A 70,206-nucleotide genomic window follows, 5' to 3' on the forward strand; every position below is an offset into this window, starting at 1 on the left:
GGTGGTTCTGGTCAGGATGCCCCCTGGACACCTTCCTAGGAAGGTGTTCCAGGCATGTCCATCTGGGAGGAGACTCAGAGTCAGATCCAAGGCTTTCTGGAGAGACGATATCTCTTGGTTGGCCTGGCCGTAACTTTGGATCCCCCCAGAGGAATTGGTGGAAGAGAATGTCTGGACTTCTCTGCTCAAACTGCTGCCCCAGGATTCGGGGTGCATCCAGGCTAATATGAGGATGGGTGTAGTAGAATTGTGTTAGCATTCACCCAAGGGGGAAGCCACAATAACAAACTAAATAGCGTACTTTTCAGGCACTTGGAAGTCAGGGATACCAGTGCTTCCACCAAAGGATCCTGTCGTCGTCATCCTCATCCACAGCCACGTTAACATGCTTTGCTGCTGGATTTGTCATTCTTGTATTTGGGATCCCTCCTATTCTGCTTGGAGCTGCTGCTGCATCAACAGGTAGTAATTAAGTACCTTATGTTTGTGATTTAAGTCAGATGGGAATAATAACAACTTATGCCATCATTACGTTTTCTCATTTTACTGAAGAGGAACAGTTCAATGTTCTCCCTGTTTAATGTGAATTGGTGCTTCCTAGGTACTTGCAGGTCCCTGTCATATCCACACGGGGGTCTGTGTGTTCGTCCCTCCGAGGAACATTTCTAGGAACACGCAATGACTGCAGTGGGAGAGGTGGGATGCACCAGGGATCAGCTCTGAGCCCCTTTTAGTTTGCCATGGTGATGGATAGACTAACAGATGAGGTGAGACAGGAAGCTCCTCTGAATATGATGTTTGCAGATGACATTGTGATCTGCAGGTAGAGGAGAATCTAGAGAAGTGGAGGTCTGCTCTAGAAAAGAGAGGGATGAAGGTGAGCAGGAGTAAAACAGAGTACATGTGTGTACATGAGAAGGTCCCAGGGGGGACAGTGAAGCTACAAGGAAGAGACGTAAAGAAGGGAGAGGACTTCAGGTACCTCGGGTCAACAGAGCAGAGTGATGGAGAGAATGTGGAAAGGAGGTGAAGAGTCGTGTGCAGGCAGGCTGGAACGGGGGGAGGAAAGTATCAGGTGTGCTCTGTGATAGGACGAAGGGACAGGTCTACAAGACAGTGGTGAGGACAGCCATGATGGACGGCTTAGAGACAGTGGTGAGGACAGCCATGATGGACGGCTTAGAGACAGTGGTGAGGACAGCCATGATGGACGGCTGAGAGACAGTGGTGAGGACAGACATGATGGACAGCTTGGAGACAGTGGTGAGGACAGCCATGATGGACGGTTTAGAGACAGTGGTGAGGACAGCCACGATGGACAGCTTAGAGACAGTGGTGAGGACAGCCATAATGGACGGCTTAGAGACAGTGTCTCTGAGGAAAATACAGGAGGCGGAGCTAGAAGTGGAGGAGATGAAGATGCTGAGGTTCTCCTTGGGAGGGACCAGGTTGGACAGGATTAGAAATGAGGCAGTAAGAGGGACAGTGAAGGTTAGACGTTTTGGAGACAAGGTCAGAGACCAGACTTTGATGGTTTGGACATGTCCAGAGGAGAGACAGGGACTATATCGGTAGAAGGATGCTGAGGAGGGAACTGCCAGGGAACAGGACTAGAGGACGACCCAGGAGAAGAGACATGGACGTAGTGAGGGAGGACATGAGAGTGGCTGGTGTTGGGGAGGACGATGCAAAGGACAGGGTGAAGTGGAGAAGGTTGATTTGCTGTGGAGACCCCTCAGGGGACAAGCCAAACGAATAATAAGGCAGTGGCTGCAGGACACAGCTGGAGCTCATACTTTAATCATCCACACAGCTTAAAGGGATCCCTGACTGTAATGGCATGTTAGCTCGATAATTACTATGCTGTCAAAATAATAAATATGAGTTACATTTCTAAAATGTATTCACTTAGTTAGATTTTTTAATATATTATGCATGTAGGCCACCATTGTTGTTTACGTCGCAAGGCATTCTGGGTTGTGGCGTCAAATGGTTGCACCACCAAGCTCTGGTGTTTTGGAATGTAGCAACAATCTGTTAGCACTGACGAGCTAATCCAATACCACAGTATCATCCAAGACATTTCAGGGGGGCAGAAACGGAGATAGTCATCACGACTCTCTCCGGATCAATGGATGGACCCCCCCCCTTTTTTTTTTGTCCACCTACGTTGTACATATTATGTGTCTTTTTAATTTATTGTTATTTTGCATCAATTGAGTAATTTAATATTAGTTTTATTGGTATTATTAAATGTCGATGATTTATGTACGAAGGACTTTCAACGGAAACAAGAAATGCTTTTTAGAAATTCTCCTCTTAGACAGGATGTGTGACTGTACTTGTACTGTAATACATGCTACTGTAGTGTTTGTGCAACCTGTGTATTGTGAGCGTGCTGCATAACTCAATATATTTGTTTTTGTGGAGTTCATATCCAGGTTATTTATAGAACTCCACATAAATCTAATGACAGTGCTGGGTGAGGTGGCTGGGCGTACCGGCATGATTATGCAAATCAGAGGGTCATTAGCTCAACACACAGCCCCGAGGATAGCCAGGGCATAGTGTGAGGGAGGAAGTGAGGTCCGAGTCGCGCTGGTACAGGTGACCTGGTACAGGTGACCTGGTACAGGTGACCTGATACAGGTGGTGGTCATCAATCCAGGATTACTTGCAAAGATCAGAACATTTTGTAGTTTGTAATCACCAGGTCTTGTGTTGTTCTGACATCAACACAGAAACAGATTAAGTTGCCGAACATGTCTCTGGCTAACACACACAAAGAGAAAAAAACAATGTTCTCCACTTCACCCTGTCCTTTGCATCGTCCTCCCCAACACCAGCCACTCTCATGTCCTCCCTCACTACGTCCATGTCTCTTCTCCTGGGTCGTCCTCTAGCCCTTTCCCTGGCAGCTCCATCCTCAGCATCCTTCTACCGATATTGTCCTTGTCATACAAAATGGAATTCAATGAAATAAATTCAAACTGAAAATGAGTCTCTATTACTGGGAGTTCCAATTTTCAGTCCATCATGTGTCCACAGCTCAAAAACCGTGCACATTCTGCTACAACATGTTTCTTCTAGTCTGGAATATTATAATTGCCTATCATCATGTTGTCTACAGCTGTTCCAGAAGAGGATTTCTTTTTGATAAACCTTTGAATTACGTAAGTCCATGTTGATCCTTAGCAATGCTACTACAGGCCGAGACTCCGTCCATCAGGCTCCTCCCATTCTCTGCTCTTCCATGTGTCATTAATTCATGTAACTTGAGATTGAAACACAACAGTAAGGATGACGTGGATGTCTATTTATCGCTCATGAGTAATGAGCAGTGTTTTTCCATGCGCTAATATAACAAGGCAAAGCAAGGAAACTACTAGGAATTGTTCTCGTGCAACGACAAATCATAAAATGCATGTGACAGCGACAAAGCTGTAATCATCATAAAACATCTAATACCTAATAAGATATAAAGTTTCACTATAAAACTATATTATTCAAGTGTAACAGAGCCAATTATCGACTTTAGACCTTTAGATTTGCTATCGACGCTGTTGGATCACGGCTCAGTCTTTCACGAGGCAGAGTAAACATGAAGCCAGTTTTACGCTGCAGGGCCTTTTTCAAAAGCCCTTTTATTTTCCTTCTCTGGAATGTGTCCTCCCTCAGTGAAAATCACTTCCCCAGTCGGCTCGCGGAGAAGACAGTCAGCCAGTCAGTCCATCATGGCTGTCAACGTCCCCGGAGTGATCGCCATCGTGTTCTTCTACCTGCTGGTCCTCGGGACCGGCATCTGGGCTTCTTTCAGGTCCAAGAGGAAGCAGAAGAAAAGCGGAGCCACTGGAATGGAGATGGCCCTGCTGGGAAACCGGAGCATCAACTGGGTGGTGGGGATCTTCACCTTGACAGGTGAGGAGTGAAATGGGTTGACTGGATTCTGCGTGGATAAAAATACATACCGTATATAAACAAGTTATTTATATACACAGGATTTATACTCCATGAACCGATCCTGGATTCTGTCCTTGATCCTCCACCTTGGGGCTCATTAGAAATCTCTCCCAGCCTGATTTAGTTTCTCCTCCAGAGATTACCAAAGCGACAGATCATGAAAAATGAGAATTTAGATGAAAGATGAATGAAAGAATGGCAATAATTATATCCCTCCGCTTTTATCGGACCCATGAGAGCCATTGTGTTTTCTCAATGGATGAGCCTGGGTGCCTGGAATCCGACGACTGGGTCGTGCTCATGTTAACATTTTCCCATTATCCTAATGGGAAAACACGTGGCTTTCAACGGAAACAAGACCGCAAGGGCTTTTTTGAAATGCTCCTCTTAGACAGGATGTTTGACTGTACTTGTACTGTAATACATGCTACTGTGTGACTGTACTTGTACTGTAACATTCTATCTAATAAATATATTCATCATCATCATTCACACATCGGACACTTATCAGCAGATATATACTGTCACATTTCCCAGAAAAATAAAGAGAAAACCCTTTTTCTTTATGAGCTGCAAGGACTGAGCAGTACACGCTAAATGTTGGACACCTTGTCAGAGGCAGGGACAAATCCGTCCAACGGGTTGGCAGTGAAGCGCAGGAATGAAGCTTTTCTTCCACAGTGGAGGAAATATTTTGACATTTTCTCAAACGGTTCTTAACCAAAGTTTTTGATTACAGCTTAACATTCCAGGACAGGCCACTGAATGATTCTGAATGTGTTCCAGGTTTCCAGGCGTGGCTAAGGCCATTCTCTTTCTTCATTTCTAATCACAATAGTGGGAGGATTTGCTAGACCTGAGAATATTTGTTTATGAGTGAAGGTGATCTTGGCAACACACAACAGGTATCGTTCCCTTGGGGCAAAACTTCCATTGAGAAGAATTTCACAGAGGGTTGTCCTGGACGGAAAAAGGTGTGTGTGTGTGTGTGTTTGAAAAGACAAAAGCATGTGGGGGGGGGGGGTGGAAAATCGAGTACGGGAATATGCTGAACTTCATAAAATAGTATTATTATACTATTGTGTGCTGATCTCATTCATCTTTGATATCCAGTAATTATGACCACAACAGCAAGCGTGTACACACACACACGCACGCACACACACACACACACGCACACACACACACACGCACACACGCACACACGCACGCACACACAGTGAATCTATTCTAGCCACGTTGACCTGCAAGATTTACAAGTTTTTTAAGAGAAAACTTCTAAATCTGTCAATTTTAACCAGAACAAAACGAGAGTTTAACGAGAGTTTAACGAGAGTGCTGAAACCCGGAACAAGCAGGAAACAGATTCCTGGCGGTCCAAATGGACTCCTGACTAAAAACACACAAACATGAAAGCGATTTATTCACAGGAAAGTCTATTTATTTATGTGCGTACTTATTTTGAGTTCATATAATATGAGAGTATGTTCTTTTATTAATTAGTTAATGAGTAGAAATATCACTTAACAGTGGTGAATACTGAATGAATCGAGAAGTCGTTACGAAACGGTCAAGAGCCAAACCTCGCTAAGAGAACAGAGACGGACAAAAGGCTCGACCCAAAATAAACTGCAGTCCACAAAATGAACATGAAGAAATGGATTTCTATGAAAAGAAATTGAAAACAGCACATTGAACAAAATGTCCTCCCTCGTGTTCATCCGTCCTGTAGCTTCGTGGGTTGGGGGAGCCTTCATCGTTGGGACGGTTGAGATGATGGCCACGCCGTCTTTGGGACTAATCTGGACAACTGTGTCAATGCTGGCATTCAGCTCATCTTGTATTCTTGGTAAGACTTCAAAATGACACCTGACAGGAAATTGTACATGCTTTGTGTATGAAAACAACGAGAAGCAGTCTATAATTAAAGGAAACCCCTCAAGGATGTTTTGGCACATTCTCCTTCTGTGGCAAATTATTTCATGCTATAGAGAAAAAAGAGTTTTGTCCAAAATGACAAAAGTCATGAGCTAAGATCTATTAATAATTCCAAGTTATCTGACTTCCTTCAGTTTGGTTGTCTCATATCTACAGGAAAGTTGTACTAGTTTGACTATACATTACCCCCTCCTATAGGACTAACATGGGTAAATCATATTTCTACAATACTGCCCCCTAAGGGTGGAACTGTTTGACTCCTGCCCTCAAAACATGCACCTCTTTGGCCTCCTTCAAAATGGCCCTAAAAATACACCTTTTAGGGGACAGAAACGGAGATAGTCATCATGACTCTCTCCGGATCAACCCCCCCCCCCCCCCCCCCCCCCCACCCACCAACCTTGTGGATGACTCATTGAACTCCCCCTGGTTAACAGGGGAAGCCGGTTATTCCACAACTTGACGTTTTCTCGTTAATCTTTGGTTGTTTTGCTCCTCACTGGTTTTTGTCTTCTAACGTTGATCTTGTCTGTCTTTCCAAATGAAGGCGGTCTTGTCTTAGCCAAACCAATGAGGGAGAGAAACTACGTGACGATGCTGGACCCATTCCATATCAAGTATGGAAAAGTGCTAACAGCTGGCCTCAGTCTGGCCTCGGTCACGAATGATATCATTCTCTTGACCACAACACTCATTGGTTTAGGTAGGTTTGTAGTTTAAATCTGTGAACTGACACAGCCGAATGGGATTTGTTAACGTCCATACAAACACAATCATGTGTTGCCAGGAGGGATGATGAGCGTGGTGCTGGACCTGCCCTTCTCTGTGTGCATGTGGATCTCTGCTGTGGTTACGGTCACCTACACCCTGCTGGGGGGGCTCTACTCGGTGGCCTACACTGATATTGTCCAGCTCGTCCTCGTATTCGCTGGCTTGGTGAGTCAATTGTTACAAGAGAGCAGAAACAATGCGGTTCCTCTTAAATGCTTCATTGAGTTTCCGTTTGTCTCTCAGTCCATCTGCGTCCCCTTTGTGTTGACGAACCCCAACACCCTGGACATCAGTCAGACTCTGACCAACAGCACCTTAAACGCTCCCTGGATTGGACAACTAGAGCTGAAACAGACCTGGATCATGATTGATCATTTCTTGTTATTAGTAAGGAAGCAACAGCTCAGCCTTTGTCAAATTCTATTCACTCTTTTATTTTGAGTATATATATATATATTGGTTCACAGAATAAACTTAGCATGTCTGTAAATGCCAAAATGAAGTTAGCTATCCTCAGACCTGCCAAGCAGATGCAGCGGCTGCAGACGAGACGATTACGATTGTTTCGTCTACAAGAAAATAGATGGAAGGAATATCCTTGGACTGTAGCTTTAAAGTTCAAGGAAGTTTCCCCATGAGCTGAACAGATGGTTTCTTATCTAATATCAAGGATACATGTTGTAGCTTCACAGGAGAATCCAAACTAACCGATGAACTGGTTCACTCTTAAGGCAGTTAAGTCTATGGGATCTCAGTACTTCCACCAGAGGACCTTGTCAGCTTCTTCTCCATCCACAGCCAGGATCATATGCATTGCTGCTGGCTTCCTGTTGCTTGTGTTTGGGGTCCCTCCTACACTCCTTGGAGCAGCCGTTTCCTCCACAGGTAATAGCTTCGTGTAGATGGACAGTTTCATCATACGGATGGTAGAACAGCCTCACAACCACATAAACAGAATGAAGTGTTTCAAAGCTAAAACCAGCGGTCCATTCAGTCGTTCCTTCTTCTGTGTCCGTGTCCCAGACTGGAACCAGACCAGCTACGGTTCTCCGTCTCCGTATGAACGTGGAGAAGCAGCGATGGCTCTGCCCATCGCCCTGCAGCACCTCACCCCCACCTTCGTCTCCATCATCGGCATTGGCTGTGTGGCCGCCGCCGTGATGTCATCAGCTGACTCCATTTTGCTTGCAGCAGCTTCTGTCTTCACCTCTGACATATATATAAACATCCTGAGACCTCGGGTAAGAGAAATACAAAAAAAATAATAATATCCCAGCTGACTAAGGAAGTGAGGTGGGGTACACTCTGGACAAGTCGCCAGTTTATCACAGAAACCCATTCACGCTCACACATACGGTCAATGTCGGGTGACAACTTCGCCTAAGATGCATTCTGTTGGTGGGGGGAGGAAGCCGGGGAACCCGGAGAACCCGGAGAGAACCCAGGCAGACACAGGGAGAACATACAAATACACACATCATTTATGAAATGATCATCTTGAGCAGGGGGGGGGGGGGTCTAAACATTTAGGGGCCGAATGTGGAGGCAGGCTGTAGTTTAGGCTTCATCTCACCATCACAGCGACATGAATGGAGTGTCACACACGCAATGCCTCTCACACCCAAACTCAGTCTCTCTCCAGCACTATCAGGAAGTGCAGAGGGGAAGAACGACTGGATCAATCAGCTGATCCAATACAAGTTTCCTCACCTATACGGTGGCGTGGTCGGTAGGGTTACCGACTCACAGCCTGAGGGACTGGGTTCGCATCCAACTGTGGGAGTGGGGGTGGAGTAGGGGCGGCAGGGTAGGCCTAGGGCCTTACCTGGGCAGAGTGAACTGGACCACTGGTCCACTTCATCAGTTTATAGCTCATTTATAGCTCTATCATCCAGTCTCTTCTCTTTCTTCTTCAGGCATCGGACCGAGAGAGTCAGTGGGTGGTCCGTCTCTCTGTGGTGGTCGTGGGCCTGATCAGTACGTCCCTCACCAACGTGAAAAACAGCATCATAATGTTTTGGTTCCTGGGTGCTGAAATATCCTCCATCATCATCTTCCCTCAACTCCTCTGTGTCCTCTTCTTCAACGTCTCCAATGGTTTTGGGGCTATAATGGGCTTACTGGTGGGCCTGACGATAAGACTGCTGAGTGGAGAGCCATCGCTCAGATTAGAACCAGTCCTCCATTTCCCAGGATGCACTCTGGAGGACGGTGTTTATGTCCAGTACGCTCCAGTTAAGACCATCTCCATGCTGTCTACCATTGCTGCCATCTTGCTGTTCTCCTACCTGGCTTCTGTCCTCTTCAACAAAGGTGTTCTTCCTGAGAAGTGGGACGTGTTCAAAGTGAAAGCCCAGCATGCACCAGTACCACTGGCACCAGTAGGTGGCGCCATCGGAGAGAAAGAGGATGAGCCATTGAAAGAACTGTCAGAATAAACTGTCACGTTTATTTACCCTTGCAAAGAGTAAACTGTAAAATGTCACCAAAAAGAAATAAATCCGCTTTCAGTTCAGAGTGTTGTTGTCGTTCACTGTAACGCTCCAGCTGACGGTGAAACCAGGAGCCTAACGAATAGTCAACTTCAGGAAGGCTGCTCCCGTGCAGCTGTTGAAGTCGCTGATGGGACAGCTGTTCATCAGATGGTTGAAACGGCTCCCAGGAAGAGCAGAGCGGCCTCGTGGCCAGTGAGCTGCTGCTGCTCTACGACGGATGCTCTTTATTCTAAGTGGAGCTCGTTTAATATTCTCCAAATGCTGGCGTTGTAGTCGAGACCAGAGAGTATCGAGACCGAGACATTTGGAGGCCGAGACCAAGATCTGTCTCTGGATTTGTCTGCTGATCTGGACTGACTCCCTGGTACCTGGAAATAAAGCTCTGTTTTTGGATCCCCCCTCTACTGTCGTGCATTTGGGTTCTTACCTGCCTGACAAATGGCATCAATCACACATCCATAATTGTCAAATAATGACTCCTTATTTGACAAGGAGATAGATAGATAAGGAATCACACACACAGAGAAAGGGCAACACAGGTGCGTGGGCAGGCTGAACAGCAACCTCTCTCCTGTCAGAGGAATGATTCCAAACAACATGAAAGCAGTTTGTCCAGAGGAGAGCGTGAGGATAACGACTCACCTTTAGGACAAGGGAGGGGTGACTCACCCATGAATTAAATATGTAAATGAACATGCACCTGTCCTGTTGTCAGGTCATCTAGTCTTCTGACTCACTGCAGAATAAGGATCCAGAAGCAGACAGCCAAGGTGAGTCCTAAACCGTGCTTTTCATCTTAACCGGGTCAGACAGTACATTTTGAACGGTTTTGATGTGGATTTGGGACGGCGCCCAGTGAAGGGGGTTGAAAGTCATGTGAAAGCCAGTTTTTCCTCTGGAGCTCATGACGCATCCTCTTCTCTTGACTCAGACTGTTTCTCAGTCAAATCGGAGTGAAGAACAAAGTCAACCGATCCATCATGGCCGTCAACGTCCCCGGAGTGATCGCCATCGTGTTCTTCTACCTGCTGGTCCTCGGGACCGGCATCTGGGCTTCCTTCAGGTCCAAGAGGAAGCAGAGGAGAAGTGGAGCCACTGGAATGGAGATGGTCCTGCTGGGGAACCGGAGCATCAACCTGGTGGTGGGGGTCTTCACCATGACCGGTGAGGAGAGACCGTGAATCCCATCAACTCAATGTCAAACAACAGAAATTGAGTTTGTGACCCACTGGACAAAATCTTTTACATTTCTGTGCAGTGGAATGTAAAAATAAGCGTCACAAAGAACAGTCCGACATGGAGTCCATCGTGGTTGTGATCGCTGCGTCTTTCCAACGGAACACACTGGCATTTCTTGCATGTTATTTGACTGCGTCGTCACTCTGGGGTAATTGCGCTCTAATGGATCAGTTGTGGAAATTGTACTTCCGATTGTGCACAAACTCCTTTTACTTCCACATTCTGTGTTTATACAGATGGAGAGCAAATGCTGTCCAACCTGTTCAAATACGTAAATGATCAAGGTGGCTCTTCACCTCTTCACCTTTCTTAGTCATGAAAGCTGCTTGTGGTGTCACACCTTGTGAGAGTGTGTCACAGTGGTGGAAAAGTAATGAAATGATGTTCCAGTAAAACAAATGCTCGCTTGTCCACGTCCAAAGAATTCCTTTAGTAGACACTTAAGAGAAGCGCCGGAGTTTGTGCGGGGAGTTGAGAGGTACCGTCGACTCTAGATATAGTTGGGCTCACCTCCACCCACACCTGAGGCTCTTGAACCCGACCCCTTGAGAGGGGCTGGACTCCACAGTTCTCTGGTATTGCCCGGGGTGAGATGCAGCAGGCTAATGTGGGCTTGTTTGTCGTTCCACAGCTCATCCGTCACGTGTTGGTGTTTACACAAGAAGGTTGCTTCCCTGCGCCGTCGGGTCGGGGCAGGTGTCTCACTGTTGTGATGCCAAACGGCAGGCCAAACGGCATTGCAGAATACCCAACCTTCTTGGAGTTCCTGGGAGGGGTACTGGATAGTGGATAGCTCCGACTGTGGACTCCAATCGAGAGGAGTCAGCTGACATCTGTTACGGACGCTATTTGTTATTCTGGGGTACTTCAACTCTCACATGACCAATAACAGTGAGACCTGGATGGGGGGGGCTTGGAGACATTGAGTCCAAGTGTTCTCCACCACCATTGTCGAAGCGGCTGCTAGGACCTGTGGGGTGGGGTGATCCCGGACATAGGACATGCTGGAGAGACTATGTCTCTCGGCTGTCCTGGGAATGTCTTGGGACCTGGAGCCTGGGGACAGGGACGTCTGGAAATCCCTGTTCAGGCTGTTGCCTGCATGACCCGGTTGATAAAGGGAAGAACGTGGATGGATAGATGGATGGAGGGATTGTGTTCTCTACATTCTCACCTTCGTTTGTACATTCATTGACCTGTTAATCCATCCTGCAGCTACGTGGATCGGAGGAAGCGCCATTGTTGGCAGTGTTGCCATGATGTGTACACCGTCCATGGGACTGATCCGGGTAATACTTCTGTACCTGTCATACAGCTCAACGTTTATCATTGGTAAGACTTTTAACCACATTTGATAGTATGTGTGGAAATGTAAAATAGCTTGTCCCTGTATTCAGTTCAATTCAGTTTTATTTCTATAGCACCAGGTCATAACAGAAAGTTATCTCAAGGCACTCTACAGGAGTTGCAGGGAAAGACCGGCAGCCATGTCCTTTGAATGTGTCCATAGTATGTATGTCGACTGCTGCAAAGTGAAAGACAGAGTCCAACTTTATCATCACTAACTACAGCTTGTTTAAAAGTTTTAAAACTCTAATATTTGAATTTACAGATCACAGATTTAACTTTCAGGGGTTTTCTTTCATTTTCAACAACTTTAAACATCACAAGGCTGATTAAAAATGTACTTTGCTTGTATTGGTCCGTTTAGCTTGTGTATGTATCCTGTTTTAATGTTCCCTTTTTTATTGTGCATTTCACTGAAGGAGGTTTGATGTTTGTCAAACCACTGAGGGAAAGAAACTACATGACAATGATGGACTCTTTCCACATCAAGTATGGAAAAAAAATCACGGCTGGAATGTGTCTCATTTCACTTTTAATTGATTTAATCTGGCTGCCTGCTTCACTCACCGGATTAGGTACAGTCTGTGTATTGTATTATCATAATATATATGTATGTATATATACCAATCAAATGTTTATATTCACATTTTCATTCAGTAGATTTCTTTAGTTTATCACTTCCTACATTTTCACTGAAGGCATCAACACTAAGAAACAAGTTCGATGGAATTATGTAGCAAACAAAAACGTGTTAAAGAACTCTAAATATGTTGAATATTTTAGATTCTCCAACCGTTGTTTTGTTGTTTGCTTTGCCTCCTCTCAAGGATCTTCATGAGGTGGTCACCTGATGGGTTTCCCTTCACAGGTGTGCCTTGTTAAGGCTAACGTGGATTTTCTTTAGTGGGTTTGGGGCCGTCAGTTGTGCTATCCAGAAGTTAGATTGGTTCCATCAGTGTTTTTTACAACCAGTATGCCTTGAGAGATTATCAGGTGTGTTGTGGAAGGATATCCAATTTCACCTGATTGGTCCAAAAATGTAAATATTGTGTCTTTTTTGACAGGCAGAACAATTGCATGCTCTGCCACTAGATGGCAATAGGTAGTCAATTCACCTGCTTAGGGAGTCGGCCCCCAGCCAAACAGCAGCACCCACATCTGTCAGAACTGCCACTGTGACTGGGTGGGCGGGGCTACGTAGCCTGTACTCGACGAGACCTGTAAAAAGTTGCATGTTTGCGTCGTTGTGTGAGGAAAAAAGGAGCGGAGCAAAACGTGCCCCCCCCCCCCCCCCCCCCCATACAGAGGTCCGGGGGCTGTCCCGTGTGTTGGAGCTGTGGGAGGAACTTCAAGTGGTTTTGGGCTTTCAAGTGATGGGGATGTGCAATACTCAGATATATTCCAACATTTGAATGACCTGAACAGATGAAGACAAGGCCGAAATGAAAACCTGCTCACCAGTACAGCTGGATATCGTTCAAAGGTGCAGCTCTGGCAACAATGAAATGTCCCCCACAGCGAGACATGGCAGGGCGTTGAGTTGAGGCTGCACGGTGTGAGACAAACGCTAAACATCCACAAACCCTTGAGCAGAAGCTTCATGGCGTTTCCCTTCACGGTCCGCTGATCGCCTTGACTGGCTCAGGAACCCACACAGCTCAGCTGAGCTCAGCTGATCGACCGTTGGACAGTTTGTGGCTGACTGTTGTCAAGGATGGAGCTATTTCAGCTCCGCCCCCTTTCTCCACAATGTACCTGTGTGAGCTGGGCTGGTCAAGCGTGACCGTCATAAAGACTAAACTAGAAAAGCAAACCTAAAACCTTAGTTGGACCATCTTCGGGACAAAGGACAGTGATGGAGTGCTGCGTCCCGTGACCTGGCCTCCACACTCACCTTGCCTAAACCCAAACCAGATGATGAGAGGGAAGGAAAAGGTTCAACAAATTCTCAGAACCTCTGGGAACTGCTTCATGAGGCGACTACCTCATGAAGCTCATGGAAAGGATGTGTTCATTCACCGTTTTGATGCCTTCAATGAGAAGATCTGCAAGGTAAATCGTAATAAATGATTATAAGATATATGATCTGTCTGTCTGCCTGTCAAATCCTATTATATCTGACAGGAGGAACCATGAGTGTGGTCCTGGACTTGCCATTCTCTCTTTGCGTCTGGATCTCTGCTGCTGTGGCCATCACCTACACCCTGCTGGGGGGGCTCTACTCGGTGGCCTACACAGACGTCATACAGCTGGTCCTCGTTTTTGTAGGCTTGGTGAGTTATCAGAGAGTTTAACAGGCATAAAACATCAAACTCATTTCTGTAGAAGACATTCATTGATTTGTTGATTGGTCTCTCAGTCGATCTGTGTCCCCTTCGTCATGACGAGTCCTCACACCGTGGACATCAGTGAGACGCTGATGAACAACACCTTAAACGCTCCCTGGATTGGACAACCGGACCCTAAACAGACCTGGATCATGATTGATAACTGGTTGTATTTTGTGAGGAAGCTTCGGTCCATCTTGTGTCAAATCGAATTCACTCTTGTCTCTATAGATCTATAGATCTGCAGAATATATTTGGAGACTACAATTGTTCTAGTGACAGTGAAATGAACTATTAACTGAATGACTTTTAAAGATTGAGATGGATGTAGATGCAAATGAACCAGTGACCTGGTTTACTTCTCAGGGACTGGGGGGTTTGGGGTACCAGGCCTTCCACCAGAGGACCATGTCAGCTTCTTCGACTGCTTCAGCAAAGATATCGTGCTTTGCTGCAGCGTTCGTCGTACTCCTATTTGGAATACCTCCTGTACTCATTGGGGCGGCGGCCGCATCCGCAGGTAAGAGCGCTGAGCCTGGCGTTTGTTTTGCTGCATGCTGTGGAAGTCTCACAAGAGTCATCGGATTTTGCTCCTCGGCATCCTCCAGATGCATTCTGACATCCCAATATTCCCCAAATGCATACACAACTGTCACATGTATCATTTCCACGTTAGTTTTGTGAGATTGATATGTTTTTATCATGAATCTAACCAAAATAACGGGACTACAGACGGTGCGATGAATCTTTGAGTCTTTCCGTGTCTTTTGTCCAACCCTCAGACTGGAACCAGACCACCTACGGTTCCCCGTCTCCGTATGAACGTGGAGAAGCTGCTCTCACTCTGCCCGTCGCCCTGCAGCACCTCACCCCCACCTTCGTCTCCATCATCGGGATTGGATGTGTGGCCGCCGTTGTGATGTCATCGGCTGACTCTGCCTTACTTTCTGCGTCTTCCGTCTTCACCAATAACATTTACAAGAACATCTTCAGACCTCAGGTAAGAGACGACACCTGGCTTCATTCCTTCTGCTGGAGACAGACATGACCAGATGTTTGCTAGTCGCCCATCAGACGAGCAAACTGGGCTGGATACGGACCCTTATTATCACACACGATGTGAGTAGCATGCAGCGGGGATTGTGATTTGTAATTTGGACGGGGTACTTGAGCTTCTACAGGAACAGCTTGACAGAACACCCACCAGCTCAGAATTGATATTAAAACAGAGACAATTAAATGAAAACTGCTACGATAGAAAAGTGGGAAGAATAATGAACGACATTAGAAAGAAGCAAGAAACAATTAAAAGCTGAATTCATGTTCAGATCTTCTGTTGTTTCTTCTTCAGGCATCGGACCGAGAGTGTCAGTGGGCGGTCCGGGCGTCCGTGGTGCTGTCAGGCGTGGCTGGAACGTCGCTCACCATGCTGAATGACGGCTTGATATTATTCTGGTTTCTTGCTAATGAAGTCTCCTACTTGATAGTCTTCCCTGAACTCGTCTGTGTGCTCTTCTTCAACGTCTCCAATGGTTACGGAGCTGTTATGGGCGTACTGGTGGCGTTGACGCTAAAGCTGCTCAGTGGAGACCCATTACTAGGGTTAGAACCAGTCCTCCATTTCCCAGGATGCACTCTGGAGGACGGTGTTTATGTCCAGTACGCTCCAGTTAAGACCATCTCCATGCTGTCTACCATTGCTGCCATCTTGCTGTTCTCCTACCTGGCTTCTGTCCTCTTCAACAAAGGTGTTCTTCCTGAGAAGTGGGACGTGTTCAAAGTGAAAGCCCAGCATGCACCAGTACCACTGGCACCAGAACCACTGGCACCAGAACCACAGTTAATGGACACGATCCAGAGTGAATCATCATAACCAATGATTTGAAACAGTCGTGTCTCCGTAGTTTGCATTTGATGATTTTCTCTTTTATTTTGAAGTTCAGTCCTTGTGTCCTGTCTTGTGCTTTTATTTTCCTTTGTTCCCCGTCCACTGAGCGATGATTCGTTCCCACCTTTCTGCTGCTCCCCGAGGCTCCTGTCGTGTCCTCATGACTCGCTGTCTTCACATAGTTTCCCAGATTGTTGGACGCTTCTTGGAACCTGTTCAGTCACAAAGTCGCCGGTTTGGACTCTCGCTTTTCTTTTGCTGCCTGAGATTGGCTTTCTTTCAGTTCATTTAGAATCATACCGTGCACTAATCATTTAGATTTGCTTTTTGCTCTACTTGTGCTGCTCCTGAGTTGGCTCCTGGGTTTTCTTTGAACTCATCTGAAGGAGGATCTGCTTCCCTCGTGTAGAACATGGATTAGTTGTGAAATACGACTAAACCAGCTGGCAGCGTATCACACAGCTCTCTGCAACAACAGCTTTTCAAAGGACTCTCTGAACGAAACCCGTTGAGCAAGCTGTGCAGGACATTTCTGTTTTATTATTGCTAACAAACACAACCACCGTTAGGATGTAAGCAGAAACGGTAAATAACCGGACATTTTCTTCTCAGATGTGATCCTGTCTGTAAACTTCTCTTATCCAGACACGAGGGAAAGCGGCTGAAAGCTCAATGTTCTCTTTACAAACCCTTTGAGTTCATTTCATTTAACTCGTTGCATCATGTCGGACATCGGGCACCTTGGTGTTTGCCCCGATACCTGCTTCCTGGTGTTCCGTTGCTGCCCCACAGTCGTCCCCGTTGCTGCCCCACCGTCGTCCCCGTTGCTGCCCCACCGTCGTCCCCGTTGCTGCCCCACAGTCGTCCCCGTTGCTGCCCCACCGTCGTCCCCGTTGCTGCCCCACAGTCGTCCCCGTTGCTGCCCCACCGTCGTCCCCGTTGCTGCCCCACAGTCGTCCCCGTTGCTGCCCCACCGTCGTCCCCGTTGCTGCCCCACAGTCGTCCCCGTTGCTGCCCCACCGTCGTCCCCGTTGCTGCCCCACCGTCGTCCCCGTTGCTGCCCCACAGTCGTCCCCGTTGCTGCCCCACCGTCGTCCCCGTTGCTGAAGGACTTCTGGGTGTTTTGCTCAACGGGTTCCATTCTGAGTCGACCAGACTCTGTCTTCATGTTTGGTGGAAGCAGAAACGGGGCAGCGATCGGCGTGGTCGCACCAAACACAAAACTGAATCCGTCAGCCTTTGTGCCCGCTGACTAAATACAGTCACTATCTTTGTGTCTCAACTGTGACCAGTATTGTGTGTATATATGCAGCGTTTTAAATATTTTAGATTTTTCTGTATTCCTAAAACATAGTAGTTTATATGTGAACCTGCTACCAGTTACCTCCTGTAGAGTCGCGGCTGTTGCTCAACGCTTGTACGATATTTATCATCACTTCTCAAAGCCGCATCAATAAACAATATATTAAAATGACATGACAACCCATCATATTCATGCACGTAGCCTGAGCGTGCATGATGGAAAAGTACCGAGGCACAAGAGGAAATGGACACTCGCCAGCGTACACGGCCCCTCCCTCGCTGCTGTTCATACTCAGAATGCGGGACAGTTACCACTTGCTTTGTTGACCCGGTGGCCTGATTGTCACTTAGTCATGCTCGTGAACTTCAGGATTGTACAGTACGCCAGAGCTTTCAGAAAACCTGCTTGACAGGTTTGTGTAAAATAAAGAGTGAATATTTGAGGCGCGGCAGGAAGCCGTGCCGTGAAAGCTTTGGGTCGCGTGTCCAGTCTGCAAGGTGACCAAAGGAAACACAACACCTTCTATTGGCAGGTGATATCGCCACGTGCTTCACCTTTGTGCCTTCAGGTTGTTCCTGAAGGCACTGATGCCAGAATAGTGAAAGGATGTGACTTAACTCGTCCTGTGAGAAGAAGTCTGTTAATCATGACTGGGTTTCTCTCTGCCATCATTCCCACCCAGGGCAGGAGTCTCTGGTGGGAGCTCAAGATACTGTCCAATGAAAAGCGTCCACGCAACACACACGAGCGCTTTCTGTTTATCCGTGCACTTTGATTTTGCTTTGCCTTCTAGTATATTCCATAAGTCTAGTATCGACCCATCGGGAATACTAGCTCCATTACATTATACATTATCCAGACATTAATGGCGTGAAAGCGGCTCTGAGCCACTTTCGTGCCCCCCTCCCTTCATGGCTGGACGTCCATCCTGCGCTGAAGGACTCAGTGAGACGTCAGAACGGTCTAGTCGCTGCACTGGAAGCTTCTGGGCAATCATTTGGACAAGGAGACATGGCATGTCCTCCTGCTGAATGGGGGTCCGACAGTGGCACTGTAGCCCCCCCATTGTGTCACGGCAAACTCATTCAATTGTTTTACTGATGTTTTGTTTTTATAGTCTTTATTGTGCCAACGAAGCGTTTCACACTGAAGTATGTGGCGTTGTCAGGTTTGTGACACTGTAAAAGAGAGAAAATCAGAACCAAGCCGCAAAGATTCAACCCAATAACATTTACTTGCGGTAAGAAACGAGACTAGTATTCTTTCTTTCAGCAAGGAAGAATGGAGCTGCTCTCTAGCCGCGCCATCGATTCTCCCAGCAAGGGAGAGTGGCTGCTGCTAGCTTCGTCCTCGATTCTCAGAGAAACAGCCCCCCTCCAGCTGGTTTTATTAGCAGATAAGAACGTGTACATGCGTAAATCACCCAGACATGAAGACTCCAACCTTGAGCAGATAGCTCTTCCAGACAACACAAAGTGTTCACTTCTTCAGTCTAGTCAGCATATAACAGATATATACGATTGTCACATACTTTATGAATATCTTGAGTATTGATTATGAAGGAAATGATTATAAATGGCCTTAAAAGAAGCATGACATAACTACTGCTACTCATTGGTGAATTAATGATAAACACATTCTCAGATTTATCTAACAGGCTTCCATTGCTCTTAATAAAGTATTCTGACTCTGAATTCAGGTTTCTGAATATACACAAAGTGTACATATATGTACATATTTGCTTAGCATATAGAAAAATATTTTTCAGCTATCATATTCACACACGTAGTCTGAGAGTGCACGATGGAAAAGTCAGATGGAAAAGTACCGAGGCACAAGACGAAATGGAACCAGCCCAGCCGGTTGACGTAGCAGCCTGTCAACACACGCCGACGTACACGTTGTCTCCCTCGCTGCTGTTTGTACTCAGAATGAGTGACAGCCCGCACCAAGTCAGCAGATAGTGAGGAAGCAAGTCAACCGATCCATCATGGCCGTCAACGTCCCCGGAGTGATCGCCATCGTGTTCTTCTACCTGCTGGTCCTCGGGACCGGCATCTGGGCTTCCTTCAAATCCAAAAGGAAGCAGAAGAAAAGCGCAGCCACTGGAATGGAGATGGCCCTGCTGGGAAACCGGAGCATCAACCTGGTGGTGGGGGTCTTCACCATGACAGGTGAGGAGAGAAGAGCTTACAGAACTGGGATGGAAAGGAGAATCTACAAAGCCCGTTCAAAAATAATAATAATAACAAGAGTAACATCTGGAAAACGTAGATCTGGTTGCAAACATACAACTCGGAATAAATTCTGCGTTTGGAAGAATAGCCCGAAGAATGGCTTCTTTGGAAATAATAGACTTTTGGAACAGTTTTGGAGATTCAAGATTCAAGATACTTTATTGTCATTATGCGAACATAATAAAATCGTGAGAAGGTCCACGGCTTAAGGCACACATCATAACATAATCAAATCAAAAACTAAATTCTCTATCTACATCATCCTCCAAGTCTGTCCAGCAAATGGTAGAAACCCCGAAACGTTCAAGCTCTTATAGCCGAAGTTTACATTACTACACTCTCAGCTTGTACATACAAACACTAGACATTAAAACGAACCATTCACACCATATAAAAATGCTTTTAAACTCTTCTATGGTGAGTCTCAGGGTTAAATCTATGTAAGGAGGCAAATTTAAAGCGGTCTCATTCCAAACATTGAGGAGTGGCAGGGCAGCCAAGGAAAACTTTTTACTTTGAGCTGTAGTATTATTTCACTATTGTACTGGCAGTGTTTCTCTAGAACAGAATGGCTACTTCTTTCTTTAGGGTTCAGGACTGTCGGACCAATCAGGAACCAACATTTACAGTTACTCAGCACACATGGAAGTTTCTATACTCTGGAAGCAATTATTTTTCCATAGTAGTACAGTCATAGAAGGTAATTTCCTAAAGACGCAGTATTGATGATGGCATCATATTGGCAGTGATTGATCACAAAGCGCCTGCTGTTTGAACACTAGCATGTTTTTGTGTGTTCATGCATCCTGCAGCTACCTGGGTGGGCGGAGGCCTTATTGTCGGCACGGTTGAGATGGTCTACACGCCCTCCATGGGAATGTCCTGGGCTTTATTGGTGCTTCTGGGAACCAGCATGTCTTTCATTATAGGTGGGTCTTTAAAATGTATTTTCAATTAAACTGTAAGACTTCAGGGTTGATTCCTGAAATACCTGTATATCCACATGTGTGGAGGTTGCTTTTTCATGTTTTCGTACCATATAGGAGTAGAAACTGCAGTACTTTCTTCTTGTCCTGTGAGGGGTCGCCACATCGAACCAACCTTCTCCACTTCACCCTGTCCTTTGCATCGTCCTCCCCAACACCAGCCACACTCATGTCCTCCCTCACTACGTCCATGTCTCTTCTCCTGGGTCGTCCTCTAGTCCTGTTCCCTGCAGTTCCATCCTCAGCATCCTTCTACCGATATAGTCCCTCTCTCTCCTCTGGACATGTCCAAACCATCAAAGTCTGGTCTCTCTGACCTTGTCTCCAAAACGTTTAACCTTCACTGTCCCTCTTATTGTCTCATTTCTAATCCTGTCCAACCTGGTCCCTCCCAAGGAGAACCTCAGCATCTTCATCTCCTCCACTTCTAGCTCCGCCTCCTGTATTTTCCTCAGAGACACTGTCTCTAAGCCGTCCATCATGGCTGTCCTCACCACTGTCTCTAAGCCGTCCATCATGACTGTCCTCACCACTGTCTCCAAGCCGTCCATCATGGCTGTCCTCACCACTGTCTTGTAGACCTGTCCCTTCGTCCTATCACAGAGCACACCTGATACTTTCCTCCCCCCGTTCCAGCCTGCCTGCACACGATTCTTCACCTCCTTTCCACATTCTCTCCATCACTCTGCTCTGTTGACCCGAGGTACCTGAAGTCCTCTCCCTTCTTTACGTCTATTCCTTGTAGCTTCACTGTCCCCCCTGGGACCTTCTCATGTACACATGAATGAATACTGATGAATACAAACACAGAATGCAGTGTTCCCTCGGTATAACGCGGTTCATCTTTCGCAGATTCTTTTAATGTAATTTTGCATGTTTTTTTTACAGTGCTTGAACGTTGTGTTCTGCTGTAGCTCAGCCACGTCAAATCAGAGAGAATGGACCTCAGGTTGAGGGTTTTGACTGACAGCTCATGTGTCCAATAGCACTCAAGAAAGGGACCAGAAACGTTCCAAGCGATTCAGAGAGAGCCAATTAGAGGGCGCAGGGGTGGAGCCCTTTGGGCTTTACCGTGTACAATATAACGTGTGTGGTAAAAGGTTTTGTACAAAAATAAAGCTGAGAACTTCACGGATTTCGCCTATTGCGGGTTATTTTTAGAACGTAACCCCCACGATAAACGAGAGACCACTGTATTCCACTTGTGCGAATGAAATACTACAGTGTTGCAAAAATGTAAGTAAATGAATGAAATGAAATACTTTATTAATCATGATCTGTCCGGCACACAATGAAATCGCGTTTTCACCAGTCACCAGCCCACAGTCCACGTTCCGCCAGAGCTGGGACTCGAACCGGGGAAGCGGTGGAGCCCAGGGCCCAACCCACTGAGCCACTGCCAATACATAGGGGGTAACTAACCTAAAATACACAACTCACCTATAATACACAACAACACACAATACAATACACACCAGGTCTGAGCATCATCAGCAACGTCACTCACATCTCCTCCCCACGCAACTCCCTGACCACCTCCCTAGGCTCCACCCTCCCCCCCCTCCCTAGGCTCCACCCTCCCCCCCCTCCCTAGGCTCCACCCTCTCCCACCTCCCTACACTCCACCCTCCGCCCCCTCCCTAGGCTCCACCCTTCCCCCCTCCCTAGGCTTCACCCTCTCCCACCTCCCTAGGCTCCACCCTCCCCCCCTCCCTAGGCTCCACCCTCCCCCCCCTCCCTAGGTTTCACCCTCTCCCACCTCCCTAGGCTCCACTCTCCCCCCTCCCTAGGCTCCACTCTCCCCCCCCTCCCTAGGCTCCACTCTCCCCCCCCCCTAGGCTCCACCCTCCCCCCTCCCTAGGCCACACTCTCCCCCCCCTCCCTAGGCTCCACCCTCTCCCACCTCCCTAGGCTCCACCCTCTGCCCCCTCCCTAGGCTTCACCCTCTCCCACCTCCCTAAGCTCCACCCTCCCCCGCCTCCCTAGGCTCCACCCTCCGCCCCCTCCCTAGGCTCCACCCTCCCCCCCCTCCCTAGGCTTCACCCTCTCCCACCTCCCTAGGCTCCATCCTCCCCCCCTCCCTAGGCTCCACTCTCTCCCCCTCCCCCCCCCCCCCCCCCCTCCCTAGCGACGCATTGTGCCCCCTGAGTCTCTCAGTGGAGGATCTCTGTGACAGCCGTCTGCCGCTGATGCAGGGAGCGGGTGATGAGCCTGGACTGGGTCGTCCTGGACTGGGTCGTCCTGGACTGGGTCATGCTGGACTGGGTCGTCCTGGACTGGGTCGTCCTGGACTGGGTCGTCCTGGACTGGGTCATGCTGGACTGGGTCGTCCTGGACTGGGTCATCCTGGACTGGGTCGTCCTCTCCAGGACCGTCTCCAAGGAGTCCAGGCTCAGTCCGACTCTGAACCGGCGCTACGGATCCGTCCAGGAGCTTCATGCCCTTTTTCCTGGCACTGCTACCCCAGCAGGTCATTTGTTCGCGTGTCATTTCATTTATTCAATGCTTCATTGTAAAATTCTGCTACTGTATTCTCTAATACTGTAAGTATTTGTATACGTATATGATTGTTGTCTTTATCTAGTACTGCACTTGGTACTGTGTACATGTACTATGCACATCCTGTTAATGACTGTTTCTTTGTGGAGTGGATCAGTGTTGCTGATATCATTTATTAAAGTATTCTGATTCTATTAGTAGTGTATTAATATATAACTATAACTATTTGTTCTTCTTCTTTTGTCCTCTTAATTAGTCGGCCTGTTTTTTGTTGAACCGATGAGAGACAGAAACTGCGTGACGATGTTGGACCCTTTCAACTTCAAGTATGGAAAAGTGATGACAGCTGGACTGAGCCTCTGTTCACTCTTTATTGATCTGACCTGGACACCAGCAACACTAATGGGCCTAGGTATCATCTACACAACACACATTATATACGTATATATTTTACTGATACAAAGTGTCTGACAGGAGGAATCATGAGTGTGGTCCTGGACTTGCCGTTCTCTCTTTGCATCTGGATCTCTGCTGCTGTGGCCATCACCTACACCCTGATGGGGGGGCTCTACTCGGTGGCCTACACAGACGTCATACAGCTGGTCCTCATCGTCGTCGGCTTGGTGAGTTTATGGATGACGTTTTCAGCTATTTGACTCCCAAATGATGCCTTTTGTTCATGAATCTTCTTCTCCGTTTCCTCCCAGTGCATCTGCGTTCCCTTCGCTTTGATGAATCCTTCCACCGTGGACATCAGCCAGACGCTGATGAACAACTCCTTACATGCTCCCTGGATTGGGCAACTGGAGCTGAAGAAAACCGGGATCATGATTGATGAGTTGCTTTTCTTTGTAAGGAATAAGTTTCATATGAACTGCATGAACCTCCAGAGTGATGACTAACGACAAACATCTACGGGATGGATCGTTTTATTTTACCATGCTAGAAATCATGTGACACAATGCCAAGGTGAAATGTGCTGCGCTGTGATTCTTGGGCAGAGCTTCTCTTAAACCCGGGTGCTTTCGGGATTGTTACAGGACAGCTCCTTTGCAGAAAAGGAATGGCACACAAAATGAAGAGGTGTAATTTGGAGCTTTGCTTTCCAGGCGCTGGGTAATATCGGATACCAGGCGTTCCACCAGAGGATCCTCTCGGCCTGTTCCACAGCCACCGCCAAGCTCACAAGCTTTTTTGCTGCTTTCATCTTTCTTCTGATTGGAATTCCGATCATACTCCTGGGGGCCGCCGCTGCATCCACAGGTAATAACAGTGCACATAAATCCGGGGGGGGCATATCCTGCCACGATTCGTGGATGAGCTTAAGACTGTTATTTACTTTTTCATTGTTTGAAATGTGGAACAGGCTAAAGCCAGAGTTGCAAATTTAACTTGAAACATGCTTCACTAACAAAACAACAAGAAGAAAAACTTGCTTCAAATCATTTCTTCAGTCGTTCCTTCTTCTGTGTGCGTGTCCCAGACTGGAACCAGACCACCTACGGTTCTCCGTCTCCGTATGAACGTGGAGAAGCAGCGATGGCTCTGCCCATCACCCTGCAGCACCTCACCCCCACCTTCGTCTCCATCATCGGGATCGGCTGTGTGGCCGCCGCCGTGATGTCATCAGCTGACTCTGCTCTGCTTGCAGCAGCTTCTGTCTTCACCTCAAACATCTACAAGAGAATCCTGAGACCTCAGGTAATAAAAAATGACCACGATGATGGATGGATGATGAGTTAAGAACAAACTAAATTGTGTAAAGCCTCTTCCATTAACATTTTCATACTTAATGTACAGAATGAGTGGCCTCGCAGGAGATATAAGGAGAAACAAATCAGGAATAAGAGGGGGAAATATAGGAAAGCCCCGTGAGATGAATTTGAAAGCCGGGCTGTCTGAGTCTTTTGCTGACTATCTGATCTTCCTCATCTTTACTTTCTCCTTCAGGCCGCAGACAGAGAGATCCAGTGGGTGATCCGTGTTTCTGTGGTGGTCGTGGGTGTGGTCGGAACGTCCCTGACCCACCTGAAAAACAGCATCATATTGTTCTGGTTCATTGGGAATGAAATAGCATTTACTATTATCTTCCCTCAGCTTGTTTGTGTCCTCTTCCTCAACATCACCAACGGTTATGGAGCTGTTACGGGTTTATGGGTGGGACTGGTGATACGACTGCTCAGTGGGAACCCATTACTAGGGTTAGAACCAGTCCTCCATTTCCCAGGATGCACTCTGGAGGACGGTGTTTATGTCCAGTACGCTCCAGTTAAGACCATCTCCATGCTGTCTACCGTTGCTGCCATCTTGCTGTTCTCCTACCTGGCTTCTGTCCTCTTCAACAAAGGTGTTCTTCCTGAGAAGTGGGACGTGTTCAAAGTGAAAGCCCAGCATGCACCGGTACCACTGGCACCAGTAGGTGGCGCCATAGAGGAGAATGACAAACTGAACAAAACACCTCTTTCAGAGTGAAGCATCACGACCAATCACTGGAACGATAGGGTGCCTGTGTTTACAATAATATTTGTTTTATGTGATACTAAATAGCTTAAAGTGATATTTAAAGAATTAGAAATGAGGCAATAAGACTTTATATGCACTGGAGGGAAAGCCCACATGCACCCAACTATAAAGGAGGGCTGGGTTTACTGATGTAAGACTTAAAAGCTGGTCATTTGAAATGGTCAAGATAGCTCAGCACTAGAAATGAACAGCTTCTGGGTTAGAATGGGCTGCTATTGAAAAGGCTATCGCAATGCCATTCCATCCTATGGATGTGATAACCCAGCTGTCAAATAGTAACCATGGAGATATTAACCCACTCAAGGACAGTTAGGGAACAGGTTTATAAAAGTCACAAGAGCTCACATTGCAGACAGCAATATGCCTCACGTTAAACCCAGAGGGCGTCTGGCGAAAACATGTGCCAAATTTAACATGCAGAACAACGTAAATAAAATAAGAAAGTCATGCCACCAGTAGGTGGCGCCATAGAGGACGAAGAGGATGAGGAAATGGACAGAAACTCTCAGAGCGAGAACACAACATGTTAATGTTTTCCGTAGGATCTGGTTCCCTCATGATTAACATGGATTAGTTGTGTGTTGGAGATTTAATAATCCAGATGAGCAATAAATCAACAGGAAGTAACCTGACTGGAGGAGTGCAACTGTCTCTGTGTGGTTTTATTTACCTCACAGCAAGAGGAACGACAGATCAGAGTAGCAGGGCGGCCTTGAGATGGCGTTGGAGAAGAGAAACAGCAGGGTGTGTTTATGGTGAGTCTCGTCTTCTGGGCCGTGTTATTGGGAGTTCTCCCTTTGAGACAGACGGTAGCGCTAGCAGAGGTGAGCAGCGGGGAGGAGGACGGTACGTAGCACTTTATGCAGTAATTGTACACGGACATGAACTTAGACATAACAGTTGTGCCTCTGGAAGGCTTTGACCTTTGATCCTTCTGCTTGAGTATTGAACATATCGTCCATGTCCTCCGCTCGTACTGGTGTGTCCCATCACTTACGGACACCACGGTCATGTTGATGGATAATTTAATTTGCTAGAGATTAAAAGCAAGCAAACACGTACCAGAACGAGTATGAAAATACTTTGGGTAAACCACAATAAGGAGCTCATTAAATATGTGCAGCACATTAATTAATCTGCTGCCATTGAGATTGTCCTTAATGTGCATTAAATGTATTTCATGGATGGAGATCGATAAGCATCAAAATATACTCATATATCAGAATCAGAAGGTGTTTATTGTCAGTGAGAGTTCACAGAATGGGAATGTTTCTCGGTAAAGTCGTGCAGCGTGTAACAGTAACGATTAAGATACAAAAAATAAACAAGTACAGACACAGCACCAAACAGCAGCAGCAGGAGTGGATACACAGACGTGTATTAGCAGCAGGACAATGAATATAATCATGCAGAGCAAACAGAACCGGTAGTAAAACGTTCGTGACTGCCTGTGAGCGCTCCTAACGCGGTCCAACTGAGTCATCGACGAGACGATGATCCGTTGGGAAAGGCGCCACCCAATACAAAAACCGCCCGGGGGACAGGACAGGAAGACGACGGGTGATTACTCTAACTATCTTCATGACTGCTTAAACAGCAGCATCACATTTTGTTGACAGAATATGTCCCCGATATGAAGGACGAGACGCGTCTTCCGCCCGGTTCCACCGTGCATGCTGAGAGTCTAAAATAAAGCGATGCTAACACAAAGCAAGCATTAGCACACGAAATCAAAAAAATGTGAGAAAGGTTTTTAATTATGCAAGTGTGTGAGTCGAGTTGAATATGCTAGACACATATTTATTTATTTTTAAAAATGTATTTCATCTTGCCTGTTTTGAAAGTGTCAGAGTTATTGTTGTATTTTCATTGTTTCATTGTAGAGTTTTTAAGATGGAGGAGGCCCCGAGCGTTTCTCTAGGTAGAGATCCCTTTGTCTCTAGTTTCATCGAAGGGGGTAGGGATCTATGTAAATACCTGAGAACCACCTACTTTCACCGTGTTAATAAAAGGACCGGGAGGTCCCGGGGGAGGGGTCTCTTGGTCGCAGCCGCTGGGCGAACAGGTAAAGTATCAAAGCTTGTCTGCCTGATTCATTTTGTGCGCGTTTAATTATTTCTTACACGGTGTTTCAGGGAAAAACCCCGACAGAAAGTGATGCTGGAACATGCTAAATCATTAGCAGCACATCTTTCAGGTTTAGCAGGTCAATTATGCACCTTTTTTCTACAGCGCTGGATTCTCCATGTTTACAGAGTTACTCAGCAGCAGCTGGCCTCAAGCCATCCGTTCAACGCTAGATTCAGTTTCTGCATGCACAGTCAACCGATCCATCATGGCCGTCGACGTCCCCGGAGTGATCGCCATCGTGTTCTTCTACCTGCTGGTCCTCGGGACCGGCATCTGGGCTTCCTTCAGGTCCAAGAGGAAGCAGAGGAGAAGTGGAGCCACTGGAATGGAGATGGTCCTGCTGGGGAACCGGAGCATCAACCTGGTGGTGGGGGTCTTCACCATGACCGGTGAGCAGAGAACAACTTTAGGATTAGGAACATTTTTTTTTTTTTTAATGCAGTATGGATACAGACACGGAAACTGAGTAAACATTTTAACAAAACTGGTTGAATGCGAAAACAAAACAAAAGATGACTCAATAGAAGCGGAACGAGTCGGGAGCAGCAAAGGAAGCACATTCCTCCCTCAGTCCGACACAAAGAGAACCCCTTAACACTCCGGAGCAGAAGAGATGAAGAGCAAAGGAGAACTGTAACCTCATTAGCGGGTTGGGAGAAGAAGAGGCACCAAATGTCTGCCTCCGCCAAGGAGGTCTGTCCGTCTGTCTTCTAGCAACATAACTCTAAACGTTCTGGACAGATCTTGGGAAATATTGGGAATGTTACCAAGAACAGATGATGATGATGATCCAGAAGTTCGTTAACATTGCAGTCAATGGAGCTTCAAGATTTGTTCCTCAATACCTCAGATGATTATTGATTTATGCGTATGGATTTTGATACAGTCATGTAGGGGGGGGGGGGGGGTCTCTATCACGCCACCGAATTTCATCTGGATAGGATCCAGAATGGTTGGTGTATATAGATACCAAGAACAATCTAGAACCTTCTGGTGCTGATCCAGATCACCGTGTGGACGGTGCGGATCCAGTTAGGAGGGGAACGAGCTGCTTGGGGGAGGTCTGAGCTCTCTGAGCTTTGCAAGTCAACAATAATCACCAATCCATCGCCCTGTCACACAAAGTTCTCCTTTGGTCGATGGACTGCACTTATAATAGAGGGCTTTACAATTTGGCCTCATTCACCCATTCATACGCTCATTCACACGCTCATTCACACGCCAGTGGGCGACTGCTGCCATGCAAAGTGCTGCCAGATCCACTGGGAGCAATTTGGGCTTCAAGGACACTTGGTATGTAGACAGTCAGAGCTGGGATTCGAACCCCCGACCTACTGATCACTAGACGACCCACTCTACCACAGCCCGCCCCCATGTGCACCAGTTTACATTGTTCAGTGCAATGCAGCAGACTTATTATGTTGATATTTATAATGCACTTAATGAAATAGCAGCTCCAAAACTCACAAAATGTAGCAAAAAATTCAGGTCTGGCGTAAAATGTATTTTAATAAGTGTTTCACATTTGGTGAGTGATCCTGGGCCGAGTGAACTGGACCACTGGTCCACTCCACTCCGCTCAGGTGTGCCCTGGACCTACCCTGTTGCCCCTGCTCCATCTCATTCCCGTAGTGGGATTCGATACCAGGGCCATTTTGCCCCCCTCTACAGTGCTGCCAACCATGCCACCGTGGAGGTGAGGAAACCTGCCCTGTTATTACTATGTAATAAGTTGATATTACAGAGCATTGGAACATTAACTTTCTGGCCGTATGTGACCATCATTAAAAATAAAAGGGAGGCTACTCATGTTGTATGGAAAGGAAAATAAGTACATTTTATTTTGGGTCTCTGGTATTGTTCAGGGGGCCAGGCCAAATGTGGAAATGGGCCGGATCCGGCCCGCGGGCCGTAGTTTGGGGACCCCTGCCCTACAGAATGAGAACAAAATTGTACAGGGAGTCAAAAAATGTGTGTTCCTGAAATGAATGACATTTGGCAGGATAGTCCATCGTGTGGTCACAATCAATAAAGCTAATTGGACTCATGTCATTTTTTCTTCGGTATTGCCGTGGCGATTGCCGAAATTCCCCATGTTATTCTAGAGCAGCCCACACGACAATCTCCCCTGATACGGAAATGACATGTTGCTATGGAAACGTCCTCACTTAATGGAGTCATGTTCTGAAGACCCTGTCGCTAAATGAGTTGACGTCAAACAGAACCCCCGTTGACCTACAACTTGGTCGTCTTTTTTGCGCTCAATAAATGTTTAGTTTTGCATATGTATAGGTAATTACAGTACATCTACGTAGTCGCAGCCATTTATCTATTTATGATGACTGCTATGCACACGTTTTTGCACATACATCTTGTACATATTTATTTATGATATATTTATACTGCTTTTCCCATTGTTTTTATCCTGTGTAGTCTTTACTTAGCTGTTGTCTTGTTGTGGCCAAATGCATCGTAATCTCGTTCTGCAGTGCGTCTCTGATGTAATGTCTGAATCTGAACGATCTGACCCCCCCCCCAGTCGGTCCGGCCTTCCGATCGCCTCTCAGCGATTCCTCGTCTCGAGACACAGACCTTTAGTCCGAGTCCGTGTACTTTGTTACTGCATTAGCATCATTGATCGTTTAAGTACAGCTTACCGTTTTTTGAATCTATCCTGTAGCTACGTGGGTTGGAGGAGGTTTCATTGTCGGGACGGTTGAGTTGATGTGCACCCCCTCCATGGGACTAATCTGGACAATTGTGGCAATGATGGGATACAGCTTATCGTGTATTATTGGTAAGTATATAAAAAAACAAAAAACGAGCACACTGCCTATCATTAATTCACCAATCAGTAGCATTAGTAATGGCATGGTCCTTTTTAACGCCATTTATAATCAATTCCTTTATAATCCTACTTAATATATCATATTAATATATAATATAATCATAATGTGTGTGACAATTGTGTATCTGTTATAAGCTGACGAGACTGAACACTCTTGTATCTGCTCAAGGTTGGAGTCTTCATGTCTGGGCGATTTACGCATGAACACATTCTTATCGGGGGGGGGGTCTCTGAGAATGGAGGACGCAGCTAGAGCAGCTTCCATTCTAGTAAATAAAGTAAATGTTCCATCCTGAGAGGTAGAAGTAAAGTGGATGAACGTTCTCATTTCAAACGGTGTCTGTCCACTCGTCCTCGTCCGTGTGTCAGAACGTGACGTTGTTCGGAGGACCACAGGGACCATTGTGTTTCAGGTCCAGGAAGAAAATGAATGATTTATCCTGATTTATTACCCGGAACTTCACCAATACATTGATCCCTGTGAAAATAACTCATTTACAAACCTCACTAAATGTTCCCTCACCAGGGTTCTTTCTTTTTTGGGGTGGGGTTGCTTCTCCCTTACTCATCCCTTCTTTTTCCATGAAGGAGGTCTGGTGTTTGCCAAACCAATGAGAGAGAAGAACTTTGTGACAATGCTGGACCCTTTCCACCTCAGGTATGGAGAAGGGATCACGGCTGCCATGAGCCTGGCGTCTCTGACCCATGATTTGATCTCGGTGCCCACGACTCTGATTGGTTTAGGTTTGTGTCTTCATGTTCATGTTTTAGAAAACAATTCATTGTTCTCTGCTGCATAAATGGACTCCCTAAGCTGTGTGAAGATATGAAGGAAAAACTGGTTAAATTATTGGACGAGAAACTCTCTTTGGCAGGAGGGATGATGAGCGTGGTTCTGGATCTGTCCTTCGCTGGTTGCGTCTGGATCTCTGCTGCTGTGGCCATCACCTACACCCTGCTGGGGGGGCTCTACTCGGTGGCCTACACAGACGTCATACAGCTGGTCCTCGTATTTATCGGCTTGGTCAGTTCATCATTCCAGAAATTCAGCAGATTCCTCTCAAGCTTGCATTTGAGTCATTTCTTTTTGTCTCTCAGTCGATCTGCGTCCCCTTCGTCATGACGAGTCCTCACACCGTGGACATCAGCCAGACGCTGATGAACAACACCTTAAACGCTCCCTGGATTGGACAACCGGAGCTGAAACACATCTGGAAAATCGGTGACCAGTTTCTATTATTAGTAAGAAGCCATATTGGTTGTAGTTCCTCCGACGCTTTGATCTCCTCACAACGATGACAAACATGACAAAACGTAGTAATTGCCTCGAGAAGGTCGCATTTGGTAGACAAACATGCAATCTGGCCTTTACCTGGTGTTGAAATGATCGAACTCACTGGTTTGCTCAAAGGCACTTCGGGGTACAGGAACTCAGATCTTCCACCAGAGGATCTTGTCGGCTTCTTCTCCATCCACAGCCAGGATCACCAGCATTGCTGCTGGCTTCCTGTTGCTTGTGTTCGGGGTCCCGCCCACGCTCCTAGGAGCCGCTGTTGCATCCACAGGTGAGATTCCCTTCACGGAAACCAGGAATGGGATCTTTGTTGACGTGGGTTTGGACACCAGATGAATGGAGAAGTGAAACACTGTAAACAACTCTATCTCAATATTCCTCCAAGCATGGACGACGGAACATCTGAGAGGAGAATTGATGGATTTGAAAATCACTGTGATTCAGTCTCATCTGTTCACTGCCGTGTCCCAGACTGGAACCAGACCAGCTACGGTTCTCCGTCTCCGTATGAACGTGGAGAAGCAGCGATGGCTCTGCCCGTCGCCCTGCAGCACCTCACCCCCACCTTCGTCTCCATCATCGGGATCGGCTGTGTGGCCGCCGCCGTGATGTCATCAGCTGACTCTGCTTTGCTTGCAGCAGCTTCTGTCTTCACCTCAAACATCTACAAGAGAATCCTGAGACCTCAGGTAATAAAAAATGCTTTTGTCTTCCTTCCTTCCTTTACCGGCACCTTCTGAACCGGGCGTGGCTCACCGCTTTCCTTTAGCCTACGTTCTCCCTGCATTCCAACCGACTCCTCCTCCTCCCCACATCCCTCGCACAACCCCGATCGATGTCTGCATCGTCCTCCCCAACACCAGCCACTCTCATGTCCTCCCTCACTACGTCCATGTCTCTTCTCCTGGGTCGTCCTCTAGTCCCGCACTGTTCCCTGGCAGTTCCATCCTCAGCATCCTTCTACCGATATAGTCCCTGTCTCTCCTCTGGACATGTCCAAACCATCAAAGTCTGGTCTCTCTGACCTCGTCTCCAAAACGCCTCTTATTGTCTCACTTCTAATCCTGTCCAACTACTCTGGACTCTGCATGGTTATTGACCGTTAGACTAGTGTTGTAGTCCAGACCACACCAACCTCTTCGCTGCCCAGCGGCAGAAAAAATAGGATGTCCACCCTTTTTGGGATTAGAGAGCAGGAAAGTAAAAATTGTAAATAGAGGTCGGCCAGAGAGTTATTTAAAGGAAGCTTCCGTCCCTTTTGTGTTAAGCTGATCTTCCCCTTCTCTTTCTTCTTCAGGCATCAGACAGAGAGAGTCAGTGGGTGCTTCGTGCCTCTGTGGTGGTCGTGGGTGTGGTTGGAACGTCCCTCACCAGCTTGAAACACAGCATCGTAATGTTTTGGTTCCTGGGTGCTGAAACTACCTACATCATCATCTTCCCTCAACTCCTCTGTGTCCTCTTCTTCAACGTCTCCAATGGTTACGGGGCTGTAATGGGCTTACTGGTGGGCCTGACGATAAGACTGCTGAGTGGAGAGCCATCACTGGGAATAGAACCAGTCCTCCATTTCCCAGGATGCACTCTGGAGGACGGTGTTTATGTCCAGTACGCTCCAGTTAAGACCATCTCCATGCTGTCTACCATTGCTGCCATCTTGCTGTCCTCCTACCTGGCTTCTGTCCTCTTCAACAAAGGTGTTCTTCCTGAGAAGTGGGACGTGTTCAAAGTGAAAGCCCAGCATGCACCGGTACCACTGGCACCAGTAGGTGGCGCCATAGAGGAGAATGACAAACTGAACAAAACACCTCTTTCAGAGTGAAGCATCACGACCAATCACTGGAACGATAGGGTGCCTGTGTTTACAATAATATTTGTTTTATGTGATACTAAATAGCTTAAAGTGATATTTAAAGAATTAGAAATGAGGCAATAAGACTTTATATGCACTGGAGGGAAAGCCCACATGCACCCAACTATAAAGGAGGGCTGGGTTTACTGATGTAAGACTTAAAAGCTGGTCATTTGAAATGGTCAAGATAGCTCAGCACTAGAAATGAACAGCTTCTGGGTTAGAATGGGCTGCTATTGAAAAGGCTATCGCAATGCCATTCCATCCTATGGATGTGATAACCCAGCTGTCAAATAGTAACCATGGAGATATTAACCCACTCAAGGACAGTTAGGGAACAGGTTTATAAAAGTCACAAGAGCTCACATTGCAGACAGCAATATGCCTCACGTTAAACCCAGAGGGCGTCTGGCGAAAACATGTGCCAAATTTAACATGCAGAACAACGTAAATAAAATAAGAAAGTCATGCCACCAGTAGGTGGCGCCATAGAGGACGAAGAGGATGAGGAAATGGACAGAAACTCTCAGAGCGAGAACACAACATGTTAATGTTTTCCGTAGGATCTGGTTCCCTCATGATTAACATGGATTAGTTGTGTGTTGGAGATTTAATAATCCAGATGAGCAATAAATCAACAGGAAGTAACCTGACTGGAGGAGTGCAACTGTCTCTGTGTGGTTTTATTTACCTCACAGCAAGAGGAACGACAGATCAGAGTAGCAGGGCGGCCTTGAGATGGCGTTGGAGAAGAGAAACAGCAGGGTGTGTTTATGGTGAGTCTCGTCTTCTGGGCCGTGTTATTGGGAGTTCTCCCTTTGAGACAGACGGTAGCGCTAGCAGAGGTGAGCAGCGGGGAGGAGGACGGTACGTAGCACTTTATGCAGTAATTGTACACGGACATGAACTTAGACATAACAGTTGTGCCTCTGGAAGGCTTTGACCTTTGATCCTTCTGCTTGAGGATTGAACATATCGTCCATGTCCTCCGCTCGTACTGGTGTGTCCCATCACTTACGGACACCACGGTCATGTTGATGGATAATTTAATTTGCTAGAGATTAAAAGCAAGCAAACACGTACCAGAACGAGTATGAAAATACTTTGGGTAAACCACAATAAGGAGCTCATTAAATATGTGCAGCACATTAATTAATCTGCTGCCATTGAGATTGTCCTTAATGTGCATTAAATGTATTTCATGGATGGAGATCGATAAGCAACAAAATATACTCATATATCAGAATCAGAAGGTGTTTATTGTCAGTGAGGGTTCACAGAATGGGAATGTTTCTCGGTAAAGTCGTGCAGCGTGTAACAGTAACGATTAAGATACAAAAAATAAACAAGTACAGACACAGCACCAAACAGCAGCAGCAGGAGTGGATACACAGACGTGTATTAGCAGCAGGACAATGAATATAATCATGCAGAGCAAACAGAACCGGTAGTAAAACGTTCGTGACTGCCTGTGAGCGCTCCTAACGCGGTCCAACTGAGTCATCGACGAGACGATGATCCGTTGGGAAAGGCGCCACCCAATACAAAAACCGCCCGGGGGACAGGACAGGAAGACGACGGGTGATTACTTTAACTATCTTCATGACTGCTTAAACAGCAGCATCACATTTTGTTGACAGAATATGTCCCCGATATGAAGGACGAGACGCGTCTTCAGCCCGGTTCCACCGTGCATGCTGAGAGTCTAAAATAAAGCGATGCTAACACAAAGCAAGCATTAGCACATGAAATCAAAAAAATGTGAGAAAGGTTTTTAATTATGCAAGTGTGTGAGTCGAGTTGAATATGCTAGACACATATTTATTTATTTTTTAAAATGTATTTCATCTTGCCTGTTTTGAAAGTGTCAGAGTTATTGTTGTATTTTCATTGTTTCATTGTAGAGTTTTTAAGATGGAGGAGGCCCCGAGCGTTTCTCTAGGTAGAGATCCCTTTGTCTCTAGTTTCATCGAAGGGGGTAGGGATCTATGTAAATACCTGAGAACCACCTACTTTCACCGTGTTAATAAAAGGACCGGGAGGTCCCGGGGGAGGGGTCTCTTGGTCGCAGCCGCTGGGCGAACAGGTAAAGTATCGAAGCTTGTCTGCCTGATTCATTTTGTGCGCGTTTAATTATTTCTTACACAGTGTTTCAGGGAAAAACCCCGACAGAAAGTGATGCTGGAACATGCTAAATCATTAGCAGCACATCTTTCAGGTTTAGCAGGTCAATTATGCACCTTTTTTCTACAGCGCTGGATTCTCCATGTTTACAGAGTTACTCAGCAGCAGCTGGCCTCAAGCCATCCGTTCAACGCTAGATTCAGTTTCTGCATGCACAGTCAACCGATCCATCATGGCCGTCGACGTCCCCGGAGTGATCGCCATCGTGTTCTTCTACCTGCTGGTCCTCGGGACCGGCATCTGGGCTTCCTTCAGGTCCAAGAGGAAGCAGAGGAGAAGTGGAGCCACTGGAATGGAGATGGTCCTGCTGGGGAACCGGAGCATCAACCTGGTGGTGGGGGTCTTCACCATGACCGGTGAGCAGAGAACAACTTTAGGATTAGGAACATTTTTTTTTTTTAATGCAGTATGGATACAGACACGGAAACTGAGTAAACATTTTAACAAAACTGGTTGAACGTGAAAACAAAACAAAAGATGACTCAATAGAAGCGGAACGAGTCGGGAGCAGCAAAGGAAGCACATTCCTCCCTCAGTCCGACACAAAGAGAACCCCTTAACACTCCGGAGCAGAAGAGATGAAGAGGAAAGGAGAACTGTAACCTCATTAGCGGGTTGGGAGAAGAAGAGGCACCAAATGTCTGCCTCCGCCAAGGAGGTCTGTCCGTCTGTCTTCTAGCAACATAACTCTAAACGTTCTGGACAGATCTTGGGAAATATTGGGAATGTTACCAAGAACAGATGATGATGATGATCCAGAAGTTCGTTAACATTGCAGTCAATGGAGCTTCAAGATTTGTTCCTCAATACCTCAGATGATTATTGATTTATGCGTATGGATTTTGATACAGTCATGTAGGGGGGGGGGGGGTCTCTATCACGCCACCGAATTTCATCTGGATAGGATCCAGAATGGTTGGTGTATATAGATACCAAGAACAATCTAGAACCTTCTGGTGCTGATCCAGATTACCATGTGGACGGTGCGGATCCAGTTAGGAGGGGGGGTGAGCTGCTTGGGGGAGGTCTGAGCTCTCTGAGCTTTGCAAGTCAACAATAATCACCAATCTATCGCCCTGTCACACAAAGTTCTCCTTTGGTCGATGGACTGCACTTATAGAGGGCTTTATAATTTGGCCTCATTCACCCATTCATACGCTCATTCACACGCTCATTCACACGCCAGTGGGCGACTGCTGCCATGCAAAGTGCTGCCAGATCCACTGGGAGCAATTTGGGCTTCAAGGACACTTGGTATGTAGACAGTCAGAGCTGGGATTCGAACCCCCGACCTACTGATCACTAGACGACCCACTCTACCACAGCCCGCCCCCATGTGCACCAGTTTACATTGTTCAGTGCAATGCAGCAGACTTATTATGTTGATATTTATAATGCACTTAATGAAATAGCAGCTCCAAAACTCACAAAATGTAGCAAAAAATTCAGGTCTGGCGTAAAATGTATTTTAATAAGTGTTTCACATTTGGTGAGTGATCCTGGGCCGAGTGAACTGGACCACTGGTCCACTCCACTCCGCTCAGGTGTGCCCTGGACCTACCCTGTTGCCCCTGCTCCATCTCATTCCCGTAGTGGGATTCGATACCAGGGCCATTTTGCCCCCCTCTACAGTGCTGCCAACCATGCCACCGTGGAGGTGAGCAAACCTGCCCTGTTATTACAAAGTAATTACTATGTAATAAGTTGATATTACAGAGCATTGGAACATTAACTTTCTGGCCGTATGTGACCATCATTAAAAATAAAAGGGAGGCTACTCATGTTGTATGGAAAGGAAAATAAGTACATTTTATTTTGGGTCTCTGGTATTGTTCAGGGGGCCAGGCCAAATGTGGAAATGGGCCGGATCCGGCCCGCGGGCCGTAGTTTGGGGACCCCTGCCCTACAGAATGAGAACAAAATTGTACAGGGAGTCAAAAAATGTGTGTTCCTGAAATGAATGACATTTGGCAGGATAGTCCATCGTGTGGTCACAATCAAAAAAGCTAATTGGACTCATGTCATTTTTTCTTCGGTATTGCCGTGGCGATTGCCGAAATTCCCCATGTTATTCTAGAGCAGCCCACACGACAATCTCCCCTGATACGGAAATGACATGTTGCTATGGAAACGTCCTCACTTAATGGAGTCATGTTCTGAAGACCCTGTCGCTAAATGAGTTGACGTCAAACAGAACCCCCGTTGACCTACAACTTGGTCGTCATTTTTTGGCTCAATAATTGTTTAGTTTTGCATATGTATAGGTAATTACAGTACATCTACGTAGTCGCAGCCATTTATCTATTTATGATGACTGCTATGCACACGTTTTTGCACATACATCTTGTACATATTTATTTATGATATATTTATACTGCTTTTCCCATTGTTTTTATCCTGTGTAGTCTTTACTTAGCTGTTGTCTTGTTGTGGCCAAATGCATCGTAATCTCGTTCTGCAGTGCGTCTCTGATGTAATGTCTGAATCTGAACGATCTGACCCCCCCCCCCCCCAGTCTGTCCGGCCTTCCGATCGCCTCTCAGCGATTCCTCGTCTCGAGACACAGACCTTTAGTCCGAGTCCGTGTACTTTGTTACTGCATTAGCATCATTGATCGTTTAAGTACAGCTTACCGTTTTTTGAATCTATCCTGTAGCTACGTGGGTTGGAGGAGGTTTCATTGTCGGGACGGTTGAGTTGATGTGCACCCCCTCCATGGGACTAATCTGGACAATTGTGGCAATGATGGGATACAGCTTATCGTGTATTATTGGTAAGTATATAAAAAAACAAAAAACGAGCACACTGCCTATCATTAATTCACCAATCAGTAGCATTAGTAATGGCATGGTCCTTTTTAACGCCATTTATAATCAATTCCTTTATAATCCTACTTAATATATAATATTAATATATAATATAATCATAATGTGTGTGACAATTGTGTATCTGTTATAAGCTGACGAGACTGAACACTCTTGTATCTGCTCAAGGTTGGAGTCTTCATGTCTGGGCGATTTACGCATGAACACATTCTTATCGGGGGGGGGGGGTCTCTGAGAATGGAGGACGCAGCTAGAGCAGCTTCCATTCTAGTAAATAAAGTAAATGTTCCATCTGAGAGGTAGAAGTAAAGTGGATGAACATTCTCATTTCAAACGGCGTCTGTCCACTCGTCCTCGTCCGTGTGTCAGAACGTGACGTTGTTCGGAGGACCACAGGGACCATTGTGTTTCAGGTCCAGGAAGAAAATGAATGATTTATCCTGATTTATTACCTGGAACTTCACCAATACATTGATCCCTGTGAAAATAACTCATTTACAAACCTCACTAAATGTTCCCTCACCAGGGTTCTTTCTTTTTTGGGGTGGGGTTGCTTCTCCCTTACTCATCCCTTCTTTTTCCATGAAGGAGGTCTGGTGTTTGCCAAACCAATGAGAGAGAAGAACTTTGTGACAATGCTGGACCCTTTCCACCTCAGGTATGGAGAAGGGATCACGGCTGCCATGAGCCTGGCGTCTCTGACCCATGATTTGATCTCGGTGCCCACGACTCTGATTGGTTTAGGTTTGTGTCTTCATGTTCATGTTTTAGAAAACAATTCATTGTTCTCTGCTGCATAAATGGACTCCCTAAGCTGTGTGAAGATATGAAGGAAAAACTGGTTAAATTATTGGACGAGAAACTCTCTTTGGCAGGAGGGATGATGAGCGTGGTTCTGGATCTGTCCTTCGCTGGTTGCGTCTGGATCTCTGCTGCTGTGGCCATCACCTACACCCTGCTGGGGGGGCTCTACTCGGTGGCCTACACAGACGTCATACAGCTGGTCCTCGTATTTATCGGCTTGGTCAGTTCATCATTCCAGAAATTCAGCAGATTCCTCTCAAGCTTGCATTTGAGTCATTTCTTTTTGTCTCTCAGTCGATCTGCGTCCCCTTCGTCATGACGAGTCCTCACACCGTGGACATCAGCCAGACGCTGATGAACAACACCTTAAACGCTCCCTGGATTGGACAACCGGAGCTGAAACACATCTGGAAAATCGGTGACCAGTTTCTATTATTAGTAAGAAGCCATATTGGTTGTAGTTCCTCCGACGCTTTGATCTCCTCACAACGATGACAAACATGACAAAACGTAGTAATTGCCTCGAGAAGGTCGCATTTGGTAGACAAACATGCAATCTGGCCTTTACCTGGTGTTGAAATGATCGAACTCACTGGTTTGCTCAAAGGCACTTCGGGGTACAGGAACTCAGATCTTCCACCAGAGGATCTTGTCGGCTTCTTCTTCATCCACAGCCAGGATCACCAGCATTGCTGCTGGCTTCCTGTTGCTTGTGTTCGGGGTCCCGCCCACGCTCCTAGGAGCCGCTGTTGCATCCACAGGTGAGATTCCCTTCACGGAAACCAGGAATGGGATCTTTGTTGACGTGGGTTTGGACACCAGATGAATGGAGAAGTGAAACACTGTAAACAACTCTATCTCAATATTCCTCCAAGCATGGACGACGGAACATCTGAGAGGAGAATTGATGGATTTGAAAATCACTGTGATTCAGTCTCATCTGTTCACTGCCGTGTCCCAGACTGGAACCAGACCAGCTACGGTTCTCCGTCTCCGTATGAACGTGGAGAAGCAGCGATGGCTCTGCCCGTCGCCCTGCAGCACCTCACCCCCACCTTCGTCTCCATCATCGGGATCGGCTGTGTGGCCGCCGCCGTGATGTCATCAGCTGACTCTGCTCTGCTTGCAGCAGCTTCTGTCTTCACCTCAAACATCTACAAGAGAATCCTGAGACCTCAGGTAATAAAAAATGCTTTTGTCTTCCTTCCTTCCTTTACCGGCACCTTCTGAACCGGGCGTGGCTCACCGCTTTCCTTTAGCCTACGTTCTCCCTGCATTCCAACCGACTCCTCCTCCTCCCCACATCCCTCGCACAACCCCGATCGATGTCTGCATCGTCCTCCCCAACACCAGCCACTCTCATGTCCTCCCTCACTATGTCCATGTCTCTTCTCCTGGGTCGTCCTCTAGTCCTGTTCCCTGGCAGTTCCATCCTCAGCATCCTTCTACCGATATAGTCCCTGTCTCTCCTCTGGACATGTCCAAACCATCAAAGTCTGGTCTCTCTGACCTCGTCTCCAAAACGCCTCTTATTGTCTCACTTCTAATCCTGTCCAACTACTCTGGACTCTGCATGGTTATTGACCGTTAGACTAGTGTTGTAGTCCAGACCACACCAACCTCTTCGCTGCCCAGCGGCAGAAAAAATAGGATGTCCACCCTTTTTGGGATTAGAGAGCAGGAAAGTAAAAATTGTAAATAGAGGTCGGCCAGAGAGTTATTTAAAGGAAGCTTCCGTCCCTTTTGTGTTAAGCTGGTCTTCCCCTTCTCTTTCTTCTTCAGGCATCAGACAGAGAGAGTCAGTGGGTGCTTCGTGCCTCTGTGGTGGTCGTGGGTGTGGTTGGAACGTCCCTCACCAGCTTGAAACACAGCATCGTAATGTTTTGGTTCCTGGGTGCTGAAACTACCTACATCATCATCTTCCCTCAACTCCTCTGTGTCCTCTTCTTCAACGTCTCCAATGGTTACGGGGCTATAATGGGCTTACTGGTGGGCCTGACGATAAGACTGCTGAGTGGAGAGCCATCACTGGGAATAGAACCAGTCCTCCATTTCCCAGGATGCACTCTGGAGGACGGTGTTTATGTCCAGTACGCTCCAGTTAAGACCATCTCCATGCTGTCTACCGTTGCTGCCATCTTGCTGTTCTCCTACCTGGCTTCTGTCCTCTTCAACAAAGGTGTTCTTCCTGAGAAGTGGGACGTGTTCAAAGTGAAAGCCCAGCATGCACCAGTACCACTGGCACCAGTAGGTGGCTCGCAAAGCACCCGCCCCCTTTGAATCCCTCCTATGGGTTCCCGCCCACTGGACCTTTATCTAATTCATTTTCATGTTGAGACTCTTTGTCTCTGCTGCCTTTCTGGTTTTAATGTCTGTACCTTCCGTGAAGCGACCTTAAGTATCTAGAAAGGCGCTCCACAAATAAGTATCCTCGAGACTCCGGCTGGCAGTTTAAATCTCAGTCATGGTTCAGGCATTGATCAACAGAATGTCCGTCCAATCCAGGTGCCAAATCTGTCACGGATATTCTGACTGTTCTGATTTTAACCAAAGTTACTAATTTCACCAGGCTTGTTTTTATCGTTTATTTACCTAGAAAAACTGCACATAAAGTTCATCGACAAGGATGTGATGGATAAATTGAGCTGCCTTCTCAGCGTATTTAAATATTTGAATTTAAAATATATTTTTTAAATCTAACGTTGTGAGTGGTTATGCAGTACTAAAACTAAGCAACATCTAAACTGTGTTTTTTTGCTTTTGTTTGTTTTTTACATTGATTGATTGGAGCAAAATCTACTGAAGAAATGTGAGTATAACTGAAATGAATTCATTTTGCAAAGACATTGAGATAAAGAGTACAGTATATATATCATCTTGCTGATTGTTGCTCATGCCGTACGTTTAACGTGCTTTTAATCGTAGTCAAGTTGTAATCAGGGTTTGACTTTAATGATGGTTTCACTTCAGCCTAAACATTGTTCTGTTGTTTCATTTCATTTTATTTCTTTTTGAGTTAAGATACTGACTGAAATAAAATCACTACGACTACTACTAAAATATGGTCATCTTCATTTCTTCCTAAGAATCCACAAAGCATTCCACAATTGTGGCTCAGCTGACATAAAGTGTGGGCACCATCTCCATTTCAGTATCAAATATATTGTGGTACTGTGATGAGTCATTGCCGCGTCACCTTCTAAATCAACTCCTGGATTTGACTACATGTGAAACAGGATGCACTAACGACACTAATTATTGCTGTGCCGAATTACAAGAAGCCAAACCTGAAAAGATGAGTCAGGAGGCGGAGCGTGTAGAAAGAACAATGACGCCGCAAACTGAGAATAGATTGACGAGTCATTTCTCTGTACTGGATCAGATTACAGTCATCATCAATTCAGGAATACAGTCATATCTTAGCAACTAATAGACAACAGATGCTGATTAAAATAGAGATGGACAACGTGCACTGATCATTGGCTGTGACCCTTCACCCTGAGGATTATTTGGGTTAATTGCCCTCATCGTCCTCTATGGCGCCACCTACTGGTGCCAGTGGTACTGGTGCATGCTGGGCTTTCACTTTGAACACGTCCCACTTCTCAGGAAGAACACCTTTGTTGAAGAGGACAGAAGCCAGGTAGGAGAACAGCAAGATGGCAGCAATGGTAGACAGCATGGAGATGGTCTTAACTGGAGCGTACTGGACATAAACACCGTCCTCCAGAGTGCATCCTGGGAAATGGAGGACTGGTTCTATTCCCAGTGATGGCTCTCCACTCAGCAGTCTTAATGGAAATCCCACCAATAAGCCCATAACCGCCCCGTAACCATTGGAGATATTAAAATAAAGGACACAGAGGAGTTGAGGGAAGATCATGATGAAGGCCATTTCATTCCCAATGAACCAGAACACTATGCCGCTGTTCTTCAGGGTAGAGAGGGATGTTCCAACCACACCCACGACCACCACAGAAACACGGATCACCAACTGGATCTCTCTGTCTGATGCCTGAAGAAGAAAGAGAAGGGGAAGACCAGCTTAACACAAAAGGGACGGAAGCTTCCTTTAAATAACTCTCTGGCCGACCTCTATTTACAACTATGCTTTCATTCCATTTTTACTTTCCTGCTCTCTAATCCCAAAAAGGGTGGACGTCCTATTTTTTCTGCCACTGGGCAGCAAACATACATGTGCTCTGTCACAGAGATACACAAGCTGAGATTGTCAACACTGTGTGAAATGACAATAACGTGCTATTCTATTCTATTCTATTCTATTCTATTCTATGCTATTCTATTCTATGCTATTCTATTCTATTCTATTCTATGCTATTCTATTCTATGCTATTCTATTCTATTCTAATGGTGAACCGGGACTTCTGAGAAGATACATTCAATACTGCCAGGAAGATAATCAAGGACATCATGAAGAGAAATGTACCCACAGAAGACTTCACAAAAGAAATCAGAAATCTCTCTCTCTCTCTCTCTCTCTCTCTCTCTCTACCCAGCAGGTCCAGACAGATGGCCGTCCACCATGAGCCTAGGTTCTGTCCAAGGTTTCTGCCTGTTTAAGGGAAGTTTTTCCTTGCCTCTGTTGCCAAAGTTCTTGCTCTTGTGGGTCAAGTTGGGTTCTGTGTTTCCCTGCTAATTCTGTAAAGCCCTGAGATAACTTTCTATTATGATCTTATGTTGTAGAAATGAAATTTACAGGAAGTGTTTTACAGAAAGGTTAATTGACTTTCTTAGATAATACAACTGTGCAAAGAAATGTGTGAAGTTTCTCTGAACATTTATAAATAAACAGCAAAATTACAGGCCAATGCTTTAAACAGGAAAATGAAAAAAGTGCTGTACAGTCGATACAAGCTCTGGATTCTTCTTATCTAGGTTTTTCATTTTGTTAATTCATTGAGGCTTTTACTGTGCTGCCATCTTGTGTTGTTGTCCTTGTCTGCACCCTGCAAATCAATTTCCCTGTGTGTGACAGTAAAGTATAAAGTGACATGAATACCATTTAAAGACATGTCTTCCAAGAAGCTAATGAGATACTGTCGTCATAATAATTGGACCAAAAAAACCAAGATTGAAACAAGTACATGTTTATACCTTCGTCCTCAGAATGTTCTTGTAAATATTGGAGGTAAAGACAGAAGCTGCTGAAAGCAGAGCAGAGTCAGCTGATGACATCACAGCAGCCGCGACACATCCAAGCCCAATGATGGAGATGAAGGTGGGGGTGAGGTGCTGCAGGGCGATGGGCAGAACTAGACCTGCTTCTCCACGTTCATACGGAGACGGAGAACCGTAGGTGGTCTGGTTCCAGTCTGGGTACCGACACAAAAATGATCTCTCAGTAAATGTCTCTTTCATTATGTTAATAGGTTCACATAAGGATTTTTTTTTTAAAAATCATTACTTCATATCATATGGAAATTTCACTACCTCGGTTTCAAAATTCATTTATAAAAGGCACTGATGCTAATGATGAAGGGTCTGCTTCAATGATTGCACTCGTGTCATTTAATGCATCAAAGGGTTGAATTTAACATATATGTAGGGATTTAGAGGAGAAATCAGAATATTAAGATATAATCTATACCTGTTGTTATAGCCAAAACATATCGAGATATTGGTTTGATGCCATATCGTGCAGCCCGACTTTGAACTGTTTTTCATCTCTGTCTCTGTATTCTGGGGACCTCATTCCTACTACTTCCTTACTGGAACTTAACAGTTTAGGTCATATTTATCTGATAGATCTCAATTTGCAGATGTTCATGATAAATACTCTCCGTACACAGAAGTTAGATATTGAGATCTGCAGGAATATTTTATTCATGCTCTATATTCTTCCCTTAGGTAACATTATGAGGAAATACTGCATAAAATTCCTCTGCTATGCAGATGATATACAATTATACCTGTCAGTTCAACCAGACTAACCAACCACTAAGTTAGACATCAAACATGCCCGATGGACATTAAATCCTCGATGGCCAAGAACGTCCTATTAAATCGAAATAAAACTGAAGTACTGGTTCTTGGCCCAAAACATCACACATTCACATTTTATAAATACATGCCACAATGTCCTCTGTCTTTGCCATACTCATGTGCTCTCTTTGCTTCTGTTTGTCCCTCTTTCTGTCTCACTCTGCAGGTCCTTCTGTCCATTTTGTTGCAGAACCTGGACTCGTGACTGTCCAACAATTACCATCACAACTAGCATTAGCATTCATAAGTGTTAGTTTTGGTATTTCCTGTATATCAGCAGCTTATATGTTTTGAACCACTGGTTGTATTGTAAATCCTTTGTCTACTCCTCTTCTCTCTGTCATTGTATCACTCTCTTTTTATCTCTGTCCCCCTCCGTTTCTCAGCCCAACTGGTCCAGACAGATGTCCGCCCACGATGAGGGCAGACTATGTTAAATGCAGGTTAAATTAAAAAAAGAATTCATTAGTCTTAAGTTCTGTTCAAGGTTTCTGCCTGTTAAAGGAACATTTTTGCTCTTGTGGGACAAGTTGGGTTCTATTTTCCTCCTGCAGGTCTTCCCTGCTACTCCTGTAAAGGGCCTTGAGATGACTTTCTATTCTGATCTGGTGCCGTGAAAGAAATAAAATTGTGTTTGAATTGAAATGTATCTATGCTAGATGAGGGACTGTGCAAAGTGACGATGTGATTGTTTTATACTTTCTTTTTCTCATTCTTTGGTGTTTACAGATGCAGGGCATTCATTTATTGCAATATAAATGTGGAAACAAGTATTGTAAGGGCATTGGTTTGTACATCACATGTAGGATCCAAGAGCCTACCTGTGGATGCAGCCGCTGCCCCAATCAGTATAGGAGGTATACCAAATATAAATATGATGAAGCCAGCAGCAATGGACGTGAACTTGGCTGTAGCTGGAGAAGAGGCCGACAAGTTCCTCTGGTGGAAGGTCTGATATCCTGAACCCCCCAATGCCTTCAAAGTGAACAAGATCCTCGTTTATCATTATTGCGTAGATATGACAAAGACTCAAATAAATCTGCTCTCAGCCTCGAGCAAAGCCTTTTTCAACTTTCGATGTGCAAAGGCCTCTGCTTTTAAAATGATTGAATCATTGAAGGTAAAAATGTTTAACATTGGCATTTATATAACGGTAGGGTTATGTTTTATTTGACGGGATAATTATAGCTTCCTTACAAAGAATAAGAAGTTATCAATTATAATCCAGATCTTCTTCAGCTCCGGTTGCCCAATCCAGGGAGCGTGTAAGGTGTTGTTCATCAGCGTCTGACTGATGTCCACGGTGGAAGGACTCGTCATTACAAATGGAGCACAGACCCACTAACAGACAAAGACAAAGTCATTGATGTGTCTTCTTAAAACAGGGCCAGAAGCATTCAAACTAAAAACTAGTATAACAAACTCACCAAGCCCACAAATATGAGGACCAGCTGTATGACGTCTGTGTAGGCCACCGAGTAGAGCCCCCCCATCAGGGTGTAGGTGATGGCCACAGCAGCAGAGATCCAGACGCAAAGAGAGAACGGCAAGTCCAGGACCACACTCATGATTCCCCCTGAGAAATATAAGGTTCCATTCAAATTAAAAAAACTAGTGTTTGTAAAATGAATCTCAATGCTGCGTGGCTAAAGTACCTAAACTAATTAGCGTCCCGGGTACCCAGGTCAGATCAGTAAAAAGTGAAGCCAGGCTCAGTACAGCTGTTATTTCCTTCCCATACTTGTAATGGAACGGGTCCAGCATCGTCACACAGCTTCTTTCTCTCAGTGGTTTGGCAAACAGCAAACCGCCTTCAATTAATGAAGGAAAGATCAAACAATTACATACAAAGACCAAATCTATAAAAGAAGAAAAAATAGAGAAATACATTGACATTATATCTCCACCGCTCAAAACAAGGCACTCGTCACCGTATTCCACAAGTCAGACAAAAATGAGTGACGTCAATCTGTCCATTGAGTGACGATCAATCAGTTTCACCTGCTGTGGTACTTTACTCGCTACATGAATGGATTATAGACTAGCCATTCATTTGCTGCTGATTATAACTTTACCATCATTAGAATCACCGATTTGGATTCGTAAGAGATCTCTACAGTCTGTAAAAGATCTCTAAAGACCGTAAGAGATCTCTAAAGTCTTTAATACATCTCTAAAGTCAGAAGTGCATTTTGTTTTGATTGATCGTGTTCAGAACCTAATGTGATACATGATTACTATTGTCTTTTAATTGATTACATATCAGTGAGGTCTGGCGTTCTTCCAGGACACTTCAGCATCCACAGACCAGCATGATTGGACTTTCAGTCATTCGTCTGGGTCAAGTTGTGTATCTACAATCATTGACTGACTTTCTGTCTCCCTCACTTCACAAGGTGGACGGCTGAAGGTTAAAGTGCAGAAGATGTGTGAACATTAAATAGAAGCCTCTATTTGTGCAACAGGGGTGAGTTGTACCCTGTAAATGTTCAGCGTATCCATCTCAAGGGAGGTGCATATAGAACGGACCGAAGGCTGGAAACACATTCATCAGTCTCACGGCACGAAGCGGTGTCAAACTAATTCAGACGGTTTTAAGTTCCGGCTTCGTTTCCTGTGACGTCGTTTGAATCTCTTACCAGCGATAAAAGAGGAGCTGTAAGCCATCACCACCACACTCGTCCAGGTGAGTCCCATGGAGGGCGTGTACGTCATCTCAGTGGTGCCAGCAATGAAGCCTCCTCCTACCCATGTAGCTACAGGGTGGATTAGCACACATGAAGTTCAAAGCAGACAAACGTTCATTTATTGGATGGAGAAGAGAGGTTTCTGATGACCGATTCTACGTTGTGATCATCGTGAGGATCGTAGCTCTGATGAGTTTTGCACTCTATTTTTTTGTGGCTCATTCTCTCCATCCCCTTTAGATGCTCTCCGTTTCTGTCTCCTGTCCATCCCACCCCCATGTCCCACTTTCCTCTCTGGTCTGGTTCCCTCGATAATCTCTGTAATAACTTTCAGATTATGCAACAGGAGGTTTTCACATTTTTGGACTCCCTAAGAGACGCACGGCACTTTATGGCTATCATAGGTTTGAAGGTTGTCTTTGTGAAAATTAAGTTATAACTTTTTCATCTAGTTCTATTTTTGTAAATTACGTTTGAAGATTAAATCACATGTTGTTTACCTAATTATCCTAATGCCAGAGCTTCCATGCTAGGACTGTTAGCTCGACTCTGCTCACCGGTCATGGTGAAGACCCCCACCACCCAGTTGATGCTCCGGTTTCCCAGCAGGACCATCTCCATTCCAGTGGCTCCGCTTTTCTTCTGCTTCCTTTTGGACCTGAAGGAAGCCCAGATGCCGGTCCCGAGGACCAGCAGGTAGAAGAACACGATGGCGATCACTCCGGGGACGTTGACGGCCATGATGGACCCGCGGATTGTCTGAGTCAAAAGAAGAAGATGTGTCATGAGTTCCAGAGGAAAAGCTGGTTTTCTGCTATGTTGTCAAACATCTGGTAACAGAATGGACGGTTATCTCCTTTATTTCTCCCTTGGGCTGTTTGTAGGATTGCTTATCTACGTCAGTTGTCAAATAATTATAATTATTTTAAATAAGGAGTAATTATTTATTCATGCTTGGGGGCACAATATCCTGGCTGGTCTGTTTTCTGTAGCTCTGTACTTTACTGCAGTATTTTACATTATAAAATAATATATATGCTACAATTACGTTGTAGCAACGGGGACGTCGACAGCCATGATGGATCGGTTTACTGGTTACTGATGTCTGAGAGGCTGGATGAGGCAAAAGACGGATTTCATCCAACATGACAAAAGAACAACAAAGTCAGAACCTTTAACATTTGTCCTGCAGATCTTTGATTTATGAATTTATTTTGAAGAAATGACTTTGTTGGATAAAACATCTGCAGTAAATCATGTTTACATGTTCAACAGTAGAGTGAGTTTTATAACTGGATTGTTGAAGACTTTTACAAGTCAGGAACCCGGCCACAGCTTCCTGCTTCCCGTAGCTCCGCCCTCCTGCTCTACGCTCTCTGCTCTGACTGCCACGCCTGTAATCAGCTCATTCACGTCACCTGTGCTGCTCTGGACACCTGCTGCTCGTCTCCTAATCAGCCGCACTGCATCGGAACGGAACGGAATGGAATGCTTTTATTGTCATTGTCATCGCAGTACAAGTACACAGTACCGTGCAACAACGAAACTAGACGGATGAGTGAACGTCGGCTGCAGCAATAAATGTCCGTCTGCCTGTTTCCTGGGACTTGTCTAATTGCCTGCTGGTTTGGACTGACTGCCTGTGCTTGAACATTAAAGTCATGTTTCTGAATTCCAGTGTTATAGTCGAGAACACACCAACCGAGATCAAGACATTATTGGGACTAAAGAGTAGCGAGACTGAGACAAGACCGAGACATTTGGGGGTCGCGACAGGACCGGACTGAGACGGAACGTATCAAAGAGAAATCACAACCAAACAGAACAAAATAAAAATAACCAGTAACGTTTTTCATTAACCAGCAAAATGCAACACATCAAATTTGTTGTTTCACTTCTACGAATTATTCAATCATACTTGTGGCGTATAGAAAATGAATTCAAACGCCACGGTGGGCTAAGTCAAAGGGGTTAAAACATTGACGACGCGCACGCAGTACTTTGCACAGGCCTTGACGGATTTATTCTGCTCCAGCTCGCAGAGATAGCAGATTGAGGACTTACGTTGGCTGTTGTATCGGTTGACGGTAAATACCTCATTGAGCCAGTGCAATCCGTCGTTGTTCCCGTCGCGTCTATCCTGCGTTTTAATGCGGTCAACAAAAAGTTTCTCCTCACGCTCACCCCACCACCATAACAAGGCCACACACACACTAACACAGCACAGGTGCGCACACAAATAAAGCCTCCACTCCAGCTGTGCCACGCCCCAATCACCGTGGCGTGGATGCGCACACACCCAGCACGCGCACGCACCCAGCGCGCGCACACACCCAGCGTGCGCACATTGGCTCTTACATTCCGGCCCCTAATTATTAAGCAATAATAATTACCCATCACCATTAACTTACAGAAGAAAGAAAAAAAACATATACCAAGGGCACAAAGTGACACATAATAAGGCTGTCAGAGTCCAGTCAATAGAAATGTCCATACGGCATCCAGAACTCTTCCTGTAATCCATGGGTACGAGGGTGCCATTTTATCCACAAGTATCATGACGTCCTCGGGAACAAAGTCCCTTTGAGCACTGTGCCATTTCTGTCGCTCTTATAATCCCCTCTGAGGGGACCATTCACCGTCCATCCCAGGATAGTCTTGGTAGCATAAGGGCCTCCATTCACTCCACGGACCACCTCCCAGGGCTCAAGCGCCTGAGGTACGTTGGTGCCAATGAGTAGATCCACATCCGCATTGAACTCTGCAGTGTGTTCTGATGCGGCCAGCGTTCGAGGTCTTTTGCTTGTGGAATATTCCCTCGGTGGACAGGCATGCTCTTCTGTGTGAAGATCTCAGGCAAATCACAAAAGTGGTTGGATTCCAGGTCGGCTACTTCCAAATCCACTAACATGTCACTGTCCACAACTTCCTCTTGCCCCATTGTTTTGAGGAGAATCTCTGTCTTCCTTCCGGTGAGGTTAAGCCAGTTCATGAGACTTTCAGTGCAAAACGAAGCAGTGCTTCCCGGATCCAAGAACGCATAAGTGACCAGAGTCTCATGTCCTCTCTTGCTCTTCACCTGCACAGGCAGGATAGACAGGGCGCAGTCCTGTTTGCCGGCCCCAGTTAAGCCACTGGACTGAACAGACACCCCAGCACCTACTCTGGCCCCTTCGTGGCCACCATTAGTCTGCGTAGAACTTGTTTGCATTGACTTGGACTGGACATGCAACAATGTGGGGTGTTTCAGATTGCATATTCCACACATCAAACGTTTTCTGCAATCTCTGCCCATGTGCCCAATGCACAGACAGCCAAAACACATCCTGTTTTCCTTCAAAAAAGACATCTTTTCCTCTTGCGTCCTTTTATCCAACAGAAGGCAAACATCCAGATTATGTCCAGCACCACAATACAAGCACGCCCTTTCAGGTACCGGTAAGTTCTTTTCTCTTCTGTTTACAGACTCCACTTTCCTTTCAACAGGTGCTACAGTGATGGCAAAACTACTACCTCGAGGGTTTGTATCAGACTGGGATGTTACAGGCGAATCTTGAATATCCCCAAAGACAGGGTCACTTGCGATCTTAACTTGCCTCTCAATAAACTCCACAATGTCATGAAAGGTTGCTCTACGATGGAGCCTTCCCTGCAGGTCACAGGCCTCACTTCTCCATTGATCTGGCAATTTATGGGGAAGCTTTCTCATAATAATTTGCATATTGGTGGGGACATTTAGGTCACCCACAGATTCTCCCATAGTGTTACAACACTCTCGCAGCGATAGACTGTAGGCTTGTAATGCCTTGAGATCTTCACCCTTTAAAAGAGGCCACGAGAGCACCTTGTCCATGTAAGCTGAGGCTACTTTAAATGGATCTCCAAAATGTTCTTGTAACAGAGCCTTCGCGTTATTGTATCCATAAGCAGGTGGCTGGTGCTGGCAGCTTCGGACCAAATCCCGGGGCTGACCTCTGGTATACTGCTCAAGGTAGTACAAACGGTCCTTGTGACCAGGAGTTCTGCCTTCAATGTTGTGCTCAAAGGCTCTCATGAAGGTTTGATATTGCAGTGGATCTCCATCGAAAACGTGTAGATCAAGGTTAGGCAAAAGGAAAAGTGACTGTTGCTGAACCATTAAGGATGTGATTTCATTCTGCTTCTCCAGCACTAATCAAACGCTGATCAAAAGTGTTCTCTGTTGTAGGTGCGGTTAGATCACACTGGATGGGAGCAACAGGGTGAAATGCATCTGCCGGTAATGCTTGTAGGCCGGCCCCAGACACAACAGAACGAGGCTCAGTTTGGTGACTTGTTTTAGGTTTCACAGCAGCACAACCTAAAGACACAGTGTCCTTCATCCCCGATGGCTGGGTGGGGAATGCAGGCACAAACGCTGCAGCATCCGTACTTAACTTGATGTCTGTGTTCTCATTCAAATAAGAGTTCATCCCATCTGATTTAACAGAAACATGAGAACCTTCTGAGGCCCTTAACACGTTCACTTTAGCTATAGCAGCAACCAGTTCCATGTTCAAGTCCATTGCCTCCATTCTCCTCTTTAACTGCTCCTGTCGTTCCTGCATAGCATGCTTCTCTTTCAGTAGCTTCTGGCGAGCCATCAGAGCGGCGGTCTCAGCCTCTGCTATTAATCTGATTGACGCAATGCTGGACACAGCAGACCTGCTGCTTATGGTGCTGCTCCTTTCATCAGCTCCATCTACATCCGATCTGGTGTCCTGTTCTGGATCCATATTTAATTCACAAAATAACCAATAAATTACAAAATCTGCAGTGCACACAAAAGCACAGCACCTTATTTTTCTGAATTATATTCCTTTTATCCACGGGACCATTAAACCCCGCCCTCTTGATCACGCAGAGTTGTGGATAAACATCCAACGTCCCAGAACAAACAGCGCTTCACCGTCAACAGCTTCAAAAACTTTTTTGTTGACAAAATATTGTGGCGTATATAAAATGAATTCAAACGCCACGGTGGGCTAAGTCGAAGGGGTTAAAACATTGACGACGCGCACGCAGTACTTTGCACAGGCCTTGACGGATTTATTCTGCTCCAGCTCGCAGAGATAGCAGATTGAGGACTTACGTTGGCTGTTGTATCGGTTGACGGTAAATACCTCATTGAGCCAGTGCAATCCGTCATTGTTCCCGTCGCGTCTATCCTGCGTTTAATGCGGTCAACAAAAAGTTTCTCCTCACGCTCACCCCACCACCATAACAAGGCCACACACACACTAACACAGCACAGGTGCGCACACAAATAAAGCCTCCACTCCAGCTGTGCCACGCCCCAATCACCGTGGCGTGGATGCGCACACACCCAGCACGCGCACGCAACCAGCGCGCGCACACACCCAGCGTGCGCACATTGGCTCTTACAATATTTATTAAACCTGAACTGTTCTGACAAGCCACGACAAACGTCACTTTATAAAGGAGGTTTTACAGAAAAAGTTGCTGAAATTAAATGAAGTGTGACAAAATAACGCTTTTCTTTTTAGCAATGTATTTTTAATGTAATTTTCTTGAACGTGGGTCTTTAACTTTGACATTTTGCATTTCGGTGCTTTGCCAGCCAACTTAGGCGCAGAGCCACGAACTTTCACAACAACACAGAACTTTTACCAGAACAGAGACAGACAACCAATGTTCTTTTCAGAAGTGATAATTGTTCTGAGCAGCCGTCTTTGATTGCACGTCCTGATTGGCTTCCCCAGTGCAGCTGATTTGTGGTTCCTTTACGTGTCCCTGTTCCTCTCGTTCCAGCGGTTTCTCTGAGCAGTGCGCTGCAGGATTTACACGCTGCAGAGTGTCTTCGCTACATGTCGTTTTGCAGATGACGTTCTTGTGCTTTTGGAAATCAAACTTAATGATTAAGGAGTTTGATGAGATTTTTAATGGCTAATTTTTGAGGGCGCAGCGTGTCCGTCTACTCTCTGTGATCAGGGGGTGTGTCCCTCCAGGTGTGACCTGGAAGGCAGCACAGCAGCTGCATTCTGCATTCCCCAACCACAGGAGTACTGGCCTGGTCTCGCCCGGTCTTGATCAAAAATCCTGGGTCCGCCCTGAGACCGAGTAAAAATGCCTTCGATTCCCAGACCATTAAAAAGTGGCTTTACAATCTAATCAAGAACTGACACCAGAAAAGCACAAGAAAACCGGAATGCCAGCGCATTCCGCTCATCTATCAGAGATTTCTTGTCACGAAACAAATGCTTTTAGATTTCAGAAATCCGTGAAAATGCTGCGTTGTCCTGAAACGAGTACGTTAAGGGAGGAGCAGCTGTAATGCAGTTGTTTTTTTGCATGTAAAATGTTGTATAGGTATTACATTACTCTCCAAGCCGCTTTGTATGTGGAAGACAAGATATGCTGTCAGTTTGTCAAACAATATTTTAGTTTTTTATTTTGAATTTCAAATAAGCTTTAAATGAATCGGTTAGGGTTAAGGTTAGTAACACAACTCACTGTGAAGCTGACCTTCCTAATGGGTCTGTGTATCCATGGATGGAGTCCAAAAAGAGCTTCCGTAGAAGCAGAAAAGCCTGACACAACTGACGTAGCGTGCTGCTAACGAAGGAAGGACTGCCCGGTGGTCGACCTCCATCGCGTGATTTGGGTGTGTCTGTTTCCTGACAGGTCGCTCATCCAACTCTACTTTAAACCGCTGAATCATTCTTATTGCCGCCTCTCCAGCCTTCGATTAAAGCCTAAGGTTAAACGGTTGCATAATCAGTGGCGTGCAGAGGCATTGTGGGGGGGGGGGGGCTCTAGCAGTATGTGCTAGAGGGGTGAGGGGTGAGACATCTCACACTTTACGCTCGGGGTTCTTAACATGAGTTCTTCGCACACAGAGACAAACAGAGGCTTGTCAGAAAGATCTGAAGCTGAATTTTGTACGTACGGCAGGTTTTTGTAGGTACGGCAGGTTTTTGTACATACGGCAGGTTTTTGCAGGTACGGCAGGTATTTGTACGTACGGCAGGTTTTTGTAGGTACGGCAGGTATTTGTACGTACAGCAGGTTTTTGTAGGTACGGCTACGTTCAAACTAATTGAACCTTTTTTTTTTTTTTTTTTTTTTTTTTACCTTGTCTGCATTCGTGCTCCACAGTGACGCACATAACGTCAGTCACTGCTAGAGTTCTATGCAATTTTTATTCTTATAGTGATTGTGACCGTCACCTGCCCTCTTGGCAGCCTAGCCTATTCCTATTTTATTGATTTTATTACCTGCTTACCGCCGTAGAGGGCTGTGCACACCGCAGTGAACATACAACATGGACAAACAAAAAGTGACAAATACACAGTGTTCTGAGAAGAAAGTGCAATGGATTTATTTGTGCCCCTTAATTCTACCCCTTCCATCCAATCATCACCAAGAGTTGTCCCAATACACCAGGTTCACATTCGTCTCTAGAGGGAAGTATGGATCACCAAGTTCTCAGATCTGAGGAAAAAGAGAGAGAGCATAGTGAGAGCCACAAACACTGACCCAGCAACCTCCACTAACTCAGAGATCTGTGTGTGGGGTTGACTCTCTAAACGAGTTTTGATAGGTGCTGGAGTGGTGGATCTGGCATGCGTGAAACCTCCACCTAAGAACGGGGCAGCCATCCCGGACCCAACAATGGCAGCATGAGCCCCCAGATCACCCCAAGCAGCCACAGCAACCCAAGAACAACCACCATGGCCCCACCAGAGCCACACGCAGAAGAACCAGTCCAGGGCCCGGGGGCGACCTACACCAACACAGCCGACGAAACCTAGGCCAGCGCAGCGGCACGGGGCACAGCGGGCCGGCCTGGCGCCCCACCAGCACCCAACACTACGCCCCCCACAACCACCCGCCCCCCTCCCAGCACCCTCCACCCATCCCACACACCCCCCCACAGTCCCCCAGCCCCCCCCCCACGGCCCAGCCCCCCCCGCCCCCGCCCCCCTCCCCCCCACCACCCAACCCACCGCCGAGCTCGGGCAGCCCCCCAACCCAGCGAACCAGCGTCTGGGGAATGGGAGTAGACAGTGCAGGGGCTTCAGCCCTATCCGACCCTATACAGCAATTTGGGAGGAGAGTATTATTCCCTGGGATGGAGAGTAGGGAGCAAGAGGCCGGACCACCGTCCCACCCCAAGCCCAGCCCGCTAAGGCCCCACATGCCAAAATAAATAAATTGATTGTGACCCCCCCCCCATACCCTGTTTATATGGCTCCCCAGATCCCAGACTGGGGAACCCTCCCAACACCGTGAATGTGTGGACACCCAGGTGCTATATACACATGTATGTAGTGCGTTAAAATTTGGGGCAGGAGGGGCTAGACGGGGGATGCGGAGGAGGGCAATGGCGCACTCCTGCCCTGCGCCCTCCCTCTTATCTCCCCGCCTAGCACCCACGTAACCCCATGTGGTGCATTAAAATGGGGGGGGGGGGGTTGCAGAGGGACGCTCGGTGAATGCCCCCCAGCACCAGGCCCCCCAGGTGCATGTACCCTATGTGTATATTTACAAATGTGTTGTGCTAAGGTGGTGAGTTAAGAGGCGCAGCACATGAGGCCCCAGCCAACCAGGCGGGGGGAGGAGGGAGCCCGACCCCAGTCCCCAGCCTCACCCATCCCACCCACAGGTGTCAGAGGGCCCAACCATGCACAGGGCCTGGATCGAGCGCCGCCCCCGACGCATCCCACCCATCCCCCATAATCAAGCCCCCAGGAAGGAGGGAGCCGCGAGGCCCCGGCGGGAGGCAGGATGCCGGAAGAGGAGATGCGGGGAGAGAGGGGAAGGGGGAGACCACAAGGGGAGAGAAAGGGAGGCGAAGGAGAAGGGAGAGGGGCGAGGGGGAGGCAGGACAGGAGACGGGACCAAGGAGAAGAGGGCGAGCGGGGGACGGGGAGGGTGGAGGAGAGAGGTCAGGGAGGAGGGAGGGGAGGTGAGGGGGCCATGGCCACGCCAGGTCACCAGCCGGACCCGGGCCGCTACTACCAGCAGAGGAGTGACAGACTGTGCCAGCTCAGTGCCATCCCGAACGCATAGGCCAGCACCCCCGCATGGCAACCTAGCGGAACACCGGCGGCCGCCCGAGAAGCATGCGCCACCCAGCAGAGACCCGAGGAGCTGGGTTGCATATATCAAGCCACGGGGACAGCCCCTGAAGAGTTAGCCCAGCATGCCAACAGCCCTGGAGATCAACCATCCTTGTGTGAAGAACATTGAGCTGGAGACTGGAGCTGAAACATAGAAAGTTAGAATGGCTGGGTGGCGATGTATTTCTGAGGTCCACTCGGTCCTGGATACAGAAACCGGGTTCCTAAATGAAAACAGAAACAAGATGAGTCATGCAAAAATAAATAAAAATGTAAGCAGCATCACCATTTACATCGTTGTGGTGGCTTTCGCTAGCAGGCAGAATCAGGTTGCAATATTTATATTTAATGATTTAATAAAAGGAGACCAACTTTCTGTAAAATATTTCAAATATTTTTTATTTATTTTTTTGGAAGCAGAGATTTTCTCCATTGGTATGTGTTCTATGAGGAGATTCAACCAATGATTGATGTTTAAAGACTGTTTATTTTTCCAGTTAACGAGGATTGTTTTCTTGGCGATGGCGAGGGCTGCGAGTGTGGGGTGCGTATGTTTCTTAGAAATAACGATTTCTGCCAAGTCACTGAGTAGACACGTGATCGGAGATAAAGGGAACGTACAATCCAGGATGGACGACAGTTTATGTGATACTGCGACCCAGAAATCCTGGACGGGTGAGCACAACCATAGGGCATGGAAATAAGTGTCAGCAGTATTTTGGGAGCATTGAGAACAGATGTCAGATTCAGAGAAGCCCATTTTCTTCATCATATATTGAGTAATGTGTGTTCTATGAAGGATCTTATACTGGATGAGTTGAAGATTTCTGTGTTTTGTCATTTTAAATGCATTTTCACAGATTTGTGTCCAAAAGTCATGATCTAAGGTTAGTGACAGATCCGTCTCCCATTTTGAGATGGGAAGAAATATCGTATCTGTGCTTGAGAGGAGTTTATAAATCTTAGAAAGGGTCTTTTTAACTGTCGGGGAAATCTTTGTGACTTCCATAACAAATACAGGTGGCTGAGGCGGGCCCCGGAGCGTTGGAATTCTTTTCTTAATTGTATTCATTACCTGAAGATAGTAAAGGAAATTTCCGCTTCCGAGTTCATATTTTTGGAACAATTTTGTAGATGACATAAACGTATTGTCATGAAAGAGATGATGGAGTTGAGAGATTCCCTTCTGTTCCCACATACCTACATGGAAAGGTTGATTGCTAGCCTGAAAGTCAGGGTTATTCCAGATTGGAGAGAACATGCAGGGTTCCAGTTTAGAATTTGTAACTTCTAACGCTTTCCACCAGGCGGACAAAAAAAAAAAAAAAAAAAAAAAAAGACGAGCAACGATGTATTTGTACTGTAATACATGCTACTGTGTGACTGTACTTGTACACTAACATTCTATCTAATAAATATATTCATTCATTCATCAGTGAGTATTAAGTACTGGACTCTGGACGAGAACAGAACTAAGACTAAACACACAGGAACACAAACATCTTTCTTTCTACTTGTGCTTGAAAATAGCATCACACACGGTGTCAGTCGTTGTTCGAGGTGTGAAACACCGTCCTCCAGAGTGCATCCTGGGAAATGGAGGACTGGTTCTAACCAGGATTATAATAGTTTTGGATTTTTAATTATAGTTTAGTTTGTTAGTTTTGAATTTGTTTTCTCTAATTCAGTTAGTTTTAGTTAGTTTTTAGAGTGGATTTTTTAGTTTTTGTTAGTTTTAGTTTTGTTTTTATTAGTTTAATTTAGTTTTTATTAGTTTTAGTTTTTCATCCTTTCAGTTATTTGTCAGATGCAGGATTAAAATATAATAAAATAATACAACTCAACAAAAGATAACATATAAAACATTTATTCAGTAATTTTAAACAACCAACCGTAACAGTCCGCAGCATAGCTGCTAACGTGCTACAATCTCAGACTTAATACTTCATTTGATGCTGATGATTTGCTCTCAGCGTGGACGAGCTTTCTGGCTCTTGATATCAGCGAGTCAGTATTTGGTGCTTCAGGACAGCGTTCAGGGTGAGCTGGAGGGTGAGAACCAGACATGGATCCTCTGGAACTTGTTGGTTTCTCCATCTGGCAGGTCAAGCTCTGAGCAAAAAGAACAAACAAATGTAAACCACACAAAGAATAGTACAGTTTAATAATTATTCATGAATTACGACTGTCTGTAATAACCCTTGTTTTTACAGCAGGGATAATAACGTTACTCGTTTCATGATGTTTAATTTCTTACACTGTTAGCACCCTAAACTAGTTTCCCCAGGATAACACATTTAATGTTGTATATTTATAATGAAGCCCAATATTAGATCTGAAATCATGACATGACAATAACGATGATTTCAGTGTGACAATTATACATTTCAGGTGTTAGCAGATGGAGGCTCCAACATTTGTGATTGGCATTTTAGGTTTTGGATCAGAATGAGTAAAAGAGAGCAAAAATTTATTTCCTCTCCTTTTGGGACTTTATGGGGTTTTAATATCAATTAAAGTTTACAACACTGATTATTGTTACATTTTATATCAGCATAAAAGGTCAACAAGACTAATGTATTTGGGACTAGAACCACTCACCAACGTGTTCAGTGTCCTCGCCGTCCGTCTCTGATCCAATCCACGGTTCATCCAGACCATCTCCAGGGCCTCCTGGCTGAGGGGGGCTCCATCAGGGGGCTCCATCAGGGGGCTCCATCAGGGGGCTCCATCAGGGGGCTCCTCACTTTGGGCTTGGCTCCAAGCAGCTCATCTTCTTCTCATGTCTCATTAATGCAGCGAGCCATGCCCCCCCCCCCCCAGTGTGTGGGGGGGCTCCAGTCGGTGCAGGTTAAAAGCAGTCCCTTATTGTTGTCTCCTTCGCGGTGCTAACTGCTAGCCTGGGGGTTGCTTCTCTTACAGGGGGGCTACTCGCTGTTAGCTTTCTTGTTTCTCTCCGTCGTAATAAACAAATCCCACACGGGGCTGGAGCGCTCGGCGCTTCCTGCCGACTTCCGTCGGTAGTGACGTCACCAACCCGATTCTCAACGAGCAGTGACGGGAACAGCCGGACGGAGCCGCTGGCACACGTAACTCCGAGCAAAATAAATCAATTTAAAAATCGATAAAAACGAAAACGAAGAGATTAGAGTCTTTAATTTTTATTAGTTTTAGTTAGTTTTGTGAACGGACAATACCGTTTTAGTTAGTTTTTGTGTTCACTTTTAATTATCGTTTTTATTTAGTTCTAGTTAACGAAAATGTTTTTTCAATTCTAGTTTTCGTTTTTTCGTTAGTTTTCGTTAACTATAATAACCCTGGTTCTAACCCTAGTAATGGCTGTCCACTAAGCATTTGTAGCACAAATACCAGCCCCGTAACCATTGGAGAAGTTGACGAAGAGCACACAGAGGAGTTCAGGGAGGACTATTAAGTCGGCCATCTCGGCACTGAGGAACACAAACGCAATTCAGGATGCTGAGAGATGAGCCAGCAACGCCTGACACCACCGCCGAAGCACGGATCACCCACTGGACCTCTCGGTCTGAAGCCTGAAGAAGAAAGAGAAGACGAAGAGGAGGTAAAGCCCAATCGCCTGAAAGTTCCCTGATATAAGGTGTGTGTGTTTCGGCGGGGGGGGGGGGGGCAGTTCCTGAGGAGGATTACTGCCATAATATTGATTGGACTCGGAGAGCTGAGGGCTTTCTCTGAGTTCCAAGATCTGAAGAATGATGCATAGTGGAGGAATATTAAAGAATTATGAGGTGTTATTTTATTCTTATGTTTTACCTGAGGTCTCAGGATTCTCTTGTAGATGTTTGAGGTGAAGACAGAAGCTGCTGAAAGCAGAGCAGAGTCAGCTGATGACATCACAGCGGCGGCCACACAGCCGATCCCGTTGATGGAGACGAAGGCCAGAACTAGACCTGGTTCCCCATGTTGATTTGGAGATGGAGAGACGCTGATGGCTGACATAAAGACGCAAATCGAGGCCATGCGTGGAGAGCTACGCGGAGACATAGCCGCATTCCAGCAGAAAGCTCAGGATAATATGAAAACGCTCAGAGATGAGCTGTTTTCACAGGTGAAGACGCTAGCCGATAGCCACACTGAATCGGTAAACACACAGCACGAGATAGAAAAGTCACTCACTGACGTGGGTGACAGAGTGTCTTCACTGGAAACGGCGAATGAAAAGTTGCAAAAGGAATACAAGAAAGTGGCAGAAAAGTGCATGGACTTCGAGAACAGAAGCCGCAGGCAGAATATTCGCATTATTGGGGTTGAGGAAAATATTGAGAAAGGTAATCCTACTGGATTTGTGGCAAAGCTTTTGACGCAGATTTTGGGAAAACTTTTGCTCCCCCCTCATCATCGACCGGGCGCACAGGACCCTCGGCCCAAAACCGAGACCAGGTGAGCGACCACGAGCGCTTCTCGCCCGGCTGCATTATTATGCTGACAAGGATAAGATTCTGAGGCTGTCCAGGGAGAAAGGCCAGCTTTCGTACAACGGGTCTGTTGTGCATATTTTCCCGGACATGTCCCCTGAAGTGGTTTGTCTCCGGGCATCATTCAAGCAGGTTAAAGGGAAGCTGCGTGCTGCAGGTATCCCGTACAGCCTCTATTACCCCGCAAGGCTGGAGATTACAGTGCAAGGAGCCAGGCGTGTGTTTGCGGATCCACACAAAGCTGAAAAGTTTCTTGTGGGAATCACACTAGTGGATGGAGAACCGTGACGATTTGGGAAACGTTTGATCAACATGGAGGAATTCCCTGGGAGATGAGCAGCGCTTGGACAATGGACGGGTATATTTATATATATATTTATATATGTTAGGGATAAAGTCTCTAACATTGTGATATTAATCTACTAATCTATTAATCTCTCGAAATGAATCAGGCAGAGGTAAGGATTCTTTCTCTCTGACGCAGCCAAGACCGGGTGGTCTGGCGCACTCCTCCAAACCAACTCCGTTCCGCTTTCCGGAACATGTTTATTTATCACCTTCGTAGCTCCACCTCTTAACCCAGTGACATCACAATACTTTTAGGGCGCAAACATCGCTGCCCACCAGATGGGACTGTTCTGCATCTAACAGTTACATTAAACAATAGAAGATTGACTCTAACAGTCCCTCCTGTATTTTCATTGTAAAATTGTAACATTCTTCTGGTTTCTACAAAACATTCAGTGTTAACTAAACATGCTTGAACTAAACTACCAGAAAACAATCACAGAACAAAATCAATACAATCAAGATCAATACCTGAGTTATTACATTCATAATCTGAGTTCTTACATTCAAGATCTGACCTGAATCAGGGAGGAAGGCAAAAAACCCGTAGTTTGCAGATTCCATCTTCATATAGCATACTTCTTTCAAACGGGAAAATTCCTTCCACAATCCAGCTGCACCTGCGATTATCTTAATGACCCCCAATTCAGGCATTTTAACAATCCTCCTAATACAATGTCAAACATCTCATTCCTCGTCAACAAGGAAAACAAACATGAAAAAACATAAAATCAAATCAGTACAAAAACAATCAACATTCACTTCCACAATCTAAATGTTACTGTCAAACCCTTTATTCACAAATCCTACGTTAGAGCATTACGGATATTTCTCCTAGTTTGAATTACTTTAACATTTTACCAGCATTATCTTCTCTACACTGAAATTTGAAAACAGTGACATGATTATTTTATCTTTATTGCTCCAAAGTTTTAACACATCTGGAACATTCTGAACTCTAAATTAATTTATTACAATGTCTATCTATATTATGGATGGATAATCATAACGATCTTTTACTGCCTTACTAATTCAACTTGTCACTATAATTTAGCTACTTTTACTTACTCTAATGTTATCAAAAGTCATATGCTTATGCACTTTTACGTTGTTGTAGACTTATTACTTCTATTTTAGTATAATTGTTAACCTATCTTTCTACTAATTTTATGCCTATTGGAATATCAACAAATAGCAATTGTTTAGTTAAATTTAGTTTACGAATTTAAATCTACATCCTGCTCATTAGTGTTATTTGATCTATTTTAGGATTCTAATTGCATCGTACGCTTCTCCACTTAATCATAAATTACTGACAGTTGCAATTAATACAGTATAACGATACCAGGTGTTGGTTAACTACTCCTATGAAACTCTCCTAATCTGCATAGATTACTTTATGACGTTCTTCTAGTCACACATCTGTAGACAAACATTCAAACAGGTTACACTTTGGAAAATGCAAACTGTTCTCGGTGTAAGATCAGTCTCGTTGTTCTCGTTCCTTGTCCATCAGCAAATCTTCTTGAAAGTGATTCAGCTTCACTGTCAGTGTTCTTGTCCTGCGTTACACTGTGAGGGTCTCTTCCTCACGGATCTTAAAATGAGTGTGATTCAATCTCTCACCACCTCTCTCTGATCAGACTTCCTGTCTGCATCTCTGGATCAGTTTGGCAAGAGCCGTTTCCTCCTGCAGTGCAACGGATGGATTCAGGAGGAACCCTGGATGTTCACGTCTCGTTGGTGTCGTCAGCATGACCCTGAGTGGTCCTCCCTTCCTCGGTCCGGACCGTCTGCTGCTTCCTGATGGTTTCCATGAAGACGCCAACACCAAACACGCTCTGTAGATTCGCCCTCCTGTCGGGACAAAGAAAAACTTCGGCAGATCATTTGCTCTCTGGACATCGTTCAGAAAGAGTGTGCTTCATCTATTCACTCAACGCTTCCTCTTCACTTCTTCTCTTCACCAAATCGATGTACTGCATCCATGGCTTTTGGTTTCTTCCGTGCATTAGCCAAACCTCATTTTAGCCTTCTCTACACTAGCCTAGCGCTCTGATATGCAGTGACATCTGATCTGCGTGTTGTTTCACATCTTACCACCTGATTCACAAAATCATCACCGTTATAACTAGTTATTATGGCTACTGGAACAGCATTTTGTGATTCTGCACACATATATACAGCAAACAATTTTTTTTTTAGTATTATTTTTATTCTTCCAGAGTAATTATTGATTTAATTACTGCTGTGCAATCCCTCCTGTTTGAACCATGAACGTAGTCCATGGTTCAAACTTGCTTCCATTAGTAAATCTAGTCTACTCTTATCAGCATTAGTCTAACTTGTTTAATACAATGTCTCAAAATAATTCCTACTCTTACATCACATTCACAACATATTATATACATCACTCAATTTGGGATGAAATAAGTTCAAAAGAGTTTCCATGTGCCTCTCACCCTATGCTTGTCTGAGATGCTCCTATTGAGGGCGCCATGTGTTGGCTGGAAGGTTCAACACCTCCAGTCCGTCAGGCATCTCCTCTGCTGTTGTCTGAGATGTTCCTTCGACCGTACAGCGCTTCCGTTGGCTGTCGTTTCTGCATCACAGCTTAGCAGTCTCTCCTGGTGTTCCTGGAGCTGTCATCTGCATTTGCAACTCAGAACAAAACACATTTCTTTATTGACACACGATAAAAGCTTTGAACCTCTTCCTTCCTTCCTTTCACGTTTCACTATTGAGAACCCATATGTTGGCAGAGTTTATCTGCTCCCAGTCCAGTCCGGGATCTCTCCTGCTATGGTAGAAAAAGCAATAGCATTAAATTTAAATGTTATATTCACAAATGTCAAGTTCCCAATTCACATCTGAATTGATTCAAGTCTGTCTCTAGTTGTCTCATCTTCCTTCAGTCTGAAGTCAGTCTTTAACCTCTTTATCTGTCTTGTACCGTAGTCAAAAGTCTCTTTAGATGTGTGCGTGTGTTTGTGCAATTACCTGTCCGCTGTTGAATCATCAATTATTTTAGATTTTATTTAGATCCTGAGATTACCTTAGTTTTTAATCTAATTAAACTGTCTGTTCTTGATGACTCCCTGTGGCTCGCATTCCACAGAGTCATAAAAGTGGGGGGATGATCTGGTACATCCCCATTCCTGTGTTTAGCTAAGCAAATGGTGGGGGACGAGTGGCTTCAAACGTGTCCCAAGACTGAGCGGACTTGAGAGGGCCCTTCTCACTTCCACTCAGCCATAAAAAGACAGGCATTCAGTCAGTCGTCCTCCTTGAACCCACCATTTTGTGATTTTACCTCCACTATGCTGATCTGGGGTTTTCTTAAAAGGCATTAGATATTTTATTTTTATTTATTTTTAATTTTGTGCAAGCACTTTGATCTTGTCTTGCTCGCCATCCTGGCGCTGTGGCCTGCCTGTGGCCTCCATGCAGCGTCATCCGATGCCATGTGGCATGTCTTTGTCTCTTGTCTGTCTTCACCATCCAGCATTCCTTTGTCTCCTCTTTTTTCTTCTCCTCAGCTTCATCTTCTTACATCTCCTTCAACCTTCTTTGTCTTCCAAAACTTTCTCAAACAAAAGGTGTCTCCAGAAAGATTTGCATAGCAATGGCTGTGCCGTAGAGTTTAGCTACGCTCTCACAGCACAGGCATGGCTGCAGGTACGCGGTTTTGTCATGCTAATTTGGAATTCACAGAGACTTTTTCTGCTTAAACCTCCATTTTGTGTTCGTCCTGGTCTCCATCTTGGAGCTACCATGTGGTCTCAGCATGCCGTTTTCTCCATGCTGCTCCTTTGTCTCTTCTGAAACGCTCAGAACAATCTTTACACACCATATTTCTTACATGTTACATTTCCAACACTTACCACATTCTGGTTTCTTTTCCTCAACTTAGCTGTTCCTCCACACATTCTCAATACTTTCCGTATACTCACCGGTTCCTGCTTCTTCCTTCTGACGTTCTTCTCCACTCCATCCAAGCAACCTTCTCAATCCTTCTTAAATCTCCTCCATCATTAAACATCCTCTCGTACTTTCATTACCAAAACATCACCTTTTCCTTCTTCTCTGCTAGAAATAATCTATTTGCAAACAATCTACCTTCCTAGATGTTTATCTTCAACTGGGAAAGTTATCCCCCCTTGCACGAATGTCCAGTCGAGGCCTGCAGAACCCACGTGCAACCCACGTTATCCTGTTGCTCACGATTTTTATTTTAATTTTTTATAGCATGCTGTTTTATGTTACAGTTCCCCATGTGCTCCTCTGCTTTAAAGCACCATTCAAGCATCCATACATACATACGTTACTTGTTGTTACATTCAATGGCCATGCTCGATTTAGGACTCGTTCTACGCGGCCCAAGGCTTATTATACTTTAATAACCTGCTTCCTGCCTGTCTGTTTCTAGAGCAGGGGGATTAAGAAGAATCCGCGTCCTGCCTGCTCTAAGAACAGCCGAGATTTATGACCGCTACGGATCAAGGGCTTATTCGCTGATAACCCGGATTTAAGAAATCTCCACCAATTTCTATGGCTAGCGTAAACGCCACCAGTTTTAGGATCTATTGACCCAAGGGGTATTCGATGATAACCTAATTACTCTTCCACAGATAACGTTTAAGACGAAACCCGTCTACGTAACCGACAAGCACGCGATGCGCGCGCGACCTCCATTCTCACTCATTCACACGCATAAACATCTTAAATCCCACTTATTTTACCTTATTATACATACCTTATTTTGTATGTATGTACATGGGTATATGTATGTATATGTGTGGCTTGTGTGTGGGTAGGTACACATATATGGACGTATTTATTTCCTATAAGTATTATATTTTGAACCGGTGGTATTATTACTATTTTTTCCTGTTTAGTGTGATTATTATTATCATAATTATCCATCTGTATGTCTATAGCTCTGCACAGATAGCAAAAACAGGGTTAAGAAGCTCCCAGGCAATTTAGATGAATAATTTGATCTAGAAGGTGAAATTACATATTAGATTAATGACTATGTAAGCGGAACTTAGTGAGAAGTCAAAGGCTCTTTTTTCCTCTTGGTATGTCTCCCGGTTGGGGAAAGACTGAGAGGGTTTTCGTGTTCTGGGCCATAGGCCAGGTTGTATTTGATATACAATGTTCTCTTGTTATTGTGTTTTGTTTTGCTTTTGTTTTGTCTTTTCCCTCCCCCTCCCCCCTCCCTCCCCCCCCCCCCTTTTTGCCCTCCTACCTCCTGGGGGGTGGGGTCGTGTTTGCAGATCTTATCAGTCACTGACTAACAGGTATGTGACAAAATACAGTTAAAATTGTTTCTTGGAACTGTAAAGGACTTAATGGACCTGTGAAGCGAGGTAATATTCTCTCACATCTAGAGAAACTGGGTACAGATATTGGTCTCCTTCAGGAGACTCATCTCAAAGATAAAGATCACAATAGACTCAGGAAAAACTGGATAGGGCAAATTTATCACTCCAATTTTAGTGATAAAAGTAGAGGCGCGGCAATAATAATTAAAAAATCAATCCCATTTACTATGACTAAAGTGATTCAAGACAGTAGGGGCAGGTACATTATTTTATCAGGAATGCTTTACAATCAGCCAATCACATTAATTAGTATATATGCTCCAAATATTGATGACAACCAGTTCATGTTGTTGTTGTTTTCGATGATACCCAACATGGACACGCACAAACTTATTATCGGTGGAGACTTTAATCTGATCCTGGACCCCCAACTAGATAGGTCCTCACAGAGAGTAGCGACTCTGTCAAAATCAGCAAAAACCCTTCAAACCTTTATGAGCACCTACAAGGTAGTGGACCCTTGGAGGTCACTATTTCCCAAGAGGAGTGAATACTCCTTTTTCTCGCCGGTTCATCGTTCCTACTCCAGGATAGATTTCTTCCTGATAGATCAGGATTTAATGTCAAAAGTTCAGCATTGTGAATACAAAACAATTGTTCTGTCAGATCATAGTCCGGTATTATTGTAAATTGCAATCGGATGTAAATCCCCAAGGAAATGGCGATTTAATAATAATCTATTATCTGGTCAAAAAGAACAGGAAGAAATTAAAAAACACATTGAATTTTTCCTGGCTACCAATGACACACCAGACGTCACTAGGAGTATTCTTTGGGAAACACAAAAAGCATATTTACGTGGACAGCTGATTGCCTTGAGTAGCTTTAATAATAAAAAACGTAGGGAGAAAGAATCTAATATCATCAAGGAAATTTCTGAAATAGATAAGCAAAATGCTACTGCACTCACAGTTGATCTTCATAACAAAAGGCAATCTCTTCAAACGGAACTTAATTTGTTATATACCACTGAAACGACTAGGCTATTAACACGGCTAGGGCACAAATATTATGAACATGGAGAAAAAGTAGGGAAGGTCTTGGCGTCTCAAATTAAAGAACAAGATGCGTCGAGATCAATAATGGAAATTAGAATGGATTCAGGACAAACAACGAAGGACCCAATAGAAATTAATGATGAATTTAAAAGATTTTACACTAAATTGTATACTTCGGAATCAGCGGGCGACCCTACAATAATTGAAAGTTTCCTTAAAGGCCTTAATATTCCTCAAATTAGTGCAGATCATAAATCTTTGTTAGAAACGCCAGTGACGTTAGAAGAAGTAAAACAAGCAATAAACAAAATGCAGAACTCAAAAGCCCCTGGACCAGATGGATATACAGCAGAGTTTTATAAGTCTTTCAGGGATCAGATCTCCCCTACCATGTTGCAAGTGTTTAATGAAGCATTGACTAAGGGCTCTTTGCCTCCATCATTTTATGAAGCCAGTATCTCACTCATATACAAGCCTGGGAAGGATCCTTTGGAACCCAGTTCATACCGACCTATAAGTTTACTCAATGCTGACTATAAAATCCTAGCAAAAGTCTTGGCAACACGCATGGAAAATATACTTCCTACCGTCATATGTCGGGACCAGACTGGGTTCATAAAAGACAGGCATCTATTCTTTAATATACGTAGATTTATGAACATTATTTACACCCAAGACACAGATAAACAAACTCAAGAGTTGCTGCTCTCCCTAGATGCGGAGAAAGCCTTTGACAGGGTCGAGTGGGATTATCTCTTCTCATCCCTGTTAAAATTTGGTTTTTGGTCTGATCAAACTGTTATATGTTCAACCACAAGCGTCTGTACAAACTAATAATGTAGATTCATCTTATTTCTCTCTAGGACGTTCAACAAGGCAGAGCTGCCCCCTATCCCCCTTACTTTTTGCTTTAGCAATTGAGCCTCTAGCCATTGCATTGAGAGCATCTGAAGGATATGCCGGTATTACAAGGGGAAAGACCGAACACAAGGTGTCACTGTATGCTGACGACCTGTTGTTATATGTGTCGAACACTAAGGAATCTCTTCCGAAAGTAATGTCAATTTTAAAAGATTTTGGAATAATATCAGGACATAAAATAATTTTTTCAAAGAGTGTCATCTTTTTAATTACTAGCCCGACCCAAGAATCTAACCAAGTCCTTGCCTCTTATCCATTTACAATCACAAACAGTTTTAAGTATTTAGGGATCAACTTCACCAAAGAATTTTCCGGTCTTTTTAAACATAATTTCTCAAAGCTGTGTGAACAAACGACTCACAACTTGGACAAATGGAACACCCTCCCAGTTTCTCTGGCAGGAAGAATTAACATAGTAAGAATGAACATTCTTCCTAAATTTCTGTTTTTATTCTAATGCATACCATTTTATATCACCAAAGCCTTCTTCACAAAATTGGACAGTTTAATATCTCGTTTTATTTGGAATAAAAAGACACCCAGGATTAAAAAGTCTTTTTTGCAGAGACCAAAAGAGCTGGGAGGAATGGGATTGCCTTGTTTGAGAGTATACTATTGGTCGTGTAATATCCGAGCTTTGTCTTTCTGGTGCAATTCGCAGGGGGCTGACTGGGTAGAGATGGAGAATCAGAGTTGCAATTCTACCTCATTACAAGCATTGCTTTATGCCTCCTTGAAAAATAATAAACCCAAAGTCAAAAGCCTTGTGGTTTCCCATTCAGTTAAGATTTGGCATCAAATTAGGAGACATTTTAATTGGCAGGAGATCTCAACATTGACCCCGATCACACATAATC

General features: G+C 45.4%; 6 protein-coding genes across 6 annotated transcripts; 5 read left to right on the plus strand and 1 right to left on the minus strand.

The window, feature by feature from the left end:
- The first annotated feature begins 3,734 nt into the window (after positions 1–3,734).
- On the plus strand, positions 3,735–9,168 carry LOC137895902 (high-affinity choline transporter 1-like). Its single transcript, XM_068741428.1, has 8 exons — positions 3,735–3,918; positions 5,693–5,809; positions 6,446–6,601; positions 6,686–6,834; positions 6,913–7,056; positions 7,401–7,554; positions 7,693–7,910; positions 8,586–9,168. Exons 1-8 carry the CDS (start codon positions 3,735–3,737, stop codon positions 9,105–9,107), a joined length of 1,644 nt encoding a protein of 547 aa, XP_068597529.1. The 3' UTR covers positions 9,108–9,168.
- Positions 9,169–10,134: 966 nt separating this feature from the next.
- On the plus strand, positions 10,135–15,950 carry LOC137895988 (high-affinity choline transporter 1-like). Its single transcript, XM_068741516.1, has 8 exons — positions 10,135–10,328; positions 11,619–11,735; positions 12,170–12,325; positions 13,875–14,023; positions 14,110–14,253; positions 14,444–14,597; positions 14,860–15,077; positions 15,429–15,950. Exons 1-8 carry the CDS (start codon positions 10,145–10,147, stop codon positions 15,948–15,950), a joined length of 1,644 nt encoding a protein of 547 aa, XP_068597617.1. The 5' UTR covers positions 10,135–10,144.
- Positions 15,951–19,222: 3,272 nt separating this feature from the next.
- On the plus strand, positions 19,223–26,159 carry LOC137895447 (high-affinity choline transporter 1-like). The gene is made up of 8 exons (XM_068740912.1): positions 19,223–19,442; positions 20,318–20,434; positions 23,247–23,402; positions 23,465–23,613; positions 23,698–23,841; positions 24,100–24,253; positions 24,474–24,691; positions 24,941–26,159. The coding sequence occupies exons 1-8, from the start codon at positions 19,259–19,261 to the stop codon at positions 25,460–25,462; spliced, it is 1,644 nt and encodes a 547-aa protein (XP_068597013.1). The 5' UTR covers positions 19,223–19,258; the 3' UTR covers positions 25,463–26,159.
- A 1,689-nt stretch (positions 26,160–27,848) lies between these two features.
- On the plus strand, positions 27,849–34,301 carry LOC137895584 (high affinity choline transporter 1-like). Its single transcript, XM_068741072.1, has 8 exons — positions 27,849–28,032; positions 30,324–30,440; positions 31,080–31,235; positions 31,367–31,515; positions 31,590–31,733; positions 31,903–32,056; positions 32,257–32,474; positions 33,083–34,301. The coding sequence occupies exons 1-8, from the start codon at positions 27,849–27,851 to the stop codon at positions 33,602–33,604; spliced, it is 1,644 nt and encodes a 547-aa protein (XP_068597173.1). The 3' UTR covers positions 33,605–34,301.
- Positions 34,302–35,990: 1,689 nt separating this feature from the next.
- Positions 35,991–41,727, plus strand: LOC137895989 (high affinity choline transporter 1-like). Its single transcript, XM_068741517.1, has 8 exons — positions 35,991–36,174; positions 38,475–38,591; positions 39,232–39,387; positions 39,519–39,667; positions 39,742–39,885; positions 40,055–40,208; positions 40,409–40,626; positions 41,230–41,727. Exons 1-8 carry the CDS (start codon positions 35,991–35,993, stop codon positions 41,725–41,727), a joined length of 1,620 nt encoding a protein of 539 aa, XP_068597618.1.
- A 1,112-nt stretch (positions 41,728–42,839) lies between these two features.
- LOC137896258 (high-affinity choline transporter 1-like) lies at positions 42,840–48,878 on the minus strand. The gene is made up of 8 exons (XM_068741800.1): positions 48,695–48,878; positions 48,090–48,206; positions 47,106–47,261; positions 46,878–47,026; positions 46,648–46,791; positions 46,272–46,425; positions 44,563–44,780; positions 42,840–43,462 (listed from the first exon to the last, which is right to left on the minus strand). Exons 1-8 carry the CDS (start codon positions 48,876–48,878, stop codon positions 42,962–42,964), a joined length of 1,623 nt encoding a protein of 540 aa, XP_068597901.1. The 3' UTR covers positions 42,840–42,961.
- Positions 48,879–70,206: the final 21,328 nt, after the last annotated feature.

This window comes from Brachionichthys hirsutus, chromosome 7 (assembly GCF_040956055.1).
Source record: "Brachionichthys hirsutus isolate HB-005 chromosome 7, CSIRO-AGI_Bhir_v1, whole genome shotgun sequence".
Classification (NCBI taxonomy): domain Eukaryota; kingdom Metazoa; phylum Chordata; class Actinopteri; order Lophiiformes; family Brachionichthyidae; genus Brachionichthys; species Brachionichthys hirsutus.

Bases quoted from the DNA above. Each gene is read 5' to 3' on its own strand.
- LOC137895447 (XM_068740912.1), top strand. From the start codon at position 19,259: ATGGCCGTCAACGTCCCCGGAGTGATCGCCATCGTGTTCTTCTACCTG. The intron at 23,842-24,099 runs GTAAGGAATAAG...TTTGCTTTCCAG, and splicing joins TTGATGAGTTGCTTTTCTTT to GCGCTGGGTAATATCGGATA. The intron at 24,254-24,473 runs GTAATAACAGTG...TGCGTGTCCCAG, and splicing joins GGCCGCCGCTGCATCCACAG to ACTGGAACCAGACCACCTAC.
- LOC137895584 (XM_068741072.1), top strand. From the start codon at position 27,849: ATGGCCGTCGACGTCCCCGGAGTGATCGCCATCGTGTTCTTCTACCTG. The intron at 31,236-31,366 runs GTTTGTGTCTTC...TCTCTTTGGCAG, and splicing joins CACGACTCTGATTGGTTTAG to GAGGGATGATGAGCGTGGTT. The intron at 31,734-31,902 runs GTAAGAAGCCAT...GTTTGCTCAAAG, and splicing joins GTGACCAGTTTCTATTATTA to GCACTTCGGGGTACAGGAAC.
- LOC137895989 (XM_068741517.1), top strand. From the start codon at position 35,991: ATGGCCGTCGACGTCCCCGGAGTGATCGCCATCGTGTTCTTCTACCTG. The intron at 39,388-39,518 runs GTTTGTGTCTTC...TCTCTTTGGCAG, and splicing joins CACGACTCTGATTGGTTTAG to GAGGGATGATGAGCGTGGTT. The intron at 39,668-39,741 runs GTCAGTTCATCA...TTTGTCTCTCAG, and splicing joins TCCTCGTATTTATCGGCTTG to TCGATCTGCGTCCCCTTCGT.
- LOC137895988 (XM_068741516.1), top strand. From the start codon at position 10,145: ATGGCCGTCAACGTCCCCGGAGTGATCGCCATCGTGTTCTTCTACCTG. The intron at 10,329-11,618 runs GTGAGGAGAGAC...TCCATCCTGCAG, and splicing joins GGGGGTCTTCACCATGACCG to CTACGTGGATCGGAGGAAGC. The intron at 11,736-12,169 runs GTAAGACTTTTA...ATTTCACTGAAG, and splicing joins CAGCTCAACGTTTATCATTG to GAGGTTTGATGTTTGTCAAA.
- LOC137895902 (XM_068741428.1), top strand. From the start codon at position 3,735: ATGGCTGTCAACGTCCCCGGAGTGATCGCCATCGTGTTCTTCTACCTG. The intron at 6,602-6,685 runs GTAGGTTTGTAG...ATGTGTTGCCAG, and splicing joins CACAACACTCATTGGTTTAG to GAGGGATGATGAGCGTGGTG. The intron at 7,911-8,585 runs GTAAGAGAAATA...TTTCTTCTTCAG, and splicing joins TAAACATCCTGAGACCTCGG to GCATCGGACCGAGAGAGTCA.
- LOC137896258 (XM_068741800.1), bottom strand. From the start codon at position 48,878: ATGGCCGTCAACGTCCCCGGAGTGATCGCCATCGTGTTCTTCTACCTG. The intron at 48,207-48,694 runs GTGAGCAGAGTC...TCCACCCTGTAG, and splicing joins GGGGGTCTTCACCATGACCG to CTACATGGGTAGGAGGAGGC. The intron at 47,027-47,105 runs GTACTTTAGCCA...TATATTTCTCAG, and splicing joins CGGGACGCTAATTAGTTTAG to GGGGAATCATGAGTGTGGTC.